The sequence below is a fragment of the Miscanthus floridulus genome, chromosome 18 (genome assembly GCF_019320115.1).
Source record: "Miscanthus floridulus cultivar M001 chromosome 18, ASM1932011v1, whole genome shotgun sequence".
NCBI lineage: Eukaryota > Viridiplantae > Streptophyta > Magnoliopsida > Poales > Poaceae > Miscanthus > Miscanthus floridulus.
Window position 1 is genome coordinate 10,225,138 of NC_089597.1, and position 71,295 is coordinate 10,296,432.

The 71,295-nt window shown below is 44.4% G+C and overlaps 4 protein-coding genes across 4 annotated transcripts; 2 read left to right on the plus strand and 2 right to left on the minus strand.

Moving 5' to 3' along the window:
* Positions 1 to 1,690: 1,690 nt before the first annotated feature.
* LOC136523271 (uncharacterized) lies at positions 1,691 to 5,523 on the minus strand. Its single transcript, XM_066517007.1, has 9 exons — positions 5,485 to 5,523; positions 5,193 to 5,406; positions 4,854 to 5,104; positions 4,313 to 4,405; positions 4,129 to 4,227; positions 3,703 to 4,050; positions 2,922 to 3,284; positions 2,694 to 2,827; positions 1,691 to 1,751 (listed from the first exon to the last, which is right to left on the minus strand). The coding sequence occupies exons 1-9, from the start codon at positions 5,521 to 5,523 to the stop codon at positions 1,691 to 1,693; spliced, it is 1,602 nt and encodes a 533-aa protein (XP_066373104.1).
* Positions 5,524 to 5,653: 130 nt separating this feature from the next.
* Positions 5,654 to 21,027, minus strand: LOC136523272 (uncharacterized). The gene is made up of 10 exons (XM_066517008.1): positions 20,679 to 21,027; positions 18,221 to 18,280; positions 16,731 to 18,100; positions 16,526 to 16,619; positions 16,210 to 16,306; positions 15,572 to 15,671; positions 15,424 to 15,489; positions 15,146 to 15,307; positions 6,045 to 8,323; positions 5,654 to 5,948 (listed from the first exon to the last, which is right to left on the minus strand). Exons 1-10 carry the CDS (start codon positions 21,025 to 21,027, stop codon positions 5,654 to 5,656), a joined length of 4,872 nt encoding a protein of 1,623 aa, XP_066373105.1.
* Positions 21,028 to 57,009: 35,982 nt separating this feature from the next.
* On the plus strand, positions 57,010 to 58,836 carry LOC136519659 (UDP-glycosyltransferase CGT-like). The gene has a single exon (XM_066513039.1). The coding sequence runs from the start codon at positions 57,056 to 57,058 to the stop codon at positions 58,535 to 58,537; it is 1,482 nt and encodes a 493-aa protein (XP_066369136.1). The 5' UTR covers positions 57,010 to 57,055; the 3' UTR covers positions 58,538 to 58,836.
* A 2,469-nt stretch (positions 58,837 to 61,305) lies between these two features.
* On the plus strand, positions 61,306 to 66,715 carry LOC136523273 (uncharacterized). The gene is made up of 7 exons (XM_066517009.1): positions 61,306 to 61,334; positions 61,705 to 61,796; positions 61,878 to 62,780; positions 62,867 to 63,472; positions 63,634 to 63,840; positions 63,957 to 64,132; positions 66,584 to 66,715. The coding sequence occupies exons 1-7, from the start codon at positions 61,306 to 61,308 to the stop codon at positions 66,713 to 66,715; spliced, it is 2,145 nt and encodes a 714-aa protein (XP_066373106.1).
* Positions 66,716 to 71,295: the final 4,580 nt, after the last annotated feature.

The window sequence follows — 71,295 nt, forward strand, 5'->3', positions numbered from 1 at the left end:
CTATGGCTCCATAACAGTGCCTCTACACACCCAGCTCAATTCCGATCCTATCAACCACGACGTACTTAGCCGTTCACGCGTGCTGCCACACAACCGACGCCTCACCATTGAAATCGCTGGGATGCCACCACACTTATGTTGTGACTTAGCAATACGCCGTCTATTCAGCAGAATTTGCACCATCCGTGACATAACGCCTGCAACGCTTACATATTGGGTCTCCGGCTACGGACCAGAATTGCTTGTGCCCAGCATCGCCTATGTAGGTGTCAAGAAGGCTACCCAGAACGGTGATTTCCTCAACATTTGGCCGCTATGGTACGAGACAACTACATCAGACATGGTTGGCTTCGAGACCCAACCAGATAATCCAGCAACCACGTCTCAACGCCGAGGTAAAACCTTTCAGAACAACACAACCATTAAAAAGCACAGCAGGCCTGTTTTAAAGAATTTCCGTCCCAACATCAACAGGATGCTCAGAACTTGATACCGCACACCGAGAAGAGGTCCGCCAGCAATATTACGCAGGTGATTATACTCAATCTACAGACAATACGTATACAAGCAATTCTATAATTCATTCTAACATAATCCTTCCACTCAACAGCGCAAGACGGCGAGGTCACTTCCCGTCCACGAGGTATATATGCCATCTACACAATCCCTTTCAATGTTCATCTCATTGCACAAAACCACACAGCCGCTACACGCTTACAGTCAACACTAGCCTGTTATTTTTTTCGAAGGGAAGGAGGACTTATACTTGACACAGTACATCCTAAATTACACATGAAAAAATTTGAAATAAAAAATACATAATGTTCTATCCAGATTCTTCCATCGTCTTCTTCCCCAATGGCTTCGCTCGAACGTCGGAGCCAAAGTGCAGTTCTTATGCTGAATCCAACGATCAACCCCAAAACATTGGACATGTTGTAAGATCCAATGCTTCGGAACTAGTCCAAAACGCATCTAAATCGCTGAAAGAATATCGGCAGTTGCATCGATACACTACTACAAAAACAATTTGTAGCAACGCCTTGCTTTCTTTGTAGGGGCGGCCACTATACCACAGCCCAGATTCAGCGTCGGTCGGTGGGTCGTTATAAGCCGTTTCAGCATCTTACGGTCGGTCGTTATAAACTTATAACGACACATATATGAGTCGTTGATACTGGCGACGTTAAAAACTTTTAACGTCGGACCGACTTTTAACGTCGGACCGTCTAACGATATGCAAAAGATATAACGACAGATCTTCTGACGTGGTTTATAAACTTATAACGACGCACCGCCTGATGATATATATTTATAGCGACCCACTGTCCATCACTATGCATACAAATAATTAACATATAATATTATGTGCTACTGTTTATATTTTAATCATACAATCAACAGTAGCATCTCATACATTCAAATAACACTGTCATGAAACACATAAGCTAGACCAGAAAGAGCTCACAAGTTATATTAAATCCATCATAATTTGTCATGCCATTTTACACACAATTCATGGCAAACAAAAGCTAAGATGAAACAAGTTTGGCCAAAATGGTAGACGTACTAGAGATACGGTTCCACAACCCATATCTCATAGTTTGCTTCCACACTTTACAAAATGATCCACCTCTAGTAAGTCCAAACAAATGTTTTCATCTATAGCTAGGATGTTCAAAACACGTCATCATGAGCACTTTGATCCAATCAGTGGCTGCACTCTACTTCCAGCTATTTCCTCCCACCACCTGTAAATAAAAGTTGAAATTCATAAAGAAAACTCAACCAAAAACTTCATAAAAGGCACCAGTCAGCTGGAGGCACAAGCACCCAGCACAAGGCAGCAAGCAGCACAATTGGTATTCATGGAATGAAAATTCATTTATGATGCATATTAATTTCAGATTTCATTTCACAGCCACCAGACAATACATTGACTATGGTTTCAACCTAGCAGGCACTATGCACACAGCCACAACATGGAGGGATCACATCTACTCAGGCATACAGCAGGGATCACATCTACTAAATAAAGGAATTGTTCTTCTGGAATTTAGAATTTCTGAAAATATTTAGATAAATAATAGCAGTTCTCCATATGACTCTTCTACAACATGGCAGCAATAGTTGTTTCTATAGAAATTGGTTTAGGTTATCACAGACCATCTGAAAATCAGCAAGATGCACACATAAAAGAAACATCGAAGCACCACTGCATGTTGGTTAGATCATGTCAGCATGCTTGGAAGGGGCACCAGTCACCAAGCACTAACATGTAGGAGGTACAACTATACTCTAGTTTTCCATTCACACAATCAGCATGCTTGCTAGATCATGTCATTTTGGGCAAAGTTTCAGATTGCTAGATCATGTCATTTTCATTTTCATATGTACAAAGGTTCATAGTTTCATGCAAGATGTATGATCTCCTAAATGACATGTAGATGGAAAAATTCAGAATAGCACACCTGTTCCATGGGATGATTTTTTAGTCTTGCTGACCTTGAGCTGTTAGAAATATCAACAATTAGAAAATCTAGGCACTCATTACATATGAAAACGACAAACAATGACAAGTGTTGTTTGTTACCCTGTTATATGGCCATGCAATTGACAGGTCCTTAGCATCAGCCATGTCTTGCACACCAGGATATGGACGAGGTACCTTTGCTTCCCTTTTCATCACATACCTGATAACAACTTCACAGTGTTTCCTTCCAAGAGTGTGGCCTGCACACATGGTGCTAGGATTTACTGAAATAACTATTCCCTTGGCCACATGTTCATCTCTTTGGAGTGCATATAGTATAACTTCGTTGCCACACTGAAACAAACAATGTACTTATGAGAATTGTATTCATTAAAAAATCACCATTGGACTATAAGCAAAAAAAAATGAAAAACAATGAGAACATTACAAGGTCAGCATGTGAGATGCGATTTGCATCACCATTCCTTGATGGGGCTGCACCGTCAGGGCTAGACTGAGGGGACTGGACAACTGGGGCTGTAGGAATGGGGTTAGACTGAGGTGGCTGAACGTCTGTGGCTGTAGGAATGGGGCTAGAGTGAGGGCGCTGCATAAATGAGGCTGCAGGAAAGGTGTTGGGCTGCACAAATGGGGAGCTGCTCGATCGGTGGGGCTGCTGGACTGGTGAGGCTAAGTTGGTCCTACGCACAAGCACATATTCATACTCATTAGAGTTATCTGCATAGGCACCATCTTCAAGAAATTCAGGAGCATGATTTGTCTGGACATAATTTTCTTCAGATCTTGGGCTCTGTAAGCAAAAAAGTGGGATGTTAGAGCCATTCTGGGACAACATAAGAACTTAGGAAAAAACTTCTGTGACATATTAAGCAAGTCAACTTATCTCAATCATATAAACTCTCCTAGTAACAAAAGAGTTCATGTGGTTAATTACAATCAACAACTGCCATGCTCAGGCCACGCAAAGTAGTACAGTAAGTACTCAGGACAAATGAAGTCCAAGTGTCACTGTGCAGTTATGGTGACTAAAATTAAGTATAAAAGACTACAGTCACTTTTCAGTTAGCCTAAATTATATATATAGCACCAGAAGCAAACAGCTAAAGTATAGAGGATGTACAAATCAGAGTATAGATATAGCACCAGATAAAGCAAACTAGCTATTGATGGATTAATAATTCAATTCAGAGGATGTACAAATAATTTACCCCATGGTGTCGTGAGTTAGAGCCATTCTGAGAGACATTTTCCATACTTGACCTTTCACGTGCCAACCTTTCACGCGCCAATTCAGCTTCTAATTCTGCTATGCGTTGTTCTAGAGCTGCTTGCTGACTTTCTTTCCTCTTACACTCTAGAACTTGCATTTGAACCCTTGTTGGTGTGTAGCCCTTCACTCCTGGTGCACCAATAGTTTGGGGAGTTGGTCCTAGACCTAAAACCCGAACACGCCCTTTCGGTTCCTTTTTTCCACAAGCAATGGCAAATGCATCGCCTTCTTGGATGGTTCTCTCTGTCAATTCAGGCTGAGCTTCAATAACAGATTTAAGTTTATTCTGCACAAACAAAATATCATTATTAATTTGCCAAAACCAACATTTCAGACAGTGATACTTGTTCAAGGAAAAACTTACAATAATTGGTTCTGCATTCCTCGATGGGATTCCATTTTTCCTTGTATGTGTTTTGATATATAGTTCATCCCTTCGAGGAGGGCGCCCAAGTTCATTAGCCTACAAGTGTTTCAGTTTTAGTACTCAAGAAAGGTAGCATGCCTATTATAGTTTGACATACCAGGTAGATAATAGTTTGACATACCAATTCATGCCTGTTACAAGCAAAGCTCTTGCTACCAGTTGTATGATGTATGGACAACTTTGCACGGTTGGCTTTGGCAATTTCTGAGCGAGTCTATGATAGAAATGGCTTTGTCAGCAACCAGCAAGTTGTAACTAGCAAGCAGCAACACAGGAAGCAGCAAAGATGGCTATAACCAGCAATCAACAAGCAGCAACTAGATGTTGTTTTTTCTTGAACAAAGCAGTAACTAGGAGTAGTTTACTTACTTCAGATTCTGGAGTTGTCCAATGATTTTTGAGAAACTTCCAATCATCATCATTCAGCCTATCACCTTGTTGTTTTCTTATTTGTTCTTCTGTTATTTTGCCTTTAAAAAACTTCTTCTTCAGGTTTGCTTTAAAATCCTTCCATTTCTTTCCAGCAGCAGTCAAAAACCAGTTAAAGGCTTTATCATCAATATCATAGAATTCCTAATGTGTACAGAAAAGTAGCAAATGAGTGCTTATAGAGTAATAATAATTCAATGTACAACAAGACAATCAGCACAACCAAAAAATACCTTTATGTTTGCCCATACTGCATCCTTTATCTCAGGTTCAACAAGCCTCCAATCAGCATAGGCAATTGATATTTTCTGTCTCACACGGATCCCAACAGCACCAGAAAACCTCCTAGCATTCTCACCAATGGGCTGACCATATTCATTGACCATAACTTTGATTTTAGGCATCCCAGGTTTCCTTGCAAAGACTTCGTCCAATTTACTGATACCTCTTCCATTCCTCTTCCCTTGTGTATTGCTGTGAAAATCTGCTACAAGTAACTTGAGAAATTAGATGCAGGCACAATGAAAATCTATTGTAAATAATTTGAGAAAATTTTACAGGATATACAAGACCTTCATTATCACTTAAGAAATCTCCCGTTGATTCACATTCCCAATCATCTTCAGCTAAATCTTCCTGATCTAAATCTTCTTCAGCTAAATCTTCTTCAACTTGCTCATTCGCAAGTGTTGCATGGCTTGTTTGTGTCCTTGGTCGTAGATTGTGAACTCTTGGTCGTAGATTGTGAACTCTTGCATGGCTTGCTTCCTCACACAGTTCTCCCACCTGTGATAATGAAAGACTACTATTAAAATACGTAAAATCAATCACAAATAACAAGCCCTAAGTTTTAGTTTCACTTACATGCAACCTAAACCACTCATGAAAGGATTCATGACGCATGCGGTTGATGTCCCGTTTATTTCGATGGCCAATAGAGGAAAGAGATTGATCATGCTTACTGCAAAGGTTAATTATTGTGACTTTAGAATGTAGGTGAATTTGATTATATGATGTAAATGATTTTGATAACTTACTCCAAGTAAGGCGCAATGTTGTCATAGTTGAACAAAACATATCTATGAGCTTGCACCCATGTCTTGTGGTCCAAACTAAATGTGCATTTTCCAGCCAAACCTTGACCAATGCTACGGAAGAAAGGAGGTGTACTGTTATCTTCATCTATTCTAGATTGACGGCCAAATTGCCCCACACCATATAGATAGCGAGAACAAAGTGTAAGGCACCCAGTGAAATTAGACCACTCCATAATTGATCCCTCGGGATGACTTTTTGTACGTACAGAACCCTTTAATCTCATGAGATACCTATACACATAAATAATAGGCACATTAATTGATAATGCCATATAACTAGTAGGTTTGTATACATATTCAGCAAGACACAGGGCCTAAGATAGTTACCTCTCCACGGGCCACATGCTGCGAAAATGGACTGGACCAGCTATTTTTGCTTGGGCAGGAAGATGTACCATCAAGTGTACCATAATGTCAAAAAAAGATGGAAGGAATATAGTCTCAAGAAGGCTCAAGGTTTCAGCTATGTCAGCCTCTAGACTTTCCATATCACTTATTCGAATGATAGGGGCAGAAAGTTTCTTAAAGAAGTTACATATACGAATCACTCCAGCACTGACTATTTCTGGTAGTATTTTTCTCACAGCAAGTGGTAGCAAGTGTTGTAGAATAATGTGGTTCTCATGACTCTTAAGCCCAAATACCTTCCTCTCATTGACATGTACATTATGTCGTATATCAGATGCATAACCATCAGGAAACTTCACCCCTTTTAGTACTTGACAAAATAACTTCATCTCATCGGGACTCATTGAGTATGGTGCTGGTGGTAAATAAAATTGGTCCTCTACTTCAACTGGGTGAAGATCAGTTCTAAGACCTAGAGCTTGAAGATCTAGGCGAGAATTCAAATTATCCTTTGACTTCCCAGCAGTGCCCAAGAATGTGTTCACTAAACTTTCACTAACATTTTTGCCTATGTGCATAAAGTCAAAATTATGTCGCAACATCAAGTCTTTCCAATATGGAAGCTTGAACCAAATAGATCTTCTTTTGAAAATGACTAATGGTTCACCTTCCTTGCGTTTCTTTCTTGCTGGTTTTTTCCTAGATGGATCCTTGCCATAACTATTGCTAAGCTCTTTAGTGCACTCCAAAATTTCCTCCCCAGAAAGTGGTTTAGGTGCAGGCCTCAACTCAGTTTTACCACCAAATTTATTGGCGTCAAACCTAAATGGGTGATCTCCATGCAAGAATCTTCGATGACCCATATAGCAAGTCTTGGTACCATTACCAAGTCTAAGTGAATCAGTAAAGAAGTGGCAATCAGGACATGCTGCTTCACCAGATGTGACAGATCCAGACAGATATCCTAGACCTGGGAAATCAGTAATAGTCCATAATACTGCTGCCCGTAACTGGAAGTACTCACCCCTAGAAGCATCATAAGTTCTAACACCATTTTCAAACATATCTAACAAGTCGTTGACAAGTGGCTGACAATAGAGATCCATATCACCACAAGGAGAATCTTTACCAGGAATCAGAAAAGACAAGATGAAATTTGATTGCTTCATGCACATTGAAGGTGGGAAATTGTAGGGAATACAAATACCAGGCCAAATGCTGTAGCTGTTATTCATGGTTCTAAATGGATTGAAGCCATCGGTGGCAAATGCAAGACGAATATTGCGGCTATCTGCAGCGAAGATTGGATGCTTTTTATCGAAGTCCTCCCATAGAGGGGAATCTGCAGGATGCCTTAGGAGACCATCTTTTTTTCGGTCTTCATCATGCCACCTCGTGAGGCTTGCTGTTTTAGAGGATAGAAATAACCGTTGGAGACACTTCTTTATTGGAAAGTAGCGAAGAACCTTCTTGGGAACATTATATACATGTTTCCCGTCTAGAGTCTTCCTATTTGATTTCCACCGTGAAGCCTTACACTTTGGACATGCATTCAAATTTATGTTCTCCTTCCAATAGAGAATGCAATCGTTTTCACATGCATGAATACTAATATACCCAATTCCTATGGATTTCACCAATTTCTTAGCTTCATGAAAGGTTTTTGCTATTGCTGAACCATCAGGGAATGCATCATTGAGCAGGTCTAATAGTATGTTAAAAGATTTATCAGACCATCCTCCAAGAAGTTTGGTGTGTAGTAATCTAATAAGAAATCGGAGTTGGGTATATTTCTTGCAACTAGGGAACAGTTCTTTGCTATTTTCTTCGACCAACTTTTGAATAGCAACTAGGTCCTCACAAGGATCTAGATCAGGACTGTTGTCCTCAAAATCACCTCTATCGTCTAAGCCACCAGCTAAGTCCCTAAGCAAACCAGAGATATCATCATCTTCATCAGACTCATCCATAACCTCAACACCATCACCATCACTGTCACAGTTCCCATGGTTCACAGAAGGGGTGGGTTCTCCATGTAAATTCCATGTTCTGTACCCTTTTAGAAACCCATCACATATTAAGTGTTCGCGGATTTCACTAGCCTCTTTCCAGAAAGAGTTGGAACACTTTCTACAAGGACAAAGTATCTTGCTACCAACAGCTGCATTACTAAATGCAAAAGCTAAGAAACGGTTCACCCCCTGCAAATATGCCTTGCCATGCCTACATGAAAGTTTTATGTTAAATGCCCACTCTTGCTATGTATACCGCTTTCCGTATTTGCTATGTTACTGTATTTACCTAGCATCATCATCAATCCAGGATTTATCCATCAACCTTTATTAGGGACAACTAGAAGCTGACCAGAACAAGCTGCATCGAATTCAACACATTGTGCATATATATCATCAATTGCATCCAGCATAACAAGCACGGGTAAGACCAGCAGCAACAATGGTAGTGAAGTGGTAGAGAGCACTTTACCTGATACTCCTGAGTCAAATTCACGAGCTGGCTCCTACTACTTGGTGACAAGGCGCCTGTAGATGCTACGGCTTTTGTTAGGGCAAAGGTCCAAGGAGCAACTTATTCTTGTACGCCTCAGTCAACCACGAATATAACCTGCTGGATAAAGGAAACCACAGATCCATGAATTAGCGAGTAATTAGGAAGGGAAGTATGTCAACAGCTGTGGTATAGAGGGGGCTGGACAATGACCAAACATAAATAACATAGTATATTAATCTTAGTATATATAGGGATCAACTATATATTTAATATACTGAGTTTGTATGATATAAAAAGTACTATTTTTTTTGACTAGTCAGGGTCATTTAATTTGTCCTTGATGGCTTTCTTCCTTCAAAAAAAAATTGAAATGGCTCTCTTTTAGGTATTAGGATCATCCTTCAAAAATAAATAAAAAAGCATAAGCTACAGCATACTAGCATACTAGCTACAGCATATAAGCTACAGCATACTGCTGGACTAGGCAATTATAGTATGCATCGATCAGCTGAAGCTTACAAAAGCACAAATTATAGACTATAAAAATCTAGTGCTGAACTTGGGAGGGGCCGTGGCCACTGCTGGCCCCCTTGCCTCCGCCAGTGTGCAGAGGAGCATGCAATCTTGGCCGCAATGGCCTGAGAGCCGGAGCTGCAGAGTCCGAAGAGATCCTACATTCTCATGAACCTGATTAGTGAAGTAGTACTAGCAGCTAGCAAATCAGATGGCTTTGGAGGCCCTCTTGGGATCTACCGAATACAACAACAGCAAATACAAGTGCAGACGGAGATGCCATACAAGTGCAGATGGAGATGGCGGCTCCCTTCTTTGGATCTGCTGTGCAGAGCGAGGCAGGGGGGAGATCTGCCTGTGGCGGCAGTGCAGAGGACAGGAACACAGAGGGGTAGGGGTGTGGGTGCAGAGGAACCCGGTGGGGCTGAGGTGGGCGGAGGGAATGGCGAGCTACCTGGAGACGACGTCGAGCTGAGGTCGCCGGCCGAGCTGTGGTCGCCGGTGGGGAGCGGGCGAGAGCTGAGGTCGCCGCCAGGAGGGGCCGAGCTGAGCTCGCCGGCCCGCAGACTGACCGCGCAGAGGAGATTTGGGGGCACCGTTGAGAGGGGCCGGTGGCCGGTGGCCGGCCGACGGCGGCAGGCAGGCCGCTCGTGTGAGGGCGTGTGCAGGGCGACGCTATTTTTTTTTCTTCGATTGGCTTCGGGTGGCGGCGTGGTGTGCGTCAGGGGAGAGGAGTGCGGTGGATTTTGGGGTTCCTGCTCTGAGTGCCCAGCAGGCGGGAGATAGAAAATGGGCTGACCCATTGGCGGGCTTTGATTTTTTTTTCTGTCATGTGGGCCTATGTTAAAAGGTTAGGCGGGAAGTGGGCTAATCCAGTGCGCGAGTGGAGTCCATCTGTGGCGACGACCGGTGGGTCGTTAAAAGAACGATATAACGACCGACCATCCGACGTTGAATCGAAATAGAATTAACGTCCGACGACCTGTAGTCAAAATGAGATATAACGACCTACCGTCCGTTACAAATCATTAACGTCTAACTTTCCGACGTTAAATCGACATTTTTAACGACCCCCAACTGACGTTGATTTTGGGCTGTGGTGTAGTGGGCTCTATATTGAGCTGCCCCTACAAATGGTTGTCAAATGAGCCGCCCTTACAAATGGATTTGTAGGGGCGGCCGGTGTTATCAGCCGCCCTACAAATCGGATTTATAGGGGCGGCTCAATATTGAAGTGCCTCTACAAATAGACGTCGAGTATTAAAAATTAAGCACTAAAATTCAAATTTTGTAAACGATCTCGGATGGAGAAACAATCAAAATGAAAGTTGTAGATCTCGAAAAGTTATAAAACTTTGTAGTTAACAACTTTTTCAGTTGAGATTATTTACTACTTCAAAATACTGTTTGAAATTAAAATTTGAAATTGTTGAATAACTCTAATTTCTCTTTTTAATCTCTGGCTAAAATTTGTAACTAGTTTTTCTCCCTCATACTAACTTCAAATTTGATGATTTTTTTTTCTAAAAATTTCTAAAATCATGCCCTATCAATTTATTGTGTTCTTACCACTATTATTTTATCCATCTTTTCATGTGACCGTGTTTTATCTATTTGAATTTTGAATTTCAAAAAATAACAACTTCAAACGTTATTTTGGAACACTATTTGATTTCAGATGAAAAAATCATGAACATAGAAGTTGCAGAACTTATCAAGATCTACAAGTTCTATTTTGTTCATTTCTTCATCCGATAAAGTGGTAATAATATTATTCACAAAATTTACATATCTCTCTTATAGTTTCATAAACAATAAGAGGGATATGTAACATTTGTGAACAATGTTACTACCACTATGTCGGATGAATAAATGATCAAAATAGAAATTGTAGATCTCGGAAAGTTATAAAACTCTTTGGTTGACAACTTTTTAATTTGAAATCATCTTGTCAAGGAAAACTACATTTGAATTTCAAAAAATTTGAAATTTGAATTTTTTAAATGACCTCGGATGGACAAACAACAAAAATGAAATTTGTAGACCTCAAAAAGTTATGAAACTTTGTAATTGATAACTTTTTGATTTGAAATCATCTTGTCATCGAAAACTACGTTTGAATTTCTCAAATTTGAAATTTAAATTTTGTAAACGACCTCAGATGGAGAAACTACCAAAATAAAAGTTGTAGATCTCGAAAAGTTATAAAACTTTGTAGTTGACAACTTTTTCATTTAAATTAGTTTAGGGCCTAAAATAATCAATTTATGCTCAGTTTTGTATAATATGTGGGGAACCAAAATAAAACATAGACACAAGTGATCATGAGATGCAGTGGTAGAGGAGTTTACACGCGAGCGAGAGGTTACGGGTTCGAAACACGGCCGGCGCAAAGTGTGCAAAAATCATGAAAAAATGCTACAACACTAAAGTGAGGGTGTGTGTGGCTGCCGGTGGGGTCCTCCTCGGATTAAAAAAATTGCTATTTTCCCCCCTTTTTTCGTGATTTCTGAAAATTGATTTATAGGGGCGGCTCAATATCCAGCCGCCCCTACAAATCGATTTGTAGGGGCAGTCTGGGAACCGCCCCTACAAATCAGTGATTTGTAGCCGTCCTTTCATAGGGGCGGCTGGCAAAACCGCCCCTACAGAGGGTTACCAGCCGCCCCTAAAACCCTTTTTCTACGTAGTAATATAGGCTGCAAAATCATCACCTGCAGACCTTGAATTCCTCTCTGTGACCACCGACGATGAGATCAATGACACGGAGTCGCTGTGTCCTCGTAGGGGGCTCCCAGAAGCACCCCTCCCCTTGCAGATAAAGGCCACAAATTGGCCACCTGTCGATGAAATCGACGCCTGCAACGGCGATCTCGTCATAGCAATCACCGAAGTCATCGCAAGAAACATGATGCCGACCGAAAATCATCTAATTTCGCCGAAAGATTTATTAGACCAAACTCTAATCAACTAGATAGAAAAACTATGAGAAAAAAGATGGATCCCTCCCCTTCTTGTCTTCGGCAGACGCACCCGATAGGAAGACGAAGAGGGGCCCTAGATGTAACGGTGGTGGACTGAGGAGCGGTGGTGGCAGCGGCGGCTCTGTAGGAGGCGGCGGCAGCTCTGTAGTACTAGATTTTTATGTTAGGCTATTGGATATGAGTTAACACTAGCCCGTTATTTATGCCCATTTCCTTTATTTTTTCCTTTAAAAAAATATTCTACAGCTGCACACTCCAGTAGTTCACATACACAGTGGTTACAGCATACAAATGAAAACAACAAGTTGATTCTTTCTGCTTTCCTTACATCTAATGATTCCTTGCATGGTCACCCTAATCATGCACCAAAACAAAGGTCAGACTCCAAAACCCCGCAAACCAAAAAACATTATTTTCCTCAACTCATTAACCTAACATGATTCCATTTTCTCCCCAGGTTTCTTCATCTGCTGCACATGACCTCCTCCCATGCGGTTACAGCCATCGAGAATGCACAACCACAACCACCTATCCTACCTGCTAGAGCACCGCTAGCTCTAGCATCTGTGTAATATATGAAAATTGTACATATCTTACCTGCTCAAACACCACCAGCTCTAGCATCTGCCCACATTTATGTAATATATGCACGTACCTTAGCTATGTAAATGACCAGCAACCTATCCCCGTATGTATGTACTTTGCACGTATTGTAAATATCCATGCATCAATGTATCTAATCTATGTAAATGCCAACCACCTATACCATGTGAGCCATTCATGAATAAACCAAGCTATGACCATTACTAGTTAACATTGAAATATGACCACTAGTTCATGCAAGACAAAATGCAGAGATCAGAGTGTCCGAGGAATATTTTTACTTTTACACCCGGCTGGCTATCGGCGCGGCAATACAGTGAACCCTAGAAAGAGACAACCAGACAAAGCACACATCACAAAACAAGCGGTACCATCCAGTGCAAAGCTTCCTAGGAATAGTAAGGAATCAAGGTTACACCAATACGGTGCATATAGTACACAAAAACACACGAGAAAATTCATAGCGCACAGCCACAAAGTCGCCTTTTTCATTACTTGCACTCTTTTTTTTTCTGGAAGAAACTCTTTCGCAATGGCCATGGTAAAAAGATTCACACTAGTCAGTTTTTTTTATTTGTTTGGATCTTGTTATTTGTTACATCTGTTGCTAAGGCTAATAGTGGATAGTTCAGTGCTGTGAAGTGAATTCTTTCCATCGTATATAAAATCGGGTGCATTTTTTTCTATGTATGTAACGGTGGATTTATTACTAATTAGAATAACTAGCAAACATGCCCGTGCGTTGCAACGGGAGAAAAAAATGATATCACAAAAATGTTACATATCCATTTATATTTTATTCTTTCCATAAAATTTAAAGTTTATAATTCATTTTGATGAGCACGAAATATATAATATCAATTAGTATTGCTAATAATATGATAATATCTTATTAAATCTATATCCAAAAATAATACTTTGATAGAAACATTTCACCCATTGTAGGGCACACCATAATTTTAGATTTGATAATGAGTTAAATGCACTCTAGGTCCACAAACTTGTTTAGGGGTGCCAGATAGGTCCATAAACTTGAAAAATGCATTTGTGGCACAGTAATCTTGAGTTTTGGTTCACTCTAGGTCCATGTTGCCAAATAAGCAGGTTTATGCTGATGTGGCGTGTCCAGGGTGGACCCAGCTGTGTCACGTGAGCGGCGCGTGATACCCAGCTAGCCCGCCTATCTCTTTGCCAATACGCAGAAAGCCCCCACCGCATCCTCCTTCGCTCTCTCTCAGTCACTGTCTCTCTCTCGGGCTCCCCTGCTCCCCTCATTCTCTCTGCCCTTGCCTGCACCCTCCACTCTGTCGATCTCCTCCATGGCGCAACAGTGGATCGGCTCGGTCCCGAATCGACGCAACCTTGACCTCCCTCTCATCATATGCTCGGATTGCAGCCGGCGGAGGGTGGTGCGGCGGGTTTCAACGCAGGAGCACAGCCGAGGGCAAGTTTTTTACTGTTGCCCCTTCCATAAGGTAAGTTAGGGTTTGGAAAGTTTGATTCTTGGTTGCCTGTGAGCTGCATCTCGATCTTGATTTCATTTTGGCTGCAGAGGAATTCGGGTTGTTCTTTTTCTATTGGGAAGATGAGTATGAGGAGCATCTGAAGGTGCTAGCCAGGGAAGCACTGTTGGCTCCATTGTTGGCAAGTGATGGAGAGCACAGCACTGGAGTTCCCAAAGTGGAGGCAGTAGCTTCTGAGATGAAGGATATTGGGCTGGTAGCACCTAGGGAAGAACCAATGGTGAAGGAGTCAGGAGTGTTAGCAGTAGCACCTAGGGAAGAACTGCTTGTGACATTGAAAGCTCTGTGTTTTGTGTGTGTTTGTATGCTAGTAGTTCAAGTGCTGATCTTGTTAGTGTTGTTAGTGAAGTGAATGGCACCATGTAGTGTTAGTACTGTTAGTGTAGTCAATGACATCATGTAAATTGTTAGTCTGTACTTTTGTTAACCATAATGATGCAATGGAATGGCAGTTAGTATCATGCCATTGATCTTGAAATATTTGACACAAATTGTGAACCTAGTAATCTTTGAGGCTGACAGAAATATTTGACAGGCAATGTGACAGAAATATTTTAACAGAAATTGTGGACACAGGAAATATTTGACACCAACTGAGCTTGACATTGCATTGAAAAAGCTCACAAGCAGCATTCATGGCAACCAAGTCACCAACAGTAGCACTTTCATCTTACAGAACCAAAAGCATTTCGTCTGTGCGTAACTGGTATCACCACCAGTCAATCAAAAGCATCTATCACCACCTGTGTGTACTGGTGCCACCACCACTAAGTTACTCTAGTAATCTGACTTCCACTAAGTTACTCTAGTACCAAAATGATATCAGCATCCAAGTGTTACATCACATTGTTTTGGGTGCTACATCACATATTTACAGACAACAGCTGGATCAGGCCACACACAAGTTTTTTTCTGTTGGAGTAGTCTTCTTCCCTGGCTTCTTTGCAACCTGAGGTTTCTCCTTGGGATTTGTAGGCTCCTTGCGCTTTCCTACTGCGGCTCTTCCTTTCTTGGAAGCAGTAGATGGTGCTACAGGACTTGCAGCAGGCAGGTTTGACATGATGAAGGTTGAGTCAGGCAGAGGTTGAGGTTGGACGTTTGATGTTGCAACCTGTGTGTACTAGTACAATTCTATAGTTAGGTTGTGAAATGCAAAGGAAAATAATAACAGTCATGATGTTCTGTACATACCTCTTGGTCCATATGTGAAATCATTGTCTCTATTACCTCTACACTTCCTTCTGTAATCTGAGACCATGGTGGCTGACTCCCATCTACAAAATGGTACACAGTCTGCAACAGAATAATGTCAGTGAAATGAGACAAATTTGTTGCATGGTAGTGAAATGAGACAAATTTGTAGCACTGCAAGTACCTGAGCCCTTGCATAATCATACATGTCTTCTTCATGCATATTACTTGGCATTGCTTCCCCTTGATCTGACTGTCTTATTTCTTCATCTTCAGGTCTCTGGCTATTTTTTGGGCATCAGTCCTGCTTTCCTAAGCTGGCAGCCCTTCTTATTGTGGCCTTTGTCTCCACAGTAGCTGCATGTCATAGCCACTCCATGTTTTGATAGTTTACTTCCTGTAGCAGTTTCTATTTCTTTTGGTAGTTTCCTTCTATTCTTTGAAGGCCTACCCACCTTTTTCTCATACTTGGGAGGTAGAACCTTGGGTGCAGATACCTTCTCCTAGGTGGTCTTATCACTACATGGCATGATCTTAGGACCATATGCTACAAGGAACCTTGCAGAATTGTAATAGTCATGGACCATTGATTCTGTAGGAATTCTTTCATGCCTAAGACATGAGATGGCATGGGAGCAAGGTATTCCAGTGAGATCCCATCTCCTGCACTCACATTTCTTGAGTCCTATATCAACTATGTAACTATGGTTCCTATCTTGAACCTAAAAGATTCCTTTACCAGAAGGGATGGCATAACATGTGTTTGCCCACTCAGAAATCTTATTGACCTTTTTCCTTATTTTGGGACATATTGGACCCTACCACATATCTCCATGTTCTTTCTCCTTGGAGTAGTGCCTTGCCATCAATTGATTCTTAATTTGCTCTATCATACTCAACACAGGCATTTCTCTAGCATCTAGGATGAATTTGTTGAAAACCTCACAACTGTTATTCAATAGGATGTCACACTTGCTGTAAGTACTAAAAAAAGATCTAGACCATGTGTTAGGGGGCATTTTCTCAACCCACTTATAAGCCTTCTCATCTAGCACCCTAAGTTTGTCCATGTTTTTTATCCACTGAACTACAGTACTAGATCTTGCACATGCCCAGAGTTGTTTTTTCAAGTTCTCACCTTTGAACTGCTGTTGGAAGTTGGAGTACATGTGTCTAACACAAAATCTGTGCTCAGACTCTAGAAATACTTCACCCACAGCTTTAATTAGGCCCTGCAAAATTCAAGTACACAGATTGTCATAAGTATACAACAATCACACACAGTTGTCATAAATTTACAGATTTAACATAACTTGGACTAACATGAATGGAAGATTCCTCACCTTCTGCTTGTCAGTCATTAGTGTCCAGGGGTATGTGTTCTCAATCCCTAAATCCTGCTTCAGTGTTGTCAAGAACCATCTCCAAGAATCTAAACATTCCACCTCAACTACACCAAAAGCAATAGGGAAGATGCAATCATTAGGATCAATTCCAACTACAGTAAGCATTATACCACCATACTTAGTCTTCAAATGGCACCCATCCAAACAAATAAGAGGTCTGCATCCTCCAAGAAATCCCCTTTTGCAAGCACCCAAAGACACATACAGTGACTTGAATATGTTGCCATCTAGGTTAAGGTAGAAGGTGCTGTAAGGATTGGTCTTCCTTAACTCATGTGCATAATCCCAAAGCATGTTATATTGTTCCTCTTCATCTCCCAGCACCTTTTTCATAGCCAACCTTCTAGCTTTAGCAAGCTTGGTCCTTGATGGAGTAAGATTCCACTCCTTCTGCACTGTCCTAGAAAAGTTGGACAGCGACATTTTTTGGTCTGCTCTGAATGTCTCAATGTATTTCTCAGCAAGCCAAGTAGATGTGCAACTCTTCAAGACCCATTTCTTCTGGCAACTGTGTTTCCCAGTATAAGTCTTGATCATCATGCCATTAGCCCTCTTATCATATGATGCATAAAGGAACCAAGGACATCCTTCTGAATAGTTAGCTTGAAGCCTTTTCTGTTCATTCCTAGGCATCTTGATATCCACTCTGTTCCTAAGACTGTATTCAGTTATAGCCTTCCTTAGCATCTCAACAGTGTCAAGCATCATACCCACCTTAAACACTGGGTGGGCCATGTCCTCTGGTTTGAATGACTTGAATTTGAATGCTGGTTCACATTCACCATCAGACTGAGGTAATTCTAGCCTATCATCATCAGTTGACTCCTCATTTTCATCATCATCATGAACAACTACTGAAGTTTCAGTACTGGTCCTTCCTGCTGCCCTCTTGGTTCCTCTAGCTATCTTCCTCCCTTTGGCAACACCTTCATCTATCACATGTTCATCAACATTGTCAACAAAAAGGTCATCATCATCCTCTAAGTCATAATCACTATCATCAAAATCACTGTCATCACTTGAGCTGTCATGTGCATCTTCAGGGCCTTCATCATCTGCTGCCTCATTGTTTATCTGCCTTGTCTGACCTTTGGATGGGCTGATCACTCTAGGCAAGGATGCAGCAGGGTTTGCAACTACATCATCCCAATCTAAGCCTGATGTAATGGCCTCATGATCAAAATACAATACAAGTGTCTTCACTTTGTGCACAACTGAAGCCATCACTAAAGTGTCTTCTTCTGAAACAATCAGCCTGATGCCATCTGGGAAATCCTTTCCAGGAAGTAACCAAAACACCTTCAATACTGGATTCCTTGGATAGTGAAGCAAGAAACTGAGGTCATGAAAGGTCTATGGACACAAAGTTTGGGCTTGAACATGATCGATAAAGCTCACTCTCTCATCAATGTATGACCGATTCGTACCATGACCAACAAAGAAACCATTGTGATGTATCTCAACTATAAACTGATCACTAATTCCACCTACATGAACAACAACAGAACATATTCAGGCATCCATCCATCTAATTCGACCTACAACAACCAAGTCAGAAACCCTAGCCTAGGCAAAAAAGCTTCTATATGACCCCATCCATGAATCTTTCTCAACAAATCAGCGATAAACACTATGAAACACAACCAAGATTGGACCTTGGAGGCGCTTACTGTAATCAGGGGGTGGCTCCCCTTTCCGCCGCACTCTGGCCTTCATTCTGCACTTCCACCAGGATCGCCGGGGAAGACTGCCCTCGCCGTAGGGAGAACGACCTGTCGTCGCCGCACAACACTCCAATCGCGATGCCGATTTCACTCCACGATCGCCTCTCCCGCTCGCCTGTCTCTTTGCCTCGCGCACGACGAACTCGAGAACAAAACGCTCTGTCAAATGGGGAAAAGGAGGATGCGGCGGGGGCTTTCTACGTATTGGCAAAGAGACAGGCGGGCTGGCTGGGTATCACGCGCCGCTCACGTGACACAGCTGGGTCCACCCTGGACACGCCACATCAGCATAAACCTGCTTATTTGGCAACATGGACCTAGAGTGAACCAAAACTCAAGATTACTGTGCCACAAATGCATTTTCCAAGTTTATGCACCTATCTGGCACCCCTAAACAAGTTTGTGGACCTAGAGTGCATTTAACTCTTTGATAATATATATATGTAGGTAGAGCTTAATATTGAGTTACAGCCCTTGTCGAGGATTGCACTGGTACTTATGTATAGTTGTTCAAAATTTGCTCATTATTTGATTAAATGGATAATTGGTTGATTTGGGTTCTAACAAAAATAAGTTTTGTTCATAATCAAAACTATATCAACAACTTAGCGGTAGGAATATTTATTTAGTAATGAAAAATAAGTATATTTATTATTTATTTTCTACATAAGGACAAATAAAATGGAAAAATCAAAAGGCATGGGCAAAAAAATTGGTCGCATGTCTTTTTGCATGCATGCCCATACCATCCCCATGCATATGTGAGTCCGTGACGATAATAACGAGCCACGGGGTACATGTTCCTCAAGGAAAACAGGTATGGCGAAATAGGCCACGCCAACCCATGACAGTGAGTCCATCTTTGTAGGCAGACAAAAACTTTTCATGATTCAATATTCAAAGGCGAACTGAGTTGGATAAAAAAAAGTCTTCTTGATTTCTATTTTATCATTTTCTATTTGTTTATTAGTATTCGTATTCAACTTACTCATGATCGGAGATATTTATTGGGATTAGAATTCCTAACTATCTAGGTTACCTAGCATATCTTTGGGGAGTTTTTTTTTTGTTAGTCTTTTTTCTTTTCCTTTTTTCTTGACCAGTGGCTTATCTTTATTTAGACAAATACGTCACTGCTGGCTGGCGTGGGATTTGGGGTTCCAGGATTTTTTTTTTCTGGTGCACGCTCTATCCGTTTTTCTTTATTAGCGTAGAGAAGTTTTCTGTTTGATTTTCTTTCGTTGCTTTACAGTATCTGATTAGGTTTCGTTTTTTCTTCCATGGCCTTCTTTTTCCACGTACTATTGGTTCCGTCACTTCCGATTGGTTTTCAATCCGTCACTTTTTTCCCATTTTCCAATTTCCAATATAAATATTAAAAAACATATGAATCTAGACTTCCAGCTATATATATATATATATATATATATATATATATATATATATATATATATATATATTTAATATACTGAGTTTGTATGATATAAAAAGTACTATTTTTTTTGACTAGTCAGGGTCATTTAATTTGTCCTTGATGGCTTTCTTCCTTCAAAAAAAAATTGAAATGGCTCTCTTTTAGGTATTAGGATCATCCTTCAAAAATAAATAAAAAAGCATAAGCTACAGCATACTAGCATACTAGCTACAGCATATAAGCTACAGCATACTGCTGGACTAGGCAATTATAGTATGCATCGATCAGCTGAAGCTTACAAAAGCACAAATTATAGACTATAAAAATCTAGTGCTGAACTTGGGAGGGGCCGTGGCCACTGCTGGCCCCCTTGCCTCCGCCAGTGTGCAGAGGAGCATGCAATCTTGGCCGCAATGGCCTGAGAGCCGGAGCTGCAGAGTCCGAAGAGATCCTACATTCTCATGAACCTGATTAGTGAAGTAGTACTAGCAGCTAGCAAATCAGATGGCTTTGGAGGCCCTCTTGGGATCTACCGAATACAACAACAGCAAATACAAGTGCAGACGGAGATGCCATACAAGTGCAGATGGAGATGGCGGCTCCCTTCTTTGGATCTGCTGTGCAGAGCGAGGCAGGGGGGAGATCTGCCTGTGGCGGCAGTGCAGAGGACAGGAACACAGAGGGGTAGGGGTGTGGGTGCAGAGGAACCCGGTGGGGCTGAGGTGGGCGGAGGGAATGGCGAGCTACCTGGAGACGACGTCGAGCTGAGGTCGCCGGCCGAGCTGTGGTCGCCGGTGGGGAGCGGGCGAGAGCTGAGGTCGCCGCCAGGAGGGGCCGAGCTGAGCTCGCCGGCCCGCAGACTGACCGCGCAGAGGAGATTTGGGGGCACCGTTGAGAGGGGCCGGTGGCCGGTGGCCGGCCGACGGCGGCAGGCAGGCCGCTCGTGTGAGGGCGTGTGCAGGGCGACGCTATTTTTTTTTCTTCGATTGGCTTCGGGTGGCGGCGTGGTGTGCGTCAGGGGAGAGGAGTGCGGTGGATTTTGGGGTTCCTGCTCTGAGTGCCCAGCAGGCGGGAGATAGAAAATGGGCTGACCCATTGGCGGGCTTTGATTTTTTTTTCTGTCATGTGGGCCTATGTTAAAAGGTTAGGCGGGAAGTGGGCTAATCCAGTGCGCGAGTGGAGTCCATCTGTGGCGACGACCGGTGGGTCGTTAAAAGAACGATATAACGACCGACCATCCGACGTTGAATCGAAATAGAATTAACGTCCGACGACCTGTAGTCAAAATGAGATATAACGACCTACCGTCCGTTACAAATCATTAACGTCTAACTTTCCGACGTTAAATCGACATTTTTAACGACCCCCAACTGACGTTGATTTTGGGCTGTGGTGTAGTGGGCTCTATATTGAGCTGCCCCTACAAATGGTTGTCAAATGAGCCGCCCTTACAAATGGATTTGTAGGGGCGGCCGGTGTTATCAGCCGCCCTACAAATCGGATTTATAGGGGCGGCTCAATATTGAAGTGCCTCTACAAATAGACGTCGAGTATTAAAAATTAAGCACTAAAATTCAAATTTTGTAAACGATCTCGGATGGAGAAACAATCAAAATGAAAGTTGTAGATCTCGAAAAGTTATAAAACTTTGTAGTTAACAACTTTTTCAGTTGAGATTATTTACTACTTCAAAATACTGTTTGAAATTAAAATTTGAAATTGTTGAATAACTCTAATTTCTCTTTTTAATCTCTGGCTAAAATTTGTAACTAGTTTTTCTCCCTCATACTAACTTCAAATTTGATGATTTTTTTTTCTAAAAATTTCTAAAATCATGCCCTATCAATTTATTGTGTTCTTACCACTATTATTTTATCCATCTTTTCATGTGACCGTGTTTTATCTATTTGAATTTTGAATTTCAAAAAATAACAACTTCAAACGTTATTTTGGAACACTATTTGATTTCAGATGAAAAAATCATGAACATAGAAGTTGCAGAACTTATCAAGATCTACAAGTTCTATTTTGTTCATTTCTTCATCCGATAAAGTGGTAATAATATTATTCACAAAATTTACATATCTCTCTTATAGTTTCATAAACAATAAGAGGGATATGTAACATTTGTGAACAATGTTACTACCACTATGTCGGATGAATAAATGATCAAAATAGAAATTGTAGATCTCGGAAAGTTATAAAACTCTTTGGTTGACAACTTTTTAATTTGAAATCATCTTGTCAAGGAAAACTACATTTGAATTTCAAAAAATTTGAAATTTGAATTTTTTAAATGACCTCGGATGGACAAACAACAAAAATGAAATTTGTAGACCTCAAAAAGTTATGAAACTTTGTAATTGATAACTTTTTGATTTGAAATCATCTTGTCATCGAAAACTACGTTTGAATTTCTCAAATTTGAAATTTAAATTTTGTAAACGACCTCAGATGGAGAAACTACCAAAATAAAAGTTGTAGATCTCGAAAAGTTATAAAACTTTGTAGTTGACAACTTTTTCATTTAAATTAGTTTAGGGCCTAAAATAATCAATTTATGCTCAGTTTTGTATAATATGTGGGGAACCAAAATAAAACATAGACACAAGTGATCATGAGATGCAGTGGTAGAGGAGTTTACACGCGAGCGAGAGGTTACGGGTTCGAAACACGGCCGGCGCAAAGTGTGCAAAAATCATGAAAAAATGCTACAACACTAAAGTGAGGGTGTGTGTGGCTGCCGGTGGGGTCCTCCTCGGATTAAAAAAATTGCTATTTTCCCCCCTTTTTTCGTGATTTCTGAAAATTGATTTATAGGGGCGGCTCAATATCCAGCCGCCCCTACAAATCGATTTGTAGGGGCAGTCTGGGAACCGCCCCTACAAATCAGTGATTTGTAGCCGTCCTTTCATAGGGGCGGCTGGCAAAACCGCCCCTACAGAGGGTTACCAGCCGCCCCTAAAACCCTTTTTCTACGTAGTAATATAGGCTGCAAAATCATCACCTGCAGACCTTGAATTCCTCTCTGTGACCACCGACGATGAGATCAATGACACGGAGTCGCTGTGTCCTCGTAGGGGGCTCCCAGAAGCACCCCTCCCCTTGCAGATAAAGGCCACAAATTGGCCACCTGTCGATGAAATCGACGCCTGCAACGGCGATCTCGTCATAGCAATCACCGAAGTCATCGCAAGAAACATGATGCCGACCGAAAATCATCTAATTTCGCCGAAAGATTTATTAGACCAAACTCTAATCAACTAGATAGAAAAACTATGAGAAAAAAGATGGATCCCTCCCCTTCTTGTCTTCGGCAGACGCACCCGATAGGAAGACGAAGAGGGGCCCTAGATGTAACGGTGGTGGACTGAGGAGCGGTGGTGGCAGCGGCGGCTCTGTAGGAGGCGGCGGCAGCTCTGTAGTACTAGATTTTTATGTTAGGCTATTGGATATGAGTTAACACTAGCCCGTTATTTATGCCCATTTCCTTTATTTTTTCCTTTAAAAAAATATTCTACAGCTGCACACTCCAGTAGTTCACATACACAGTGGTTACAGCATACAAATGAAAACAACAAGTTGATTCTTTCTGCTTTCCTTACATCTAATGATTCCTTGCATGGTCACCCTAATCATGCACCAAAACAAAGGTCAGACTCCAAAACCCCGCAAACCAAAAAACATTATTTTCCTCAACTCATTAACCTAACATGATTCCATTTTCTCCCCAGGTTTCTTCATCTGCTGCACATGACCTCCTCCCATGCGGTTACAGCCATCGAGAATGCACAACCACAACCACCTATCCTACCTGCTAGAGCACCGCTAGCTCTAGCATCTGTGTAATATATGAAAATTGTACATATCTTACCTGCTCAAACACCACCAGCTCTAGCATCTGCCCACATTTATGTAATATATGCACGTACCTTAGCTATGTAAATGACCAGCAACCTATCCCCGTATGTATGTACTTTGCACGTATTGTAAATATCCATGCATCAATGTATCTAATCTATGTAAATGCCAACCACCTATACCATGTGAGCCATTCATGAATAAACCAAGCTATGACCATTACTAGTTAACATTGAAATATGACCACTAGTTCATGCAAGACAAAATGCAGAGATCAGAGTGTCCGAGGAATATTTTTACTTTTACACCCGGCTGGCTATCGGCGCGGCAATACAGTGAACCCTAGAAAGAGACAACCAGACAAAGCACACATCACAAAACAAGCGGTACCATCCAGTGCAAAGCTTCCTAGGAATAGTAAGGAATCAAGGTTACACCAATACGGTGCATATAGTACACAAAAACACACGAGAAAATTCATAGCGCACAGCCACAAAGTCGCCTTTTTCATTACTTGCACTCTTTTTTTTTCTGGAAGAAACTCTTTCGCAATGGCCATGGTAAAAAGATTCACACTAGTCAGTTTTTTTTATTTGTTTGGATCTTGTTATTTGTTACATCTGTTGCTAAGGCTAATAGTGGATAGTTCAGTGCTGTGAAGTGAATTCTTTCCATCGTATATAAAATCGGGTGCATTTTTTTCTATGTATGTAACGGTGGATTTATTACTAATTAGAATAACTAGCAAACATGCCCGTGCGTTGCAACGGGAGAAAAAAATGATATCACAAAAATGTTACATATCCATTTATATTTTATTCTTTCCATAAAATTTAAAGTTTATAATTCATTTTGATGAGCACGAAATATATAATATCAATTAGTATTGCTAATAATATGATAATATCTTATTAAATCTATATCCAAAAATAATACTTTGATAGAAACATTTCACCCATTGTAGGGCACACCATAATTTTAGATTTGATAATGAGTTAAATGCACTCTAGGTCCACAAACTTGTTTAGGGGTGCCAGATAGGTCCATAAACTTGAAAAATGCATTTGTGGCACAGTAATCTTGAGTTTTGGTTCACTCTAGGTCCATGTTGCCAAATAAGCAGGTTTATGCTGATGTGGCGTGTCCAGGGTGGACCCAGCTGTGTCACGTGAGCGGCGCGTGATACCCAGCTAGCCCGCCTATCTCTTTGCCAATACGCAGAAAGCCCCCACCGCATCCTCCTTCGCTCTCTCTCAGTCACTGTCTCTCTCTCGGGCTCCCCTGCTCCCCTCATTCTCTCTGCCCTTGCCTGCACCCTCCACTCTGTCGATCTCCTCCATGGCGCAACAGTGGATCGGCTCGGTCCCGAATCGACGCAACCTTGACCTCCCTCTCATCATATGCTCGGATTGCAGCCGGCGGAGGGTGGTGCGGCGGGTTTCAACGCAGGAGCACAGCCGAGGGCAAGTTTTTTACTGTTGCCCCTTCCATAAGGTAAGTTAGGGTTTGGAAAGTTTGATTCTTGGTTGCCTGTGAGCTGCATCTCGATCTTGATTTCATTTTGGCTGCAGAGGAATTCGGGTTGTTCTTTTTCTATTGGGAAGATGAGTATGAGGAGCATCTGAAGGTGCTAGCCAGGGAAGCACTGTTGGCTCCATTGTTGGCAAGTGATGGAGAGCACAGCACTGGAGTTCCCAAAGTGGAGGCAGTAGCTTCTGAGATGAAGGATATTGGGCTGGTAGCACCTAGGGAAGAACCAATGGTGAAGGAGTCAGGAGTGTTAGCAGTAGCACCTAGGGAAGAACTGCTTGTGACATTGAAAGCTCTGTGTTTTGTGTGTGTTTGTATGCTAGTAGTTCAAGTGCTGATCTTGTTAGTGTTGTTAGTGAAGTGAATGGCACCATGTAGTGTTAGTACTGTTAGTGTAGTCAATGACATCATGTAAATTGTTAGTCTGTACTTTTGTTAACCATAATGATGCAATGGAATGGCAGTTAGTATCATGCCATTGATCTTGAAATATTTGACACAAATTGTGAACCTAGTAATCTTTGAGGCTGACAGAAATATTTGACAGGCAATGTGACAGAAATATTTTAACAGAAATTGTGGACACAGGAAATATTTGACACCAACTGAGCTTGACATTGCATTGAAAAAGCTCACAAGCAGCATTCATGGCAACCAAGTCACCAACAGTAGCACTTTCATCTTACAGAACCAAAAGCATTTCGTCTGTGCGTAACTGGTATCACCACCAGTCAATCAAAAGCATCTATCACCACCTGTGTGTACTGGTGCCACCACCACTAAGTTACTCTAGTAATCTGACTTCCACTAAGTTACTCTAGTACCAAAATGATATCAGCATCCAAGTGTTACATCACATTGTTTTGGGTGCTACATCACATATTTACAGACAACAGCTGGATCAGGCCACACACAAGTTTTTTTCTGTTGGAGTAGTCTTCTTCCCTGGCTTCTTTGCAACCTGAGGTTTCTCCTTGGGATTTGTAGGCTCCTTGCGCTTTCCTACTGCGGCTCTTCCTTTCTTGGAAGCAGTAGATGGTGCTACAGGACTTGCAGCAGGCAGGTTTGACATGATGAAGGTTGAGTCAGGCAGAGGTTGAGGTTGGACGTTTGATGTTGCAACCTGTGTGTACTAGTACAATTCTATAGTTAGGTTGTGAAATGCAAAGGAAAATAATAACAGTCATGATGTTCTGTACATACCTCTTGGTCCATATGTGAAATCATTGTCTCTATTACCTCTACACTTCCTTCTGTAATCTGAGACCATGGTGGCTGACTCCCATCTACAAAATGGTACACAGTCTGCAACAGAATAATGTCAGTGAAATGAGACAAATTTGTTGCATGGTAGTGAAATGAGACAAATTTGTAGCACTGCAAGTACCTGAGCCCTTGCATAATCATACATGTCTTCTTCATGCATATTACTTGGCATTGCTTCCCCTTGATCTGACTGTCTTATTTCTTCATCTTCAGGTCTCTGGCTATTTTTTGGGCATCAGTCCTGCTTTCCTAAGCTGGCAGCCCTTCTTATTGTGGCCTTTGTCTCCACAGTAGCTGCATGTCATAGCCACTCCATGTTTTGATAGTTTACTTCCTGTAGCAGTTTCTATTTCTTTTGGTAGTTTCCTTCTATTCTTTGAAGGCCTACCCACCTTTTTCTCATACTTGGGAGGTAGAACCTTGGGTGCAGATACCTTCTCCTAGGTGGTCTTATCACTACATGGCATGATCTTAGGACCATATGCTACAAGGAACCTTGCAGAATTGTAATAGTCATGGACCATTGATTCTGTAGGAATTCTTTCATGCCTAAGACATGAGATGGCATGGGAGCAAGGTATTCCAGTGAGATCCCATCTCCTGCACTCACATTTCTTGAGTCCTATATCAACTATGTAACTATGGTTCCTATCTTGAACCTAAAAGATTCCTTTACCAGAAGGGATGGCATAACATGTGTTTGCCCACTCAGAAATCTTATTGACCTTTTTCCTTATTTTGGGACATATTGGACCCTACCACATATCTCCATGTTCTTTCTCCTTGGAGTAGTGCCTTGCCATCAATTGATTCTTAATTTGCTCTATCATACTCAACACAGGCATTTCTCTAGCATCTAGGATGAATTTGTTGAAAACCTCACAACTGTTATTCAATAGGATGTCACACTTGCTGTAAGTACTAAAAAAAGATCTAGACCATGTGTTAGGGGGCATTTTCTCAACCCACTTATAAGCCTTCTCATCTAGCACCCTAAGTTTGTCCATGTTTTTTATCCACTGAACTACAGTACTAGATCTTGCACATGCCCAGAGTTGTTTTTTCAAGTTCTCACCTTTGAACTGCTGTTGGAAGTTGGAGTACATGTGTCTAACACAAAATCTGTGCTCAGACTCTAGAAATACTTCACCCACAGCTTTAATTAGGCCCTGCAAAATTCAAGTACACAGATTGTCATAAGTATACAACAATCACACACAGTTGTCATAAATTTACAGATTTAACATAACTTGGACTAACATGAATGGAAGATTCCTCACCTTCTGCTTGTCAGTCATTAGTGTCCAGGGGTATGTGTTCTCAATCCCTAAATCCTGCTTCAGTGTTGTCAAGAACCATCTCCAAGAATCTAAACATTCCACCTCAACTACACCAAAAGCAATAGGGAAGATGCAATCATTAGGATCAATTCCAACTACAGTAAGCATTATACCACCATACTTAGTCTTCAAATGGCACCCATCCAAACAAATAAGAGGTCTGCATCCTCCAAGAAATCCCCTTTTGCAAGCACCCAAAGACACATACAGTGACTTGAATATGTTGCCATCTAGGTTAAGGTAGAAGGTGCTGTAAGGATTGGTCTTCCTTAACTCATGTGCATAATCCCAAAGCATGTTATATTGTTCCTCTTCATCTCCCAGCACCTTTTTCATAGCCAACCTTCTAGCTTTAGCAAGCTTGGTCCTTGATGGAGTAAGATTCCACTCCTTCTGCACTGTCCTAGAAAAGTTGGACAGCGACATTTTTTGGTCTGCTCTGAATGTCTCAATGTATTTCTCAGCAAGCCAAGTAGATGTGCAACTCTTCAAGACCCATTTCTTCTGGCAACTGTGTTTCCCAGTATAAGTCTTGATCATCATGCCATTAGCCCTCTTATCATATGATGCATAAAGGAACCAAGGACATCCTTCTGAATAGTTAGCTTGAAGCCTTTTCTGTTCATTCCTAGGCATCTTGATATCCACTCTGTTCCTAAGACTGTATTCAGTTATAGCCTTCCTTAGCATCTCAACAGTGTCAAGCATCATACCCACCTTAAACACTGGGTGGGCCATGTCCTCTGGTTTGAATGACTTGAATTTGAATGCTGGTTCACATTCACCATCAGACTGAGGTAATTCTAGCCTATCATCATCAGTTGACTCCTCATTTTCATCATCATCATGAACAACTACTGAAGTTTCAGTACTGGTCCTTCCTGCTGCCCTCTTGGTTCCTCTAGCTATCTTCCTCCCTTTGGCAACACCTTCATCTATCACATGTTCATCAACATTGTCAACAAAAAGGTCATCATCATCCTCTAAGTCATAATCACTATCATCAAAATCACTGTCATCACTTGAGCTGTCATGTGCATCTTCAGGGCCTTCATCATCTGCTGCCTCATTGTTTATCTGCCTTGTCTGACCTTTGGATGGGCTGATCACTCTAGGCAAGGATGCAGCAGGGTTTGCAACTACATCATCCCAATCTAAGCCTGATGTAATGGCCTCATGATCAAAATACAATACAAGTGTCTTCACTTTGTGCACAACTGAAGCCATCACTAAAGTGTCTTCTTCTGAAACAATCAGCCTGATGCCATCTGGGAAATCCTTTCCAGGAAGTAACCAAAACACCTTCAATACTGGATTCCTTGGATAGTGAAGCAAGAAACTGAGGTCATGAAAGGTCTATGGACACAAAGTTTGGGCTTGAACATGATCGATAAAGCTCACTCTCTCATCAATGTATGACCGATTCGTACCATGACCAACAAAGAAACCATTGTGATGTATCTCAACTATAAACTGATCACTAATTCCACCTACATGAACAACAACAGAACATATTCAGGCATCCATCCATCTAATTCGACCTACAACAACCAAGTCAGAAACCCTAGCCTAGGCAAAAAAGCTTCTATATGACCCCATCCATGAATCTTTCTCAACAAATCAGCGATAAACACTATGAAACACAACCAAGATTGGACCTTGGAGGCGCTTACTGTAATCAGGGGGTGGCTCCCCTTTCCGCCGCACTCTGGCCTTCATTCTGCACTTCCACCAGGATCGCCGGGGAAGACTGCCCTCGCCGTAGGGAGAACGACCTGTCGTCGCCGCACAACACTCCAATCGCGATGCCGATTTCACTCCACGATCGCCTCTCCCGCTCGCCTGTCTCTTTGCCTCGCGCACGACGAACTCGAGAACAAAACGCTCTGTCAAATGGGGAAAAGGAGGATGCGGCGGGGGCTTTCTACGTATTGGCAAAGAGACAGGCGGGCTGGCTGGGTATCACGCGCCGCTCACGTGACACAGCTGGGTCCACCCTGGACACGCCACATCAGCATAAACCTGCTTATTTGGCAACATGGACCTAGAGTGAACCAAAACTCAAGATTACTGTGCCACAAATGCATTTTCCAAGTTTATGCACCTATCTGGCACCCCTAAACAAGTTTGTGGACCTAGAGTGCATTTAACTCTTTGATAATATATATATGTAGGTAGAGCTTAATATTGAGTTACAGCCCTTGTCGAGGATTGCACTGGTACTTATGTATAGTTGTTCAAAATTTGCTCATTATTTGATTAAATGGATAATTGGTTGATTTGGGTTCTAACAAAAATAAGTTTTGTTCATAATCAAAACTATATCAACAACTTAGCGGTAGGAATATTTATTTAGTAATGAAAAATAAGTATATTTATTATTTATTTTCTACATAAGGACAAATAAAATGGAAAAATCAAAAGGCATGGGCAAAAAAATTGGTCGCATGTCTTTTTGCATGCATGCCCATACCATCCCCATGCATATGTGAGTCCGTGACGATAATAACGAGCCACGGGGTACATGTTCCTCAAGGAAAACAGGTATGGCGAAATAGGCCACGCCAACCCATGACAGTGAGTCCATCTTTGTAGGCAGACAAAAACTTTTCATGATTCAATATTCAAAGGCGAACTGAGTTGGATAAAAAAAAGTCTTCTTGATTTCTATTTTATCATTTTCTATTTGTTTATTAGTATTCGTATTCAACTTACTCATGATCGGAGATATTTATTGGGATTAGAATTCCTAACTATCTAGGTTACCTAGCATATCTTTGGGGAGTTTTTTTTTTGTTAGTCTTTTTTCTTTTCCTTTTTTCTTGACCAGTGGCTTATCTTTATTTAGACAAATACGTCACTGCTGGCTGGCGTGGGATTTGGGGTTCCAGGATTTTTTTTTTCTGGTGCACGCTCTATCCGTTTTTCTTTATTAGCGTAGAGAAGTTTTCTGTTTGATTTTCTTTCGTTGCTTTACAGTATCTGATTAGGTTTCGTTTTTTCTTCCATGGCCTTCTTTTTCCACGTACTATTGGTTCCGTCACTTCCGATTGGTTTTCAATCCGTCACTTTTTTCCCATTTTCCAATTTCCAATATAAATATTAAAAAACATATGAATCTAGACTTCCAGCTATATATATATATATATATATATATATATATATATATATATATATATATATATATATATATATATAAGTCAGGACGGAACAAACTCTCCATTGTCGGATAGTTAGAGGGAGGTGGACCAAAAAATAGATGGACGAAAAAAAATAGGCTGAAATTTTGCCTCTTTATTAGTAGGTATAGATAAAGAAAAGAGAAATCCGGTTTCTTTGAGTGATTTGCAAGTCAAAAGAGAAATGACACGGCGTGCCAGAGAGAAATGAGACAGGGTGCTAAAAGAGGGTTGACAGCAAAATATGGACAAAACAAATTGTTCCTAGTGGTTTCCTAAACCACCTAAGTTGATTTTGGGACTTTGTCAAAATACACAATGGACTCCAACATTGCATTCGTCTTGTTAAGATGATAAAAAAAATATGGATCGTCTAGTTTGGAGTTTGGACGAAGAAAACATGATTTTGGGGTGCAACACAGCTGGACGCCTGCTGCCTTCACACACACTGCACAGCTATGCACAGCACAGGAACAGGGACAGCATGGTCGGCTCCCGGCTAGCCATGGCCTGACGCCTGGCGGCCTGGGCGCCTAGTCGACTGGGCGTGGTCGTGCTAGGGACCACGGAGGCAGGCGTCGCCGCACCACCCGACGGGCAGGAGGCATGGAGGGGACAAGGGGCTGCGTCTAGGCAGAGGTGGGCAGGCAACGCCGCAACGGCTTGCCTGCCGGTGAGGAGAAGGAGAAGGCCAGGACTAGGGACGCCATTAGGAGGGCGGGAGCCAGGAGGCGGCGGAAGGGACGACTCGTCGCGAACTCACGAGCGCCAAGTGACATCAAGAGGGGCACGCATGGATCTGTTCGGTGGCTAGGATTAGGATGGGCTGCGAGATAGGCCTGGAGAGATGTTGTTGGGTTGAGTATGGAGAACTACTCCCTGATTTATTTGGCCTGATGCAAACCTCTCCCTCCCCCCATCCCCCGCCCTACCCACCTACATCCACCCCTGCTTGTCCAATGGCCAACACTACTATAGATTGATATATCGCTGTGTCGCCACTTTCACTGTCGTAGTGATAGAAGCAACGGTGTTATACTTCCACCGCCGGTTGGACCGATAGCGAGGCCTCCTAAGGAAGGAAATTGGCAGTTAAAACTTCTGCCACCCATGGGTTAACAATAGATGCGGCAATGGTATTTTCTATGTCGTATGAAAAGCCGAGCCGACTGGGATAGGCGTTATGGCCGCCGGCCCTACACGACCGTTTGGTCTACCGGCATTAAATTCATCGTGAGTGTTGAATGTCCCAACTTCCAACACCGTCTCACCACTTCCGTCGGGAACCGTCGTATGCCTCATCTTCGCTGATGCGTATGCCTAGATCACGCATCTTAACTGCTCCTCTCCGCTTCTCCATCTTCAAGGGTGGCCTATTTAAGCTGGGGCTGGATGCGCTTCTTGGCAATCCACACACTCCTTCCTCCTTAGATATAGATAGATATAGACAAAGCTCTTGAGCCAACCTTCTATATTTTCTTCATCGCCATGGCGCTCCTTCTCCAACTCCTCTGGCGGTAGCAACGGCGTTGGGAGAAGGCCTTCAAGATTGGGTACTACCGGCATCTAGGTGCAGCGGGGGCTGCTCAGTCTAGGTGCTAGTGGATGTTTTGCGATTAAGGGGGTTCGCTTATTTGGGCAAGCCAAGGGGTACTGAATTCACTTTGGTATCCCTGGTTTGGTATCCGATATGCGCAGGGCTGCTAGGAAGGAGATATGTCTATATGTACAGTTGCCACCTTTCTGCCCTGCGTATTTCTTGTATTGCCACCGATTCATCAGTCTCGGCGCCCTGGCGATCCTCTTCTTCCTCTGGAGCAGTAGCGACGACGGCGGCACTTCTCTTCCATGCCTTCTCTTCTTGCTCTTTCTCTCCTGACCGTGAGAGGTGAAGCAGGGAAGGTAAAGCACCTCACTGAGGTGCTAGTGGAAGTTTTGCGAGGTGCTGCCTTGTCCTTAGCTTGCACTGCCTGTCTCCAAACTCGACTATGGGATGTACCTGTACTCGACAGCCTTTGTTATTGCACACCTAGTAGTCTTCGATAGGTCTTTGTTATTGTACAACTGTGGAATATAACTGCAGTTATCAATGAAATTGTTGTGATGCTTGTTACTGTGTCGTTATATACAATTTTTGCCTTAAAAATAATTAATAACTGAATAGCTGTGATGCTTGTTACTCCATTTTTTTAAGTGTTGTAGTATTTGCCTTGGCTACATAGACATGAGATAAAGCACCTCACTGAGATGGTGCTGGGGTGGAAGTATTTGCCTTGGTTTATTTGTAAATTGGTTTGTTGTATTTGCAAATTGTCATTATTGCAGCTCCCATCGCCGTTTCATACGGTGATTCAGTGTTAGTGTTAGATCACAAAGTGCCAGGGAATCAAATGGTCCGCGTTGTCTTCCCTGCTCCGTCGCCTGTGACTCGCATGGGAGGCCATGGATATCATGGACCTTTACTCTTGCCTTCCCCGCTCGTGTCGTATCATACGTTGTACATGTCATTAGGTCCAATTTTGGATGAGGATGAAGTGTGACAGGGAATCAAATGTGCTAGGGGATCTGAACCGCATCATGTTCACCGCTCTGTCACCCGTGACTCGTGTGGGTGGCCGCGGATGTCATGGACCTTGACTGTTGTCTTTCCCGCGCGCGTCTTGAGGGGGCTATTTAATCCAAGGTAAGGGGAGCCTCTCTAGCAAACTCTAATCCTTCTTTCTCCCTTTAGCATCAGAAAAACCAGAGAAAACACCTTGAGTTGCATGTAGTCTCCCATCGCCATGGCCTCGCTCCTGGACGCCCTCTTATCCTCATGTGAAGTTTGCACCAATGTGAGATGCAATGTGCTAATGCCAACTTCTCGTGAGAATAAGAGGATGACCATGAGAGTTTCTCATGAAGCTATTGTGAGCTAGGTGAGGCTTTTTGGCCTCTTATGTTCATGATGAAAATTTTCCTCATGTGGCTGTGATGCTAGTTACTGTGTCGTTTATATATAGTTTTTGCCAGGCAAAGGTATTGAGCTTGCATTTTCTCCATCACATGAAAAGCAGAGCCGATTGGGATAGGCATTATGGACCAATGTGTCTCTCCGTTGCATTTTCTCAAAGTCATTAGGAGAGCAGTAAATTAAGTTGCATTTGATGTATCTCTATGTGACGACATGTTTAAATGGACTAATGTTGTTTGATTGTCTATGGACATGTTAATTTCCTCTAGGATGAATGTTGTCATTATTAGCTAAACTAGTGTGCCATCTTTGTTGTGTTTGAAAATTGGATTATTTCTCTAGCGCGAAGAGTACGGTGGTGTGACAGCTCCTGTCGCCGTTTCATACGGTGATTCAGCGTTAGTTTTACAAAGCCTAGAGGCCCACGTCCTCAGATAGGAGGTACAAGTTAAGAAGGATCGCGAGACAATGAAGAAGGAAGAAGCACTATAGTAGAACACTTATATTGAATTACGGAGTAGTTTCCTATTCACTCTCACAACAGAAAATCAAAAGCTAACTAACTCACCCTCGCATGTAAAGAGTGAATTAGTTTCCTATTCCAATTGCCTTTTCGAATAAAATAATTTCACGGCGAAGCCTACAACTCTCGCTGCAAAACAGAGTCCTTTCTTCCTATCCTTTTGGAACACCACAGTCGCCGCCTGCGCACGTAAGATCGCCGCGTACCTATGCTGGCGGCAAAGGCAGCTGTCGATGTTTCACCACCGATAGCCTGCCACGGGGGTACCCGGGGCAGTTTGTTCGGGTTTCAGCATATGCAGAACTCAACGGTAAATGCAAGAGACAGTCGATTTATCCTGGTTTGGGCCCTCGACCGTGATCGAGTAATAGCCCTACGTCCAGTCGGCGTTAGCCTTTGCGTTGGATTGATTGTGGAGTGTTGTGTTATGTTATCTGTTCTTTCTCTCCAGGAATTCTGCCCTCCTTTATATAGTCAGGAGGCTAGAGTCCTAGTCGGTTTACAATGAAGTTCCTAGTAGGATCACAGAATAATACTACTACTAAGATTACAGGGAAAGAAATCCTAGTTAGATTAGATCTTCTCCCTTCCTTGTGGGGTATCCCATGGGTCCTGTACCGACAAGCCCCCGAGCACTTCATGGTTGAGCTCAGGAAGCCTCATCTTGTTCCTTCAGGTCTTGCCGAGCAGGAACAAGCGTCGTCCGAGTACTTTCTTGAGTGAAACCATGTAGCGCTTCTTGGGATCTTCGAGTGGTATGTGCTTTTTTGAAGAAAAAGCACATCCGTCTAGGTGTAGCCCCTGAGCCTCTTGCTATTTGGAACAAGGAGCTGGAGGGTCTTACCTTGAAATTGTTTTGATTCTTTGTCAAAGGGCTCCCGAGCATATACCTGGTTTTTTTATCAAAAAGAACTCGGATATATCTCGGTCCGGGTTCTTTTCATCATGAGTCCTTGAAGTGGTTTGTCTTGAAGAAGTCTTCTTGGTGACGTGCGCTTTTTCGAAGAAAAAAGTGCACTCACTTAGTGTAGCCCCCGAGCCTCTTGCTATTTGGAACAAAAAGTTGGAGGGTCTTGAACCTGAGTTGTTCAAAAAACTAAAAAATCTTTCCTGTTGCAGCCCCCGAGCATGTATCCGGGTTCTTTTGTTCTGAAAGAACTCGGATGCAGGGTCTTGGCATATTCTCTGGTAGTCTGCTGTTGTCAGATGTAGTTGTATGGTGGTGGTTGAGTGTAAATGTTGTTTGTTCACGAGTTGTACAGTGTTGGTATATCCTTTCGAATATGCTTGTCCTTGAGTATTGTTCATTCACGTCTGAGTCCTCTTTTACTGAATTCTGTCTTTTTACTTTGTCCTTTGTTAGATTTGTTCCGTTGGTGCTCCCGGTCCATGTGCACCGCTCCTTTGGTCTATAAATACCCTCCTGGTGTGCTATTTTGATTCATCAGGCATTTTACTGCGTGGTCTAAAATCTTCGTAGTCATGAATATGATAGTTTCTGAAGTAGAGCAGCCCCCGGGCGTATCTTGTAGTTCTTATATATCTTGTCGTAGCTGGATGGAGTATTGTGATAGAGATTAGAGGTAGACTAATCTCGTAGCGGTATTGTACCAGGAGGTATGTGGCGGTAGTTGGAGGAAGTCTTGTGATGTGGAATACGTTCCTTCATCTAGCAGTTCTGGGTAGACCCCCCTTGCCTGTTCTACGACTGTCCGATGTAGATCAACGCCTGATCCGTTATCACATTGGACTTGGGTAGACAGATGCCTGTTGGGCTTCCCTATTCCATGTTGTCCCGCCATGCTGCTGACTTCCACCTCAGATGTACTGTGTCCGTCCTTTGAAGAAAACAGTGTAGGCGAGTGCGGTTTGTTCTATCGAGTAGCAATTTGGAACACGTAGTCGTTCCAGAGCCTAGTTGTGTCCGGGTTCTTTTTGCTACCTTGTTCGTCGTAGTACCAAGTTCGTTGGGTCTTGTAAGACGTGTAATCTTGTATTTTTTGAAGCCATTTATAATGGAAAGAATTTTGTCTTCTAGGTTGTCATTTCTTTTTCTGCTAATATCCTGGTTGTTTGCGAGATTTCCGAGTTCTTTCTATAAGAACTGAGTTCTTGTGTTCCTTGTGAGGCAACCCTTCATTGCTTCATTGTTGATGAGTTCTTTTTGTAGCGATATGTTAACTCTGCCTTGGTGCTGGATGGATAAGTCTGAAATCTGTCTGTTGAACTGTACCGTTGTGTAGAAGTGTGTCGCCCGTCATTTTAGCTTTGTCAGTTGTGTTGGGAAATGAACCGTTGTGTTCTCATGCCGTATCAAAACGGGCCTAATGGGCCGTAAAAATCTATTTAAAGGCCTTCTTTCTTCTTTTTCTTTACTGCCCTGCTTTTGCCTTGAAACCCTAGTTCTTACTCCACCGTCGCCATTGTCGCTGTCATCTGAGCGCCGCCACATGACCGTCATCGTTTCTTAGTGCCTTATTGCCTTCGCTAGTATATGGGTAGGAAGAAGTTCGCGAGCAAGTCCCAGGCATCCTTTGTAGACGAGGAGGCATCACTTTCTGTGATCAAAAATCAAGAATTCATGGCCATGAGGGCTGCTCAGAAGGTCTGGCCGGCTCTGACTATGACTGAGGATCAGTTGCGTGAGCTGGTCAGTGATTGCCTGATCCAGGACAAGGAGATTGTTGAGTGGAGAGCTCCAGGCCAGCATCGGGTTCCAACCCTAGGCTTTAGTGAGATTGTTTTTTTGTCTCCTTTATCTGTGCTGGTCTTTGCCTTCCTGCCTCCGCCTTTCTTCATCGCTTTCTCAATTATTTTGGGATTAGCCTGAACCATCTTACTCCCAATGTTGTCCTTCATCTCTCTGTTTTTGTTCATCTTTGTGAAACTTTTCTTGGAATTCCTCCTTCTCTTTCTCTTTTTCGTTACTTCTTCCGTCTTAAGCCCCAACCCCGCAGCGATAACACCCATGTTCTTGGTGGCTGCGGGATTCAGTTTCATCAGGGTTGTAAGGGTAGATTCTTTGATTATGATTTGGTTGATTCTGTGAGGGATTGGCGTGCCGACTGGTTTTATGCCGCCAATATGATCCCTCCTCTTGCTATCCATTCTTCTTCTGGTCCCGTGGTTAACGACTGATGGGAGAAGAATCCCATGATGGCAGATGAGCTCTAGGCGATCAAGCCATTTTTGGAGAGGATATGTGCTCTGAAACAGCAAGGCTTGACTGGCTTTGGTATCGTCTCTAGTTTTCTTCGCCACCGTGTTCAGCCTCTGAAGGAGCGAGAAAACTACGGTTTTGAATACTCTAGAGTGGAGGACCCTTCTCGTATGGTCCCTACCCTTGAGTTGACCGATGAGGAGGTGCTCGAGCACCTCTAGAAGATGTTGAAGGGAGTGAGCGTCATCCCGCATACTGTCCCCGAGTACTGTGCTAACAACCCACCTCCTGCTATGAGTTGTTTTTTCTTATGCTGGTACTTTTCGTATTTCCTTTGTTGTCTCCACTTTTCGCTTAATAGTTCTTGTCTGGTTGTTTAACTCTTTTATAGGAATTGGGGCGTAACTTCGTTGACCCGACCCCCCTTGATGACTGCCCTGCCATTGTGGAGCTTGGGGAGAATCTTGCTGGGGCATCTTTAACCAGTAAGTTTCAAATCACCGCAATGTTTCCTGGTGTTTCTTCCGCAGTTCGTGGCACCCATGTAGAGTATGTTCCTCATCTAGTTCCTCAAGCTCCCCGCAGTGGCGGAAAAAGGGGGCGAGCGGATTGTTCTTCTTCTGGTCTGCCTTCCACCAAGAAGCCTCGCCAATCGAGTACTCGTCCAGGTACTCAAGTTATAGGTAGCGTGCTCCTAGGTGAGCATATTAATATGTTTTGTCTTTTTGTTGTTTGCTTTTGCCTCTGACCGAGTACTTTTCTTCTTTTTTAGATGGCGCTATGGTTGCCATGCTTGAGAGTGAGGAAGAGGAGGATGATGATGTGGCCCTTGTTACGCGTCGGTGAGTTGTTTTCCTGTTTTTCTACTGTTGAACACTTCTTTTTGTTCTGACTTTGACCTTGTTCTCTTGTAGAAAGTGGTTGTCGACCTCAAGTTCTTCTGGAGCTCCGGTACTGACCATGCCACTCCAGTTGCAAGGTGGTGGTGATATTTTTGCTGCCATAGTTCCCCCTCTACGGCCTTCTGTTTGTCTTGGGGGTTTCATGAAGAAGAAGATAGCAAAGTGAGTGAATCCTGGTTATGTTTCTCTGCTTCTGTTTTTTCCTCTTCCCTGATTCATATTCTTGTCGTCGATTTTCTTTATCATTTTGCAGGCCTTCGCCTTCCCTCAATCCTCAGTCGACTTCTTTTCAGTCTTTTGGTGCGCCCCTGCATTCTGAGTCTCTGGACTCGGAATGTGCGGTCGGCGAGGTTGCTGTGAGGGCGACAGGGTTCTCCGGTGATCCTGATTTGCTTACTTTGGAGGTGACCATGGCCGTGGCGGTGGAGCCATCTAGGGAGGTAGCCGGGGCTTCCTAGGGTACGGCTCTAGTCTTGTCTTCTTTGCCTCAGCCGGCTTCTCCCTCTGCTCCTCTTCCTAGTGGCGTTCAGCGTCTGGATGATGATGTGGTGCAACAATTCGATGTCACTCATCGGTTGTCAGAGCTGACCACTGCCTGGGGGACCTTCGCGGCCTCTTTTGGTGAAAAACTCTAGGTAAGTCTTTTCTGAAGTTCTTTCTTTGGATGTTCGTCTTTCTTCTTTTCTTATGTCTTGTTTTTCTCTTTCTCTTTTTGCTCAATCTTTTTCTCGGGATCATACCGGCTTCTTTTTCTCATCTAAAACCGAGAAAAAGTTGTCTTCTGAGGTTAGCGCCCTAAAAACAGAGCTTGATCTCTGTCAGGCCGAGATGGAGACCGAGCGTCAAATGCACCAAAAGGAGGAGAAAGCTCTTCGTGCTCAGGTGGTTGAGGCAAGAAAGCAGAGGGATGCAGCTGTGGAAGCCATGAAGAATGAGTGCAATGGTATTGCGGGTTCTTTTTGTTTCCTCTTGTATTCGAATTTTCCTTTCTGATGACTTGTTTGTGGTGCCTGGTTTAGCTCTCTGAGTTGAAAAGCAAAAGCTTTTGGAGGGTATTGAGGAAATGAAGACACTCGCCCGCAATAGTCACAATAAGGCTGAAGAGGTAATTATTCATGCTGAAGAAGAACTCGCGCTTGCTAAGTTGATTAGGCGAGGAGCTGATAGGGATCTTGTGCAGGCCCAAAAATCAGTTGAAGTCTTGATTGGTAAGTTGGTGACGGCTACTGAGAACTGGAATGCTTTGTGGAAATCATTTCGATCAGTAGTCGATCTTCTCTAGACTCCATCGGATGATGGTCAATCTTGGGCTCAGTTTATTCCCCAAGTTCCGACCCATTTCTAGGAGTTCGTGAAGAGATGCGCCCAACTATGTACCAGAAATGTTCTTGCTCAGGTCCGGGTTCTTGCTCTGGAGATGCCCCTGTCCAAGATTGCAGAGGAAGCTGAGAGTCAAGAATATCTTGATGCTATTGAAAAGATGGAGCCTGAGGTCGAAGATTTGGCTAGGAGGATTGTAGATAATCTTGATATTGATATTTCTTCTCCTGATGGCGATGCTTGATGTATTTTGACTTTAGTATTTCAGCTTCTGTAATAAGGATATTATACTTCTTTTTAAATGAAGATCCTTTATTTTTTGTTGATGTCTTCTTTGCCTGGATGTCTTTGATTTAGTCAAGTGTTTTTCATGCTTTTGACTGTGCTGTGTAAACAACTCGGTATTTGTAGATCTTTGTCTTGACAAACTTTCTTGATTTGTCGAGTACTTGTTTGGCTTTCATATGCGCCGTGTAAACAACTCGGTTTTTGTAGATCGTTGTTTTGACAAACTTTCTTGATTTGTCGAGTACTTGTCTGGCTTTTCTTCTGGTTGTAGTAGCATCTTAGGATTGGTTTGGGTGTTAGCTTATTAGCTACCCTCATCGGGGGGCTCAAGTATCTTTTCAGCTCTTTTCCTCTTAGCCGATATGCTCAGGCGTAATTTCAGCCATTTCACTTTTTTGGATCGGGTGTTAGCTTATTAGCTACCCTCATCGGCGGGCTCAAGCATCTTTTTAGCTCTTTTGCTCTCATCCGGTGTGCTCAGGCGTGATTTCAGCCATTTTGCTTTTTTGGATCGGGTGTTAGCTTATTAGCTACCCTCATCGGCGGGCTCAAGCATCTTTTCAGCTCTTTTGCTCTCAGCTGGTATGCTCAGGCATGATTTCAGCCATTTTGCTTTTTTGGATCGGGTATTAGCTTATTAGCTACCCTCATCGGCGGGCTCAAGCATCTTTTCAGCTCTTTTGCTCTCAGCCGGTATGCTCAGGCATGATTTCAGTTATTTTGCTTTTTGGATCGGGTGTTAGCTTATTAGCTACCCTTATCGGCAGGCTCAAGCATCTTTTCAGCTCTTTTGCTCTCAGCCGGTATGCTCAGGCGTGATTTCAGCCATTTTGTTTTTTGGATCGGGTGTTAGCTTATTAGCTACCCTCATCGGCGGGCTCAAGCATCTTTTCAGCTCTTTTGCTCTTAGTCGGTATGCTCAGGCATGATTTCAGCCATTTTGCTTTTTTTTATCGGGTGTTAGCTTATTAGCTACCCTCATCGGTGGGCTCAAGCATCTTTTCAGCTCTTTTGCTCTCAGCCGGTATGCTTAGTGGAAACAACTTGGGAAGATTCATAATAAGACATCTGTTGTCGAGGAGAACCATCTTTATTGATCATGATCGTTTACATGGTTATTGAAAACAACTGGGGAAATCCATAGTAATACACATATTGTCGCGGAACACCATCTTTATTGATCATGAACGTTGATCTCTTGTGGCTTGTACGTGTATTCTTCCTTGATTTGTTTTTCACGCGTAGAATCTTCTTAGTTGGCTGATGTGCCATGTATTGTTGACTTCTTTTCCATCTTCATTTATCAACTTGTACGTGCCTGGTCCGGTGACTTTTGTGACAATGAAAGGACCTTCCCATGGACTGAGTAGTTTATGGCGTCCGTCAGTTTTTTGTATTCTTCTTAGTACTAGATCTTCGATTTGGAGTGATCGAGGCTGGGTATTCTTGTTGTAGTGGCGTCTTAAACCTTGGAGGTATCTTGCTGATTGAAGGGTACCATTTACTCTAACTTCTTCTGTACTGTCGAGTTCTAACCTTCGGATGTGTTTTGCTTCTCCTTCGTCATATTGTTCTATTCTTGGCGACGTCCAGATCAGGTCAGCAGGTAGTACGGCTTCTGATCCATAAACTAGGAAAAAAGGTGAATATCTGATGGCTCTGCTTATTTAAGTTCGTAACCCCCATACTACTTTGGTTAATTCTTTGATCCACTTGGATCCATAGTCCACTAGTTCTTCATACAATCTTGGTTTTTATCCGGCTAGTATGAGTCCATTAGCCCTTTCTACCTATCCGTTGGCTTCTGGATGTGCGACCGATGCGTAATCTATGCTGAAACCGCAATCCTGTGCCCAACTTTGGAATTCTGTAGCTGTAAAGGGAGAACCCAAATCTGTTATGATTCGATTGGGCATGCCGAAGCGATGCATAATGTCTTGGATGAACTCGACTGCTTTGGCTGCGCTGTATTTTGCGAGTGGTTTGTATTCAATCCACTTGGTAAACTTGTTGATTGCTACGAAGATGTACTCGAAACCGCATTTTGCTTTCTTGAGAGGTCCTACTTGATCCAGCCCCTAGCAGGAGAAAGGCCAAGCGGGAGGGATGTAGATGAGATTGTGAGCTGGTACATGAACTTGTCTTGCGAACATTTGACAACCTTTGCATTTTCTGACGAGTTCTTCTACGTCTTTTAAAGCGGTTGGCCAGTAGAATCCAGTGCGGAACGCTTTGCCGACTAGTGTTCTTGAAGCGTCATGATTCCCACAGCACCCTGAGTGTATTTTGACTAAGATCTCTTTGCCTTCTTCAAACGAGACACATTTTAGGAGTACTCCTGATGATGCAGCTCTTCTGTACAGCTTGTCCCCTACTAGGACGTAGTTCTTGCTTCTGCGAACAACTCGGGTAGCTTCTGCTTTATCTGCTAGCGACTTCTTCTCTTTCATATAGTCGATGAAAACCTGGGTCCATGAGGTGGTGATTACCAAAATCTGGGTGCCTTTTGCTGGGAGTTCAGGGGTTATCTCATCAGGTTGTTTGATAGAGGGAGCCGATAACTCCACTATGAATACGCCGGGTGGGACCTTTGCCCTATCCGATCCAAGCTTGGCGAGGACATCTGCTGCAATATTAGAATCACGCAGAACATGTAGAATTTCCAATCCTTGAAAATGTTTTTCGAGTTTTTGTATTTCGGCACAGTAAGCGCCCATATTTTCTTTGGTGCAGTCACAATCTTTGTTGACTTGGTTTATGACTACTGCCGAATCGCCATATACGAGTAATCGCTTGATTCCGAGGGTAATTGCTACTCGGAGTCCATGGATGAGGGCTTCGTATTCTACTTCATTGTTTGTGGCTTGCCATAGTATCTGAAGGACATACTTGAGTTGTTTTCTGTCTGGAGAAATAAAGAGAATGCCTGCACCGGCTCCACCTAGCTTGAGTAATTCATCAAAGTACATCTTCTAATGGTCAAGGATGGTATTTGGCATGGGTTGTTGAATCTCTATCCACTCGGCCACAAAATTGGCAAGGGCTTGAGATTTGATTGCCTTCCGTGGGGTGAAATTGATATTTAGAGCACCAAGTTCAACTGCCCACTTAGATATGCGCCATGTTGCGTCTTTATTGTGTAGGATGTCTCTGAGTGGGAAATCTATCACCACGGTAATCTTGTGGCTTTCAAAATAGTGGCGAAGCTTGCGTGAAGTGATCAGGAGGGCGTAGAGTAGTTTTTGCACATGCGGGTACCGAATTTTTTATTCTGACAGTACCGCGCTGATGTAGTATACGGGTCGTTGTACTTTATATACGCGCCCTTCTTCTTCTCTTTCTACGGCTATCGATGTGCTGATCACAGTAGAAGTTGCCACAATGTACAACATCATGTCTTCGTATTTCTTTGGAGGTGTGAGAACAGGTGAGGTTGTGAGGTACATCTTGAGTCTTTTGAAAGCTTCGTTGGCTTCTTCTATCCATTCGAACTTGTCTGTCTTCTTTAGTAGTTTAAAGAAAGGTAACCTTTTTCGCCGAGTCTTGATATGAAGCGATTGAGGGCCGCCATGCAGCCTGTTAGTTTCTGCACATCCTTGACACTTCAAGGAGGGCCCATCTCTGTTATGGCTCGAATTTGCTTGGCGCTGGCTTTGATTCCATGATGACTGACCAAGAAACCTAGTAGTTGTCCTGAAGGAACTCCGAATACACACTTGCTTGGGTTCAATTTCCACCTCCACCTCTTCAGGTTTTCGAAGGTTTGCCTTAAGTCTTCAATTAGTGTGTCCGGGTTCTTTGTTTTTACTACTACATCATCCACATATGCTTCTACGTTTTCGCCAATCTGATCACCAAGGCATGTTTGGATAGCCCTTTGGTATGTGGCACCAGCATTCTTGAGTCCAAACGACATGGTCTTGTAGCAGTAGGCGCCGAACGGAGTGATGAAAGATGTCTTGCTCTGGTCCTGTTCTTTTAATGCAATCTGGTGATATCCTGAATAGCAATCAAGAAAGGATAATAGGGCAGATCTTGCTGTCGAATCAACTATCTGGTCAATGCGTGGTAGCCCAAATGGATCTTTCGGGCAGTGTTTGTTGAGATCTGTGTAGTCGACGCGCATGCGCCACTCGTCCATGTTCTTCTTTTGTACTAGAACTGGGTTTGCTAGCCAATCTGGATGAAGGATTTCTTTGATGAATCCGGCTACCATTAGCTTTGTGATTTTCTTTTTAATTGTTGCCTTCTTGTCGGGTGAGAATCATCATAACCATTGCTTCACAGGCTTTGATCCTTCATTGACATCGATTCTGTGCTCAGCCAACTCTCTTGGGACACCTGGCATGTTGGCCAGCTTCCAAGCGAAGATATCTTTGTTGTCTCGAAGAAAGTTGGTGAGCGCGAGTTCCTATTTTGCCGAGAGGTGGGCGCTGATGGTTGCCGTTTTGGAGAGATCACCGGTGCCCAGGTCGATTTGCTTGAGGTCGGCTTCTTTTGGTGGTGCGAGGATGCTGGGCTTTTTAGCCGGTATCTCTAGTTCTTTTGGGCTCATTTCTACGGCAATAGTGGCTATTTCTTTTCTACCATCGTCGGCTTGTGCCTTGGCTGCAATTTGAATTGTCTGAACGTCATAGTTAAAAGCGCGCTTCAAATCACTTCGAAGGAAAAGGACACCGTTAGGCCCTGGCATCTTAAGCAATAGGTACGGGTAATGCGGTATTGCCATGAATTTTGCTAGTGCTGGGCGCCCGAGGATTGCATGATATGATGAATCGAAGTCTGCAACTTCAAACTTGATGAACCCTGTTCGGTAGTTTGAGGGAGCGCCAAAAGTAACTAGTAGAATAATTTGTCCAAGTGGCATAGCCGCCTTGCCGGGTACTATTCCATAAAAAGGGGTGCTTGTTGGTGTAATCATCCCGTCGAGTTGTTGTCCCATCTTCCTTAGCGTCTCTGAAAAGATAATGTTGAGTCTGGCTCCCCCATCGATTAGTACTTTAGTGACAGTCATGCCAGCGATAGTTGGATCTAGAACCAGTGGATAATGGCCCGCGTTCTCTACGCTAGTCCATTGGTCTTCTCTTGAAAATTGGATTGGATACTATGACCAATTGAGATATCTTGGAGTAGCCGGTTTTGCTGCCATGATGGTTCGTAGAGCTAGCTTTTCTTGATGTTTACTTCTAGAATCTGGAGCTCCAGTGAAGATTACTGCTACTGTCCCCCTAGATTTTTGGAATCCCTTTCCTTCGTGGTTGTCTTCATCTTTTTTTTGATTGTCTTCCTTAGTGTTTACCTTATTATCCTTTCTCGTGTATCGCTCGTTGAATGTGTAGCAGTTTCTAGTGGTGTGATTTCCTTTAGGATGCAAAATGCAACGCATATTTTCAATGTCGTCATACCCTCTGAGTTTGGAAAACTTTCTTGATTTATCAGCCATCGCCACGGTGTTGTCTGGTCCACGTTTTCTTTCCTGATGTCTGATGTCTCGATGATTTCGCTTGTCCAAGTTGTCTTGATTGTTTTTATCCGGGAACCTTTCTCGTGTCTTCTCCTCTGCAGTAATCATCTTTTCTACTGTGCGTCTGAATTCTTCATTGCTTCTCGGGTTTTCTTTGCAAAAGTCTTGAAATTGCCACCTAGCCATAATTCTATGAGAGAAGGCTTCGATTACTTCTCGTTCAGTGATGTCATGTACTTGGGCACGTAGTTCGCCAAATTGTCGATAGTAATTTCTGAGAGTTTCACCTTCTTTCTGCTTGAGTCCTTTTAATTCTGCGTGGGTGATGGGGTGCGTGATGATACCCGTGAAATTTCCACAGAAAACTCTTTGCAAGTCTTTCCAATTTCTGATTAACCCTGGATTTAATTTGTCGAACCATTAGAGGGGCATGGTTTCCAGTGCCATGGGAAAAAATAAGGTCTTGATATCGTCGTCTCCTCCAGCTAGTTCAATCAACTACGAGTAAATTCTGAGCCACTGCTTTGATTCGGTCTTGCCATCATATTTAGAGTGGTTGGACGGCTTGAACTTGTGAGGTAGTCGTATTGAAGCAAGTCTGTTTGCAAAATAGGGGAATCTATCGTGTGTTCTGCCTTCTTTGTATTCTGATTCGGCACCTCCTTCCTGCCAACTATCGTCTTGGTGAGAGTAGTCCTGCGGGGATGTCTGAATAGGTGCTTCGCTTCTGATCTTCCTTGGTTGCTCGATTCGGTGATTTTGACTATGGTCCCTTCTACTTTCTCTGTTGTGACTTCTGCCTGGCCCAAGTCTCTCGAAAGTAGACTTCTTTTGGTTTTGATCTTCCTTCCTATGAGATGTTGACCTGGCAGGTAGTCTTGAGCGGGCTCTTTCGTCATGCGTCCTTAGGGCTGCTGACTGGAGGAGGTCTCGGAGCTGATCCTATTTTTCACTGGGAAGTGATGTCGCTCCGAGTTCTTCTAGTGCTTCTCAGATTCTACTATAGGGTGTATTCACCGTGCATCTTTCTTTGACTTGTTGTTCTGATTTTCTTCTGTCATACTCAGCCAGGTCTGACTCATATTTAATCCAAGCTTCCTTGCGCTGCCTAGCACGGCGTTGGTGTCCTTGTTTCAATTTGTTTCTTCTTTCTCTGGCTTGCCTCTGACTCTCGGTCTCACCATTGTGCCCCTGGATAAAGGGAGATATATTGGACTCAGATTCGTTCGATGATCTGATGTCGGGTGCTTTTGGGGGGACCAGAGGTGATCAAGGACGGCGAACCATGAATACTTCTCTTGTGTGAATTGTTCTGTTATTGGTGTTGGTTTCCACACTGTCGGAGTTGTTGATGATTTTAGTAGAGGCTTCAAGGTCGCAGATCGAGTCTCCTTCTTGGTAGGGTAGAATTGTTGTAGCCGTCGTGCCGACTAGTTGGGTACCGCTATCTTCAGGAACAGAACATGGCCAGTGGACGATGGAGTCTTGAGATGTTATAGTTAGTATGAGACCTTCCTGAGCTCCTTTTAGTGGCATTCCCAGCACCGGATCGAGGGATCCTTCGGGTCGTGCCTGATAAGATTTTGCCATGTTGTGGAGTTCGAACGGAAAGGGTTCTAGCTTCTTGAAAGAACTCTGAGTATACTCTGAGTTGTATTCTTGATAGGCCGAGGCCATATTCTGGAGCCCCGTCAGAAAAGAACTCGGTTTCCCGAAAGAACTCGGATAAGGCTCCATCTCGGATGCGAAGCCTGAGTTTGAGTTGGATGCGCAAAGCTATGAAATCTAAGTTGGATCGGACATCACGAGCTACGTGAATCTTCTGGTGAGTTGATCTATCGTAGTCACCGAAATAAAAAGGTCTTCATGGTGATCCGAATCTTCGAGGAGATGGCTTTGGAGCTTGCCATCGTCGCCTGCCTCGCAGACCCATGATCCAAAGATGAAGGTTGATCCCATTGAGAAGATCATGTTGTCGAGGTCCGTCGAGCTCTCGGATGCAAATTCGCCGAAAGCCCCTACCTGGCGCGCCAGCTGTTGATGTTTCACCACCGATAGCCCACCACGGGGGTACCTAGGGCAGTTTGTTTGGGCTTCAGCATATGTAGAACTCGACGGTAAATGCAAGAGACAGTCGATTTATCCTGGTTCGGGCCCTCGACCGTGATCGAGTAATAGCCCTACGTCCAGTCGACGTTAGCCTTTGCGTTGGATTGATTGTGGAGTGTTGTGTTACGTTATCTGTTCTTTCTCTCCAGGAACTCTGCCTCGTAGTGTTGTCGTCGCTGGCATCGCCATTGTGCCTATAGAGGAATATGGCGACCAGATAGGCCGCCATATTGTGCCCGTCATTGATGGTGTAGGTGAGATAGTCAAGGCATGGGCGGGGGATATGGTTTTTCACAAATATGGTTTGTATCCTGGTGAGCAAGCAAGCCTCCAGGTTGTCAACTTGGGTCAGCCTAGCAAGGAGGGCGAAGTAGTTGACACGATCGTTCGACGACCTCGCCCCATGTCTGCACTGATCCACTGCCACGCGCCGACCGACAGCGGGGTCACTGTAGATGCGGCGCATGGATGAGCACGTCGCCCGTAGGCTACGGAGGTCATCCATGGGCCGCTCCAAGGTTGCAGCGAGGTGGCCGGTGATCTCAATTTGTACCTCGGCAGGGAGCGCCATCAACGACGTGGGGTGCTGCCTCACCGCCATGATTGTCGGCGTGGATGGAGGTATGACGTGTGGACGGTGGCGAGCCAGAGGGCTGGAGAGACGCAGCTGCGTGATGTATGTTGATTGAGGAGGAGTTTTTCTGTGGAATTTGATTGAGGAGGAGTTATTGTGAAGAACTTGTTTCTCGGTTATTTAAAGAGTATCGTCCGGCCACTCAGTGCACTGTTCCACTTGATCTTGGACATTGGATGTGATCTCGACGGCATAGCCCACAACATCGCTGTTGGGTACGGCATGTTCTTACGTGTGAATCGCACTCCTAATTGATGACCATTGTGGCGGTTGCTTTTCCAATATTTTTTGAACGCTTTGGGTACGTTGTTAGGCCAAGCAACATGAAATATGCACCTTGGGAACTTGATGTTGCCTAGCGAATGGTCGCCACTGAATGGACACGTTGGGTACACAGCGAGGCGAATCGACAGGAAATATGTGCCTAGGGAAGTCGACGTTGCCATGCGAATCGTCACCATTGCTTTGTATAAGAAGGGGGTACGGTGTGTTGCTTTCTCCACTCTGAACTTGCAAAATTTGCAGTTGATCTTTCTCTTTCTTTCTTCCACTTTCTCCGCAAGCATGGCAGGCCACAGTGACTCCGAGATCGAAAACGCATACTCAGACAAGCATGAATTCGAAGAGAAGGAGAGCAAGATCCTACTCAGCCTCTCCAATGGAGGCGTTAGGTTTCGTGGTCGTGGCGAGGGCACCTTTGTGTGTCCTTTTTGCTATGGCAAGAAAGTGCCATCATGGAGTCTTCACGAGTTCCTGCAGCACGCGAATGGGAAGTCTCGTAGAGGCGAGGGGATCTCTAGGCTAGAGCATAGTGCTTTGGCCTAGTATATCCTAAGCAACGACGCCATGGCCCATGACCGCGAGCTTGGTGGAGTTGGGGACTACGGAAGCAATGAGGCGGTGAAGGCTCGTAGGGACCAGAGCCACGTGACCAATAGGGCCAACAATGAAGCACGCAAGGAGAAGGTACTGAAGAAATAACTCTGTGTGATGATGTTTTTTTATCAACCTTCTTTCAATTTTTTAAGTTACGTAGTTCCTGTCACCAATTGAAACAAACTATATTTTAATTAACACAGCGGACCAAGCGTTGCATGGGAAAGGGCCCCTACTACAAGCCTGGCAGATGGTCCGATGGAGGGTCATCCGCATCCCGCTAAAGCTAGTCTTATAGTAGGATTTTTATTTTATGTACTGAATTTTTAGCATAGAATATGTTTGTTTTATTTACATGAAATATGAAATGTTCTTAACTTATATGTATTTTTTGGAATCTTCCTTATCTTTGCTGTGATGTTTATTTTGTATGATGGGGAAGCGGTCTTCTACGACCGATAGTGTGATGGTAGCCCCCGAGCACCTTAGATTTTGTGGCCGTATGACACGTCTATCGTTAGGTGACATTCATAACATGCAACCACCACCGCCGGCAACCTTCATTGCCGCTTCTAGACGGTTAGGATGGCGCCGCTATCATCAATTTCCAAGCCCGCCCAAGTCTCCCGCGCATATTTACAAAGTTTCGCTCAAATTTGTATTCCCGCGGCTCCTACTTTAGCTTAGAGAGACCGTTTCCCCACCCTGTCTGCATCCTCCTCAGTTCTACTATTCCCCATCACCGCCACTCGCCGCTGACAATCTAGTGCTCTGCGCTGCGGCGCCGGTACACCTCACCGGCCCGCACAGATCCACCGGTGACCAAGGTGGTACTCACCGTTGTGCCCACTCGAGCTCACTGCTGCAAGATCTAAACGCAAGGGTAATGCTTTCGCACTTTCCTTTATCCATGTTTCTTGAATTTTTATTCCCCTCTTCACTCATGTAAGTAGGGAGCAAGCTTCCATCTGATTAGTGTGTGTCTGCCACTCCAGCAAATCCTTGTCAAGATGGAGGAGGTACCCAACAAGATGAATGGAGTGGGCATCCTCACATACCATGTCTTGGTCCTCATCCTCCACCGCCTCACCGCCCGCTCCTTGTGCAGCTACAAGTGTGTTTGCCGCTCCTAGAACCACATCATCTCGGACACCGAGTACTGTAAGGAGTTGCCCCAAAATTGTTGCTGGATTCTTCTATCGTACCTAGAAAGGCAAACGCCACTTCACCAGCGTCATCGATGAACACCCCTCCTTGTCCTTCTTGCCCTTCCCCATTCATGATGTCGTCGTCTCAGATTGTTGCAGCGGCCTCATCCTCTGCTGGTGTTTTGGGTGTCGCTATGTTGTCTGCAATCCGATGACTAACAAATGGTTGCTACTGTCGGATAACCTTCGTTCTTGTGGCGAGGCTCGCTTGGGGTTCGATCCGATAGTCTCCTCGCACTTCCATGTGTTTGAATATGGGAAGATGAGGGAGGGTGAGTCCGTAGGTGTGAGCATCTACTCATCTAAGAGTGGAGCTTGGATCTTTAAAGAATTTGAATGGGGCGATGGTATTATAGTATCCACATATATGAGAAGTGTGTTTCTTAATGGCTTTATGCACTGGCTCGGGTTCTCCCAGATCGTTGTTGTTGATATGGATGGAAAGACATAGACGAAAATACAAAAGCCATGTGGTGATGCAATCTCCATCCATGAAGCCCAGGGTTAGTTGTGTTTATGTACTGCTAATATTTACACTATGACTCAGCTTTCAATCTGGATCCTTGAAGACTATGGTAGTAATAGATGGATATTGAAGCATACGGTGACCACGCTAGAGATATTTGGACATCACAATATTGAATTTGGTTACGAGGCTTGTGATGCAGAATACAGAGTGATTGTAGTTCACCTTGAATGGAATTTTATTTTCTTTGTTGGAGAGGACAGAAGACTACTTGCATATGACATGAACCATAGAAAAGTTCATGTCCTCCCTACATGGGTCATCCACTATCCTAGACCTACCAAGAGTCTATGTATCAATGGACCTCACTATCTTCCTTATGTTCCCTTGTTCATAGAGTCATTAGCAGAGCAGTAAAGTTGCATTTATTGTATTTTGTTTGTTCAGGTAGGTAGTTGTTTTGATTCTATATATAGGCCAATTTGGCCTTGGTAACTAAAGGAATGGTGTGTTGAATATTATTAATTCTACTGCTTTGTGCAGGTGGAGTCTAAGTGCTTTTGAATAATTTTCCTGCATTGGCTAGGAAGAAGAGGGGTTCCATGGTGTATTGTCTACCAATTTGAAGGATGCATTAACTATATTCATTTTTGCCTAGCAAGCAGGAGTGCCACATAGGAGGAGCATAGCTACGTCATTTTGTTATGTAAGTTTGTAGAGATTAGTACCTTTAATTTGCAATCTATGTACCGCTTGTGTTAGGACATCAGTTGAGAAATATATTATGGTAAGCATCCATTGTTATTGTAAGAACATGGTTTATGGATGCAATAATTATATCTGTATGCTTTGTGCTCAGTAAGCTATTAAGGGCCATTTATTGTTTTGTTATCACCACCGCTGTTGGTGGTACAAACGTCCAACACCGTCACTATACGTATTATGCGGCAGGGATAAAAGTGTATCACCATCGAATCGTTTAGTAACCCGACACTGACTAAATGATCATCAAAGGTGGATCATGGTGCAAGGCGATGGTGACCATGACCTTTGTACTGATGGTTCATACACTCAAGTGATGGTGATGTTTACCTTTACAAACGTCTCGGCCATCAAAGCGACAACGAAGCTGGACTGTAGATAGTTGGGTCAAAGTACAAGGCGACGGTGCTGGTGACCACTACACAGGTGGTTGATGTGCCCACACGACGGTGATGATAGCCTCCACACAGGCGGATCGTTTATCAATGCGACAGAGTTAGTGTATACCCACAGACGGTTCGTGCTCCAATGCGACGGAAGTAAGGACCTTATCAAAGACGGATCATAAGCCAATACATGGTGTAGTGTACACTATAGTCGGTCTCAGATGCCGACAGTGAGGGCTATGACCATCACTGTCGATAGCTTACTGTTGAGGCCAAAATATGGCTGCAACGGGGTTACGACGTGGTTGTGAAAGGTCTGAGTGTAGTAGTGCAAGGTAGTTCATGAAGAGCAATAAGAATGGATCGTTGTTGCAAAAACACAATCAGCATAGTTGTTAGGTACTTTGATATTTCAATACACACCTCACATTGTCAACAATCCAAAAATGTGTACATCGGATTAAGAGAATTTGAACCTACTGAGCTCGAATTGTCAACACCAATTTACAATGTAGGAAAACAATGAACCACCATCCCAAAAAACCAACAACCTATCGACTCGATCAAACACCTAAGATGCTCTCCACTCAAGACCAAGGGATTCCATCAACCATCTCACACACATCTACAAACTAAATAAGAGACACGATCATAGCCAGAGTAGATCATGTCAGAAGAACGCGGGGAAAGGAGGGCAGTGTACTAACCAACCTGCCCCTCGTGTGTGGCAAGCACCTTCGCCGCATGTCCCCTGTGGGGGCCGCTACTAGTGTCATGGTTTTCCCACCTCCATGCATAGCCCCCAATGCCCTACTCGCCTTCAACTACCAGAGCATCCCCGTCGTGGCCGATGCCGGTGTTGGAGGTGGTGCCACCACCTGTCTCCTCCCTGCACTCTAGCTTGTGAGGAAGAAGGAGGTAGGAGAGGAAGAGGGAGATTAGGAGAGAGTTGAGGGCCTCACCTCAATGATGGCATGCCACCAAGATCTACCCATGTGAGCGTGGCCGCCATCCACGCCGTAATGAGCTAGCCTCGCCATCGCTCGATCTGGCTCCACCAGATTCGATGGCGCCACACCTTCCTCCGACCAGATCAAGATCCCCACCGTGGAAAATGCTCCGGTGAGGATGGCAGTGGCACTTGGCGGCGAATAGGGGTGGCTTTTGGTAGGGGATGGGGGAGAGATGCTCAGCAAGGAATCGCTCTCGCAAGACACGGATTCGGAGGGACAATCGAGTGAGGCATACTCCTTTGCGCTTGGGTGGCAGTCATCTATGCGCTTGGGTATAGGATTGAGGGAGGAGATCGAGGGACCGTGATGATGACAGGCGATTATGGCAGGCGATAGCGATGATGGATACTCATCGAGCCCCATGAGCAGCACACGCACTGACGCGAGGGTGAGGGTAGAGCACGATGGCAAGGGACTATCACGAGGTCGGAACCATGGCAAGCATAATTGTTCGAGTCGGTGTCAAAGTACGTGTCTCTGATGGCTTGGGTGGACTCAAGAACATAAGAATCACAGAGGGGACGCAACGGTTTATCCTGGTTCGGGCCGATCGGTGCCCTACGTCTAGCAGCTGATGATCCTTATACTCAAGAGGACCCAAAATCGAGGGTTACAACAGAGTGTAGAGAGATTTGGTAGGGGGTTAGCTCGGTGCTAATCCTAAGGTTGCCTCGCCACCGGTGGAGTCTTCCCCTCGTCGGAGAGGAGGAGGACGATGGATGCGGCGGAGGAGCTCTGGTGCCCCTCTCTAGGTTGCCCCTGCCCTCGATGCTAAGCAGGAGCGGATCGAATGAGGAATGGAATATGATATGTCTGGGATCCCCTTCCCCCTAAGGTCCGACCTTATCCCTTATATATCGAGATAGGTCAGGTACATGGTGGTTTGGGGAGAAGTGTCTACGGTCTACATGTGCTAGAGTCCATGAGGGCCTTACAGCGGTGCTCTATGGACCGTGGCGGTGTTGTGGAGCCGAAGAAGCCTCGGGCGTCGTCCGGCTACTCTGTTCTAACACTCTACGTGTCACGCTGTGTCGGCTTGGACCGGCCTCCCCCAGGTGGACCTTCTGGAGTCTTCTTGGTGGCAAAGGAGGTCGGATCTAAAGGCTAACATGTGGGCCCAGGAGCCTCCTAATCCCTGGAGCCCGTGGGAACTTGTCTTCTTGTGTCACGCCCAGTGCGTGACCCTGTCACAGGAGCGGCTGGCAAGATCACGCCCGGAGTGCAGCGTCTGGGAGCCCCCGAGCCTCGATGGCCTGGGGCTTGTCTTCTTGCACCCGGCCCTTTTGGCTGGTGTTGTAGGTCGGGCAGGAGCCAAGGGCTGAGCACGGGCGCGTCGTCGATCGGGAGCCTGAGGCTCGGGCGGGCCCCCGAGCCCTGAGCGGGGGCTGCGGCGTGCCCAGGCTCGGTCAAGTCACTTCGGTCGGGAACCATTGATTCCGAGGCTTAACATACCCATATGTTAGGATCTCGTCAGGGACCTTGCTATAGTCCTCCTCGAGCCCCAATAGCAGTGCGTGCATCGAGTGGGACTGTGAGGGCGATAGTGACAACGGAGGCCGCCCAAGTGCGGTGCGTGAGGAGGAGGGTGACTGGCGAAGGCGTGGGCGGGTGTGAGGGTGGCGACCATGTGATTTGGAGCGAAGATTAGAGCATCTCCATCAGATATCCTATCCAATCTACTATACCTAAAAAGTAGTGTTTTAATAGATGAATAGCTGCAGCAAATCTTCTATCACGTCTCCTATACCTATAATTTTTAAGAGATGTCCTAAAATAGGCATCATCTCTTCTAAATAAAATGGACAACTCCCTCTCCCCTGTCCCTATAGAAATATAGGAGACAAGATTTAGGTAATCTAGTGCGGCAGTACTCTCCTATATCCTAAATTGATTTAAGCTAGGGTATTCTCTGAAAGCAACTTATAGGAGATGCTATATGAGAGATCTGGTGGAGTTGCTCTTCAGGAATGTCGAGGACAGGCGCGCGGGCTAGAGCAACGGCCGATAGGATTTGTGAATGAAATCTGGGGCTTTGTTTCCTCTTCGACAGAGGGTGCATGCGGAAGCCATCGGGTGGCCCTGGTTTCGAGGGATGGAGGCGAATCACCGGGTGGGCAGGTATTGGGGGAGCGAGGGGGGAGTGCCCGATGGGGACAACTCCCTCTCCCCTGTCCCTATAGAAATATAGGAAACAAGATTTAGGTAATCTAGTGCGGCAGTACTCTCCTATATCCTAAATTGATTTAAGCTAGGGTATTCTCTGAAAGCAACTTATAGGAGATGCAATATGAGAGATCTGGTGGAGTTGCTCTTCGGGAATGTCGAGGACAGGCGCACGGGCTAGAGCAACGGCCGATAGGATTTGTGAACGAAATCCGGGGCTTTGTTTCCTCTTCGGCAGAGGGTGCATGCGGAAGCCATCGGTTGGCCCTGGTTTCGAGGGATGGAGGCGAATCACCAGGTGGGCAGGTATTGGGGGAGCGAGGGGGGAGTGCCTGATGGAATTTACTCATAAGTGTTTCCTTCTACCGGTTGGACGATTGCCGCACTGGAGGTTTTTTTAGTTGTAGAGATATAATTGCTAGGTCTGGCTGATTCGTTCTATATACTATTTTTTCTGTTGGATAAAATTTGAAACTTTTTATGGTACGGAGCGAGGTAGTAGTGTGGATGACGCTGCAATTAAACGACAATTGCTGTTGGTAGCCAATAATTGGCGAGATACTATTTGATACCTTTAAACGATTTGATTTACTAGATATATGTCTGTATGTTACACTGAATTTTTTACGTGTGCATATATACAGCACGTACGTTCAAGCTGATGGTGAAGCCCGTCAAGAGGTAAAAGAATCTGTCTAGCCAACGACCGGTTGTTTTAGCCTCTTCTAACAACTAATTTTTTTTCATATACTTACACTGTCTTATAGCTATATTTACACCGTATTATTACTATATTTCAATGACTTTCTTTAGTGTAATTTATTGGACAGAGTGATATAATTTGGATATAACACAACTTTTATTTCTATGGATTGCAAATCTCATACCAAAACTTTTAAAAAAATTTACAAATTATTTCTATGAATTACAGATATCAGAGAATATATGTCAAATTATTCATAAATTGTTCACAAATTTTAGAGCAAATAACAGATTGTCCACGAATTGCAGTGAGATCCATCAGTTGCTGCATGCGCTCGTGAGGCTATGGCCGGCGGGGACCGCTTGCATGTGCTGCTGCAGCCGCGTGCCTGGACGAGGTGCAGGAGGCGCTGCTCCCTCTGACCACATGAGAGAGAGGTAGGGCCCGCGCTCTGGCTGATAAAAGGCAGTGGACAGAAGAAGCTGCATTCTCCCGGGTTCCGCACGCCTGAACCAACCGATCCTGATCGGAAGGCAAAAAAAAAAACCGGTCATTGGTAGCTCTCGAAACAACCGGTTATTGGGTAGCAAATCTGGAGTTAAGGGCGTGTTTGGGACTGCTCCGCTCCACGTTTTTCAGCTTTGCTCCACATTTTTTAGCCAAACGGTTTCAGCTCCACGCACTCTGCTCCAGGAAAAAGGGTGGAGTTGTGAGAGCACCTAAAGAGGTACTCCACAAACTCCAGTTTTTTGTGGAGCTGCTCTACGGTGGAGTTTGTGGAGCAGAGTTTGTGGAGCAGTCCCAAACACCCCTAAATGCTCCGGCTCATCAACGCCACGCAACGACACACGTACACGAACTAACAATAATGTAGGGTACTCACAGCGACATCATTTGTTAAGTCACGTGTGGGAAATCCAGACTAAAATGAAGACTACCAACTCTCCATCGCCACTTCACCCCGCTCTATATAGTTCGCTCCATAGTTCACCACCGCACATCAACCAAGCTTTCGGCCATGGCCACGCCGGCAACGAAGAGCCTGGGAGAGCTCGACAGCGGCGCACGCCCGCATGTCATGTTCATCCCGAGCGCCGGCATGGGCCACCTCCTCCCGTTCTTCCGCTTCATCGCGTCTCTCGCGGGGCACGACGACGACGTCGACATCTCCGTGGTGACCGTTCTTCCCACCGTCTCTGCGGCCGAGGCCGACCACTTCAGCAGCCTGTTCGCTGCCCTCCCCCACGTCCGCCGTGTCGACCTCCACCTCCTGCCGTTGAACGCTTCCGAGTTCCCAAGCCATGACCGCGACCCGTTCATTGTCCGATGGGAGGCCCTGCGCCGCTCGGCGCACCTTCTCGGTCCGCTCATCGCTGGCGCCTCCCCGCGCGTCTCGGCCGTCATTACAGACGTGACCCTGACCTCCTACGTCATCCCTATCGCCAAGGAGCTCGGTGTCCCGTGCCACGTCCTCTTCATCTCCTGCGCCACCATGCTCTCGCTCAATGCCTACTTCCCTCTACACCTCGACAAGAAGAGGAAGGCTGAGCAGCACGAGCAGGGGCTAGCTGGCGGCGTCGGCGACGTCGACATTCCCGGCGTGCGTCGCATCCCGCGGTCTTGTCTCCCGCAGCCCCTGCTCGACCTCAACAAACTCTTCACCAAGCAGTTCATCGACAACGGCCGCGAGAACATCAACGCCGACGGCTTTCTGGTCAACACGTTCGACGCCTTGGAGCCGGCGGCGCTCGCCGCCCTAAGAGACGGCAAGGTCGTCCCCGGGTTCCCACCGGTGTACGCCATCGGCCCGCTCAGGTCGCAGCAGCACAGCAACTCAGCTGCTGCTGAGGTCGAGAAGGAAGAAGACTCCTCCCCCGTCGCATGGCTTGACAAGCAGCCAGCGCGGTCAGTGGTGTACGTCGCGTTCGGCAACCGCAGCGCCGTGAGCCATGCACAGATCAGGGAGATCGCCGCCGGGCTGGAGGCGAGCGGTTGCCGCTTCCTTTGGGTGCTCAAGACCACAAAGGTTGACAGGGACGACAGCGCCGAGCTGACGGACGTGCTCGGCGAGGGGTTCCTGGAGCGACTGCAGCTGGGGCAGCACGGCCTCGTGACCAAGGCGTGGGTGGACCAGGAGGCCCTGCTGAAGCACCCGTCCGTGGGGCTGTACCTAAGCCACAGCGGGTGGAACTCGGTGACGGAGGCGGCTGCCGCCGGCGTGCCGCTGCTGGCGTGGCCCCGCGGCGGCGACCACCGCGTGAACGCTATGGTGGCGGTGAGCGGCGGGGTCGGGGTGTGGATGGAGCACTGGAGCTGGGACGGGGAGGACTGGCTGGTGACCGCGGAGGAGATCGGGAAGAAAGTAAAGGAGGTCATGTCCGACGCGGCGGTCAGGGCAAGGGCGACGAGGACCGGCGAGGAAGCGGCCAAGGCCGTCGCAGAGGGTGGCACCAGCTACCGGAGCATGCAGCAGTTTATTTCCAGCCTCAAAGCAACCTAGGACACAGTCGCAAACAAAAAAAAAGCAACCTAGGACACTCCGATCCGATCCATCCCTTGATTACTGGGGCTCGTGAGCGTGATGTCCGTTTATTTCCTTTGTGAAGCTGTGATGTCGTTGCCCAGTGCCGGGTTGGGCGGCAACCAAAACATGTGCTTACTCTTGTGCCGTACGTTAGGTAGCCTGTGCAATCGCACACCTAGCATCAAGAATAAGTGCGTGATGTTGTATGTTTTCAAAAGTGTGTGATGTAGTAATATAATATAATATTGTATCATTCTATTTTTACCAACAATTTACACTCTGCCTTCGAGCATCTCCAATGGTTCTAAAAAATAATTGATAAATCAATGGATTTTTCAAGTGGCTCAAAAAAAGTTGGGAGCATATTTGTCGGGTTCCTTCAACCATTTTCAAAATCTCATTTGTATAAAAGACATTTTGCATCAGGAATTCCGGGCTCTTTTCAAATCACCCCAACTAGTTTTCTTTGTTTTTTTGCACACTTGTATTCGGAACTCCTTATATTCTTTCCCACGTTGGCCGATCAATATGAGCGTATATTTCCGTGCGATTGGTCGATTGTCCCAAGTGCGAAAAAAATGGGAGTTTAGACAGAAGTTATTGTAGAGAGGTTTCTTTTAATCTTGCCAAAGACATCAAAACGCTTGGAGATGCCCTTACCATACCTCTTCCTTTTTCAATAATCGTGCATACTCTTCGATGGCATAATTTCAACAGCCACTGTGGTACCAACCTCTTAATTAAGAGCAACTCAAGTAATAAGACCTCTAAACAAGCCTCTAAACTAAAATTTATATGTCTAACTAAAAATCCTTGTTCTATAAGGATTTGTATTCATTCCATTTAAGTAGGGAGGCCCTCAAATTGAGCTATGGTGAAAGTGTAATTTATGTCCCTCGTGGCTAACGTGGTGCTACGTGATTCGCTCGGGGAGGTAAATACGGCAGGTTCAAAAGTTGAAGAAGTCTAAAAATTTAGTTTTCCCATTGCGACAGGTAAATTGGGTTTTCAAAATAGTTGAGTGAGGTTAGATGGACTTTTTTCAATAATAATAAACAACTTATTCATTTGGGCCTACAACAACCGACCATTTTGGGTCTCATGTGCTAGAGGCAATCCCTTACCAAGGGCCCACGTGCCCCGTTCGGAAGCCACGGTGCAAGGCGACCCCACGTGTCAGTGTGACGCCTCCAGAGACCGGCGCCCCACAGGCACCGGGTCATCACTACAAAAGCGCCAATTTGACGTCGGGACCCCGCATCTCCATTCTCCTCGCGTCCTCGCCCATTCGTTCCGCCTCCCTCCCCGCGCCGCCGCTCGTCGGAGCCCCTCGTCCCCGCCCGCGCCCCACCGCGCCGCCCCTCTGTAGGTGAGGACTGCTCCGGCCCTGTGACATCCGTCCCTGTTTGGAATTTGGCCCATAGTGGCCCATATGCAAGTTAATGAGATATTGTGGAGAGTTTAGTCCCACATTGGTTGTTAAAGGTGGGATAGACCAACATATAAGGCTTCTAGAGTCCATCCCACCATCCCCGGGTTAATCCTTTTACGTGAAGCGAGGACGAAAGCGTAAGTGGGATGGTGGTAGGTGTGGTTCGCTCAACGTGTAGAGTGGATCTGAGCCGTTTGGACTCTAGGGCATTACAAAATGGTATCAGAGCCGACCTTCGCGGCCACGGGCGCGTGCGGGCCAGCGGCGCGGACATAGGGTTCATTGCGCGTGTAGGCCCTGCGGGGTGCACGGCATGGCACATGTGCCGGCACTGGGCGCATGGTTGCGTGTGCTAAGAGGGAATGTTCCTGGTCATCGTTTGCCCAGTTGTGGATGTGTTGGGCCGACGAGGACGTCGGTTCCTTTGAAGGGGTGTATGTGACATCCGGCCCAATTTGGAATTTGACCCATAGTGGCCCATATGCAAGTTAATGAGATATTATGGAGAGTTTAGTCCCACCTTGGTTGTTAAAGGTGGGATAGACCAACATATAAGGCTTCTAGAGTCCATCCCACCATCCTCGGGTTAATCCTTTTACGCGAAGCCAGGACGAAAGAGTGGATCTAAACCGTTTGGACTCTAGGGCGTTACAGGCCCCTTACTCCTTTGGTTTCCGCTGTTTCGTCCCCTTCCCAGGCATCTGGGGTCTCCGATCTGGTGATCTGCCCTAGTCTCCGGTAGCTGCAGGCGACTCCTGGGTCTAGTATTGGCCTCTTTGTGCTGTGGGAATCGGGCGGCTAGATCTGTGCGAATCTGATCGATTGCAGCGCGGCGTGGCCATCCGGACTTCACCTCGCGTGCTTCTCCGGAGCAGGGAAAAAAATTTTGGCGAAATTTCGGCGAAATTTCGTGAAATTCGCTTCTTTCGACCCGGGGCGAAATTGGCCCATTCGGATTTGAAAATCTCGGCCCATTTAAAACAGACCCGGTCCCTATCGATACAGCAGCCCAAGCCCATTCTACTGCTAACCCTAACTCCCCCAAATATGCAATCGGCAGCCTAGGGTTTCATTTTTCCTTCTCCTCGTTCACTTTGGCGGCGGCTGCTTGGTCCGTGCGACCGCGCCGCGTGAGCGCGAGCGCCCCAGCAGGGTGCCCATCCCCAGCGCCGGTGGGGCTCAACAGGGTAGAAGAGAGCACACACGGTGTGTGTGGCAAGGCGAGGAATCACGGGCGCGGCAGTGCGAGCTCGCTGCGAGACAGCGACGGGAGCAGGCGGCACTCAGACTCAGTTCGGCGGCGGCGCTCAAGATGTCATCATCGCTTCCTCCTCCTACAAGGTATGCCATCCCGAGATAATGTCGTTCAGAATTTTAGATCCCCAAAATAGTGATTAGAAATTGTGGATTGTGGAACCATGTCTGATTTGGTTAATTTTGATTGTGTATTCGACTCTATTCCCATGAAACAAGTAAGATAGGAGTTGCATTTTTCACTCGATTGCAAAAGCATGTCTCGATCTAGGTAATGTATGCACAATGCATGGTAGTAGTCTGATCCCTGATGCTCTGTTCCATTTCTGAGGAAAATGAGTTCAATCTATTAAGGTGGCAGTTTGATCCCTGATGCTCTGCTCAATCTCTGAGGAAAATGTCATCCTATTGTATGCCAAATTTAGTTAATGTGTACTTTAAAAATGTGAATTTTCAGTGGAGAGGGTACAAGCAATTCTAGCAGAGCTGGAGCTGTTTCTCCAGCGGTGCTTATTGATGTGGATGCAGCACCCACTCCTGCTGCCATAGGTAAAATTCTGTTTGGAAATTTGTATTAGTAGTTGCATATTATTTACTGAAGCCAATGTCTTTGAATGGTCTTTTGTGCAGGTCAAGTAAAAGATGACAACATATTCAATGTGTGGAATTATGGTTTTAGTGTTGGACAAGGATTTAGATGTGGGTTTTGTGGCGCTACCAAGAGATCTGGAGGTGCAACGAGACTAACACAGCATCTAGCTGGGGTGCCAGGTGATGTCGCTTTTTGCGAGAAGGTGCCAAGTGATGTGAAGCATGTTATGTGGAGAAAGCATAAAGAATCTAAGGATAGGAAGAAAGATTTAAAGAGGACCAAAAAGAGGTTGGAAAATACTCTTGTGAGTGAGATGGGTGGAAAAGGAAGTATTTATGTGGCAAGCGATGAGGAGGAGCAGCAGACGCGCTTGTTAATGGCATTATCAAGGCAAGATAATGATTTGCAGCAAGAAGTGAATATGAGGCAGGCCTCATATGAGCATGGATCTGGTAGTTCATCTGCCCCAGCAGCTAGTAGCGGATCATGCAGGAGACCTCCTACTGTACAGCCAAGGATTGACTCATTTGTTACATCTTCTAGTTCTGTCCAACCTAGGATTGACACCACCTTGAAGGAAGGAGTGGTGGAAAAACTTGCACAAGCTTGGTCCAAATGGTTTCATGCAAATGACATTGCAAGGGTAAAAGCTAATTGTCCTTATTTTCGAGCAGCAATGAGGTTGACTCAAGAGTTAGGAACAACAAGTAGGTTGTTCAGTGGGAGTGACATCGATGGCCCATGTTTGGATGCTAACTATAAAAGCATTGAGGAGGCTGTTGAGGTCTTTAAAAGGGATTGGAAGAAATATGGTGTTACAGTCATGTGTGACTCATGGACATGTACGACAAGCATGAGTATTATCAACTTCATGGTGTATTGCCATGGGCGCATATTCTTCCATAAGGCTATCAATGCAAGTGAGCACATCCAAAATGCAGGTAATTTATGTCGTTTTGTATGTCTTGTAGATTATCTTTCATGATTCGTATGTGCTCTAAATTTTGTGTCTTTGCATGTCTTGCAGAATATTTGTATACACACATTAAGAAAGTGGTAGATGACATTGGCCCTGAGAATATTGTGCAGCTTGTCACTGACAATGGGGCAAATTACAAGAAAGCATGTGCCAAGCTTATTGATGAGTACCCCCGTATTGTTTGGCAGCCATGTGCCGCTCATACAATCAACCTAATGTTGAAGGATATTGGTAAATTCTCTGAGGTTGATGATATTGTCTCCAGTGCCAAAAAATGTACCAATTTCCTACATAGCCACAATAGGCTGCATAATGAGATGAAAAGAAGGATTGGAGGGGAGATAGTTCGATGGAATGCAACCAGATTTGGAACTGTCTTCATGTTCCTCCAGAGTTTGTGGGATATGAAAGATAAATTCCGACAGTGGATGGTCTCTGATGAGTGGAGGAACAGTGCTTGGAACAATGAGCCTGGCTTCAAGTATGTTGATAGCTGTATGACAAGTTCTCAGTGGTGGGATGATGTCAAGGTTGTCTTAGATACAATTGGCCCACTCTATTCAGTACTTCGCTATGTGGATGGAGATGAGGGGACAGTTGCTGGAATAATGCCAAGATTGTTGAGTGCCATTAGGGAGATGGAGGTCTATTTAGGTGAGGGGACACATAGATGCAACAGATACATGAGAGTGATTAAGGAGAGGGTTCAATATCTCTATGATGACACATTCATTGTTGCTAGTAAGGAAAAACAATTTATTCATGTCTAGTTTTCATTGGAAAACAGCATACTAATGTGTTCTCTATGCTTGCAGCTGCTGTCCTTGATCCAGTAGGGCACTATCAACACCGGCTTCATGAAAATAACAGGTATTTGAGAGCTCTCAAAGAGGCAATTGAAAGGCTAGCTGAATCGGTCGAGGATGGGGTTGAAGCAATAAGACAAATTCGTACCTTTATATCCTATGAGAGAAAATTTGATGGAAAATTAGCAAAGGGTGTAGTAGGCAAAATGCCCGTAGGTAATTTTTTTAATCACGACTGTCTCAATTTTTTGTATGCTCCTTCTGAATACATCATGTACCTCTTATTTTTTTGTATGCTCCTTATGAATATATCATGTACCTCTTATTTTTAGCTGATTGGTGGGTATTATTTGGTGGTGATACACCAGAGCTGCAGAAGTTTGCCATTCGTATTGTTTCGCAGTGTGTCTCATCTAGTGGGTGTGAGCGGAATTGGAGTACTTTTGCACTAGTTCATACAAAACTGAGAAACCGCCTTGGTTATGAGAAGCTGCGAAAGCTTGTGTATGTACGCCACAATTTAAAGCAACGTCTCAAGCAAGGTGTAGGGAAAAATCAAACAGAAGAGAAAGAGGCTGATCCATGTGCTCTGTTGATGGATTGCACATTATTTGATGAATCAAACCCAAACATGGATTGGTTGAACAGGCCAAAAATTGTAGATGATGATCTTTGTCTTGAAGAATTGCTTGGTCGGTCAAAGAAGAGGAAAATTCTTGCTTTATAGAGGGCTAATAGGAGGAGAAAAGGTAAGAGGGTTGTTGAAGATGAAGAAGAAGACTTTGTAGAAACTGAAAACGACACAGATGATAGCAGTCCTCATGGCAGCCCTGCTTATGTAGAATCTGCTGATAGTAGCTCAGCGAATGACACAGACAATGAACCAGAGCATAGGGATGGTAATTACTCATGTGTGAATTTACTTCTTTTCTTTTTGACCAAAGACAAAGAGGCTAATGTGTTTAATTATTTCAATAGGTGATACTCTGGGCACACACCAACAATTTGAAGAGCAACCAGAGGACGATAATCGAAGGGGACAGCGTGCTAGGAAGAAGAAGAGGGTTGAAGGATTTCTCTATTAGCTATGTGGTCTTTGTCTTTAGATTTTAAGTATGGGCTGTCTCTGAATTTGAACTATGGACTTTTGATCTTTTTCAGACCCCCTTTTATGAACTATTATGGACTTATCACTTATCTATGTTCCCAGTTTGACTATGAAACTATGAACTGGACATGCGTATGTTCTGTGCCTGTATTGTATGAACTTGTACGTGTTATGCCCTCCTGTGGACTGTGGAATATTGTATTTGTGGATCTCTTCTCTATTTCTAACTTAAAAGCATTTTTTCTATTTCTGTGCAACGAAATTTCACCCGAAATTTCGTCCGAAATTTCGCCCGATTTTTTTAAAAAATTTCGGTGATTTCAGCCAAAATACACCTAAGTTTGAACGTGCAGGTTTACACGAAATTTTCGAAATTTCGGTCGAAATTCGCGAATTTCGGATTTTTCGGCCCTGGCCGAAAAAAAACGCAAAACGAAATCCAAAACCTTGCTCCGGAGGCGTCGTCGTCGTCCCTCTGGATTTCACTGGGCTGGAGAGATCCGTCCATCCCACCTTGAGTCGATTTATGTTTGTTTCCTTTTGTTGCTCGTGTAGGCAAACGGACGGAAATTCGGGTGGAGAGAAATTTGTTCTTTATTAATCTTAGCTATTAGCTATTAGCTTGGTATAGATATAGATGTTTGTCGTGGTTTGAATTGTACCGTGCACATTACACATGACACTGTCACTGTAAGTCCGGTGAGATTCGTATTGACGCATGTTTTGCGAAGAAAAAAAAAATTGGGTGTAATGTTAATGTGGCCGGATAAGTATATGGAGGTCACTGTAAGTCTGGTGAGATTCATATTAACAGTGTCACTTTTTAAGTCTGGTGACATTCTTATTTACACTTGTTTCATTGAAGTTTTTATGTTCATCATTGATGGTTTGAATTGTTCCCATGCATATGACTCTGTTACTGTAAGTACTGAAATACTAATAGTAACACATGTTTCATGAAGATAGATGCTGGATATAATGATAACATAACCTTAACACTTGTTTCATGAAGATAGATGCTGGATATAATGATAACATAACCTGCTAAGGATTGGGATTCACTCGTTTGTTGCTGAAAAAAACTGCGAACCTTTCTGTTATCAAGGAAATGTTACGCCTTTCCTTGGCTTTTGTGTTATCAAGGAAGAGTGAAGGGATTTCTTCTCTTTATTTTAATTCTCTGCTGATTTTGATTCTAACTTCTAGGTTTACAATTTCAATTTTGTCATTTCTATGTAGAGTTTGAACTTTTGATTTCAATTAGAATATAATTTTATAGATTTCTTAATTTGTTTAGAAGATGAAGAGGACTAGAACTTTAACGTTACGTTGCTCTCGACCCGTATAACATATATATATATAGAGAGAGAGAGAGTTAAATGCACCAGCGACCCTCGAACTTGTAGGCGTGTGTCACATAGGTCCATGAACTTAAAAAATGCATTTCTGGGTCACTAAACTTGTTAAGTGGTGCACTGCAGGCCCATACCAGCCACGTGCACATTTTTTGCTGACGTGGCATGCTAGTATGACATATAAATGCACCAGCGGCCCTCGAACTTATAGGCGTGTGTCACATAGGTCCATGAACTTAGAAAATGCATTTCTGGGTCACTAAACTTGTTAAGTGGTGCACCGCAGGCCCATGCCAGCCACGTGCACATTTTTTGCTGACGTGGCATGCTAGTATGACACATAATTTTCATTTAACCCCTCACATCTATTTTTCTCATAAAAAATAGACCCCAGCGCCCACCCTGCTCACGAACACACCAAGCCGACGCAGACCACAGAGCCTCACCTTCATCGCGACTGCTCTGCCACCGTTCCCACGCTTGCTCCACTGTGCAGGTCTCTTCCTCCAGGCCGGCGAGCAGTTTTGACACGCGGGACTGCTCCGCCCCGCTCTCGCACTCGGACCAGGCGTGCGGCCCCGTGCACTTCGTCCGCTGGGGGCAGCCGAGCCGGTGGCTGGAGGTGTAGACGAGGAAGACGAAGATGACGAGCACGACGTGCACGGCGACGGAGTGGATGTAGCTGGCGAGGAACGTGGCCTTGAGGCCGCCGCGAGCGTGTACACGACGACGCCGAGCAGCAGCATGGTCGTGACGATGACGTTGGTGGCGAGGCAGAACACCAGGACGAGCTGGGGGCGGCCTCAAGGCCACGTTCCTCGCCAGCTACATCCACTCCGTCGTCGTGCTCGTCGTCTTCGTCTTCCTTGTCTACACCTCCAGCCACCAGCTCGGCTGCCCCCGGCGGACGAAGTGCACGGGGCCGCACGCCTGGTCCGAGTGCGAGAGCGGGGCAGAGCAGTCCCGCGTGTCAAAACTGCTCGCCGGCCTGGAGGAAGAGACCTGCACAGTGGAGCAAGCGTGGGAACAGTGGCAGAGCAGTCGCGACGAAGGTGAGGCTCCGTGGTCTGCGTCGGCTCGATGTGTTCGTGAGCAGGGTGGGCGCTGGGGTCTATTTTTTATGAGAAAAATAGATGTGAGGGGTTAAATGAAAATTATATGTCATACTAGCATGCCACGTCAGCAAAAAATGTGCACGTGGCTAGTATGAGCCTGCGGTGCACCACTTAACAAGTTTAGTGATCCAGAAATGCATTTTCCAAGTTCATGGACCTATGTGACACACGCCTACAAGTTCGAGGGCCGCTGGTGCATTTATATGTCATACTAGCATGCCACGTCAGCAAAAAAATATGCGCGTGGCTAGTATGGGCCTGCGGTGCACCACTTAACAAGTTTAGTGACCCAGAAATGCATTTTCCAAATTCATGGACCTATGTGACACACGTCTACAAGTTCGAAGGCCACAGATGCATTTAACTCATATATATATATATATAGTCGACTATGGTGTAGCAATCGGTATTTCGCCTTTGAAATTTGGCCGTCCTGACCGAATCCTGATCCGCCGCTGTACGTACGTAGTACTCCTACTATGAAATGAAATCCGCTGATGTAGTAGTATTCCATATTATTATATTTCCATGCCACCGCTGATCGTCCTACAAGTACAGTAGTACAACAGCTGCTCCCTGCAAAAGTACAGCTGGTTCCTGCAAAAGTAAAGACATCAGATGGAAACAGAAAATGCACAAGGTGGGAAATGATGGAAAAACACAAATGCTTTTTTTAAAGAAAATACTATTCTATAACTAAAAAATAGTTCAGAATAAATTCAAGCAAGCAGGGTCATTACTTGTTGTCCATTTATCTAAACAATGCACATCTAAACTTTAATTGGACTAACTAGTACTAGTCTAATGATCAAACAGGCTCTAGAGAAAGCAGCACCTAGCAGGCAGCAGTCCCAGGATGTTTAATTTGTGGCAACTGCCAAATCACCTCCGCCACGAGAAAAACGGCCGCCTTATATATCTTGGTGTCACAAGATCACTCTAGGCAGTTATTATATTTAATTATTACAAGTATTGCAAGCTCAAGATATTTTGGCCCGTTCGCATTATAAAATTTGAGTCTCGTCACTCTCGGCAGTTATTATAAAATTTATCTTCATTCGACAGGGTATCGAAAGATTTTCTATTTTTTAAAATTTGAGTCTCGTCACACGACGAAACAATGTTATGGCGTGACGAGACTCAAATTTCAAAAAATAGAAAACCCTTCAATACGATGTCGGATGAAGATAATTTTTATATGTAAATTGTAGACCTCGATAAGATCTACAACTTTATAGTTTTAATTTTTTTTCATTTGAGGACAGTAAGATGCTCAGAAAAATAATATAAAATTTCAGCACCATAATAATCGCCTACTAGCGCTTGCCGCATTAGAGCACTAATATATTATTTGTATGAAGTTAAATGAAAATACTTTTTATACCAAAGTTGTAGCTCTCAATGAGATCTACAACTTTGTAGTTTTGAGTTTTTTCATTTGAGGATGTTAAGATGCTTAAAAAATAATATAAAATTTTGGCGCCTCCAAAATAGAAAACCGCTTTTGAAACCAGCCAATGACTAAATTTGTCCGGTTTTGATAGTTAGAGGGTGTTTCTTAACCAGTTTTATAGTTGAAGGTTAAAAATTGAACTTCAGCGCGAGTTAAGGGTTGGAAAGTGTACTTTATCCTCGTTAAAATGACCAGTATAACATCGTAAAGATGTAAATCAAGCTACCGCTCATTGCTGAGAAACAAAAATATAATGCGTCCACTAACGGTACACAACCAGAGACATTGTCAGAAGCTGGGAGGGCCTGTTTGATACAGTACCTCCGGAATGTGGAAGCTAGCTTCCAGAATCTACCAAGGGATCCAAACAGCTCCAGCTTGTAAGCAGCTATGTGGAGAAGCATGCACATCTGTGCGTGATTGCGTCCAGAGGAAGACGCCGTCGCCGCTACAGCGCTGCTTCTCCTTAAGGGCAGTCTACCACTTGCAGCCGTCAGCTTTGGGCCTTGTTTAGATATCTGTGAGATTGTGAAAGCTAGATTTTAAAAGGAAGATTTCTAAAAGCTGGATTATAGTAGCTATGTTGATGGATTGTTTGGATCCACATATTGCAAAAGTTTGGACTGGTTACTTTTTAGTGTAAAATTATCGTATTGCCCTTACTCATCATTTCTCAGCCTGTTCGTTTGGCTATGGCTTATCGTAAACAATCGTAAATTTCCAGCCGGAACAGTATTTTTCTCTCACACAAACCAGCCAGCAATACTTCTTCACGAACCAGCAACGATACGAACCAGCCAACCGAACAGGCTATCTTTTGGTTGCTGCTATGTGAGTTTGAGGGGCAAAATTGTCAAGTTGAATCCAGAAGCTAAAAGAAGCTAGAGTTGCTCAGCTTGCTGGATTGTAGAATCTAGAGGGTCCTGGATTGTAGAAGCTGACTAAAAGCTGGAGCTGTTTGGATTCCTACCTGACGTCTAGAAGCCAGCTTCCACAATCTGAAGGAATCCTTACGGGGGCCTTGGTCTTGGCTCAGGCTTAGGGCTTGCTATCTAGCTTACATCAAAACACGAAAGAAGCCTTGAGCCCGGTGGGCTGGACCTGGACATGGCGAACCCATCCGGGTGGCGCCTAGCATCAAGAATATAAGTGCGTGATGTTGTATGTTTTCAAAAGTGTGTGATGTAGTAATATTGTATCGTTCTATTTTTACCGACCATTTATACTCTGCCTTCGAGCATCTTCAATAGTTCTAAAAAATAATTAATAAATCAATGGATTTTTCAAGTGGCTAAAAAAAATTGGAAGCATATTTGTCGGGTTCCTCCAACCATTTTCAAAATCTCATTTCTAAAATATAAAAGACATTTTACATCGGGAATTCCGGGCTATTTTCAGATCACCCCAATCACTTTTATACTTTCTCTATTTTCTTACACATTTGTATTCGGAACACTGCCTTACTCTTCGTATTCTTCCCCACGCCCTTCCATCTCAAGATTGGCTGATCCATACAAGCGTGTATTTCCGTGTGATTGGTCGATTACCCCAAGTGCGCAAAGATTAGGAGTTTAGATAGGAGTTATTGGAGAGCGATTTCTTTCAATCTTGCCAAAGAAATCAAGATTCGGAGTGGGGTTTGAAAACTCTTGGAGATGCCCTTACCATGCCTCTTCCTTTTTCAATAATCACGCATACTCCTCGATGGCATAATTTCAACCGCCACTATGGTACCAACTTCTTAATTAAGAGCAACTCAAGTAATAAGACCTCTAAACAAGCCCCTAAACTAAATTTTGCCTACAAGCTGGAGCTGCCTTCTAGTCTTCTACTACTACCATCCACCCAGTCTTTCATGTATCTCAATTGAAGGCTGTGCGGTGCTAGATAGACCCTTCTCAGGTATTGCCAACCTTGACGATCTCTCCGGCCCACAGCGTTTTCTGGAGCGTCGTTTCATTTCCTGCTGCGTGGAGGCAATTCAGCAAGTGTTGGTTCAGTGGTCCAATTGGCCACCGGAACTAGTGATTTGGGTAGACTTGGATTACATGAAGCGGATTTTCCCGTATGCGCCTGCTTGTGGGGGGGGGGGGGGGGGGGGGGGGGGGGGGGCAAGCGGCGTTTCAAGGCGCGGGGAATGTGATGGAAACAACTCAGGAGCCTGCTGAGCAGCCGTTGTCAGACGCGCTACAAGAGAAGCCGCGGCTCAGTGAGCGTGCAGGGAAGCCCAATTCCAAATGGATCGGTGGTGAGTGGAGTGGACCAAGTGATCTGCCCAGGTCCAGAAGAGAGGTAGCGTGTGCGTTTTTCTTTCTTGCCAACAGCCTGCGAGCTGTCATCTATATTAGCTGGTAGAATCTGCTGCCAAGGGCATGTATTAACGGAACAAGTACCTATCAATTCTAAATCCTGTCCTCGTGAATTCTTCTTGTCGTCCCCGTCTAGTTCTTCCCCTTTCTGCTTGTTCCTCCTCCTTCCCTGAGTTCATAAGCCGCAGCCGTCGAACACCCCCATTATCCTGAGAACTTCAAATGGAAGATCAGAAATCCGTTCCCTCACTCCCTGGCACTAATTGATTTGATCCAACGGAACTGGTTATAGTTATCCCTCTTTACAGGATTATTCTGACAACTTTATGAA

Coding starts and splice junctions, on each gene's coding strand:
- LOC136523271 (XM_066517007.1), bottom strand. CDS start 5,523: ATGCGTCATGAATCCTTTCATGAGTGGTTTAGGTTGCAT. Junction 4,228..4,312: donor CTTGTAACAGGCATGAATTG/GTATGTCAAACT, acceptor AAACACTTGTAG/GCTAATGAACTTGGGCGCCC. Junction 3,285..3,702: donor CTAACTCACGACACCATGGG/GTAAATTATTTG, acceptor TTTTGCTTACAG/AGCCCAAGATCTGAAGAAAA.
- LOC136523272 (XM_066517008.1), bottom strand. CDS start 21,027: ATGGGTCAGCCCATTTTCTATCTCCCGCCTGCTGGGCACTCAGAGCAG. Junction 15,490..15,571: donor ATGATTATGCAAGGGCTCAG/GTACTTGCAGTG, acceptor ATTCTGTTGCAG/ACTGTGTACCATTTTGTAGA. Junction 8,324..15,145: donor ATCCCAAGGAGAAACCTCAG/GTTGCAAAGAAG, acceptor CGGTATACATAG/CAAGAGTGGGCATTTAACAT.
- LOC136519659 (XM_066513039.1), top strand. CDS start 57,056: ATGGCCACGCCGGCAACGAAGAGCCTGGGAGAGCTCGACAGCGGCGCA.
- LOC136523273 (XM_066517009.1), top strand. CDS start 61,306: ATGTCATCATCGCTTCCTCCTCCTACAAG. Junction 61,335..61,704: donor TCGCTTCCTCCTCCTACAAG/GTATGCCATCCC, acceptor GTGAATTTTCAG/TGGAGAGGGTACAAGCAATT. Junction 62,781..62,866: donor TGAGCACATCCAAAATGCAG/GTAATTTATGTC, acceptor CATGTCTTGCAG/AATATTTGTATACACACATT.